This window comes from Mobula birostris, unplaced genomic scaffold, assembly GCF_030028105.1.
Source record: "Mobula birostris isolate sMobBir1 unplaced genomic scaffold, sMobBir1.hap1 scaffold_1597, whole genome shotgun sequence".
In the NCBI taxonomy this organism is placed as follows: domain Eukaryota; kingdom Metazoa; phylum Chordata; class Chondrichthyes; order Myliobatiformes; family Myliobatidae; genus Mobula; species Mobula birostris.
Window position 1 is genome coordinate 1 of NW_027274639.1, and position 72,089 is coordinate 72,089.

Here is a 72,089-nt window from a genome sequence, read left to right on the forward strand (position 1 = left end):
TCAGGACAGGGGGACTTGGGGTACGAGGGTGGGACACGCACCGTGAACGGCGGGGGTGTGTCGAGGGAGGGGGGACCTCGGCGTACGAGAGTGGGACACGCACCGTGAACGGTGGGGGAGTGTCGAGGGAGGGGGGACCTCGGCGTACGAGGGTGGGACACGCACCGTGAACGGTGGGGAGTGTCGAGGGAGGGGGACTCGCGTACGAGGGTGGGACACGCACCGTGAACGGTGGGGAGTGTCGAGGGACAGGGGGACCTCGGCGTACGAGGGTGGGACACGCACCGTGAACGGTGGGGAGTGTCGAGGGACAGGGGGACTCGCGTACGAGGGTGGGACACGCACCGGGAGCTGTGGGGAGTGTCGAGGGACAGGGGGACCTCGGCGTACGAGGTAGGACACGCACCGTGAACGGTGGGGAGTGTCGAGGAGGGGGGACCTCGGCGTACGAGGGTCGGACACGCACCGTGAACGGTGGGGAGTGTCGAGGGACGGGGGGACTCGAGGTACGAGGGTCGGACACGCACCGTGAACGGTGGGGAGTGTCGAGGGACAGGGGGACTCGCCGTACGAGCGTGGGACACGCACCGTGAACGGTGGGGAGTGTCGAGGGACAGGGGGACTCGAGGTACGAGCGTGGGACACGCACCGGGAGCTGTGGGGAGTGTCGAAGGACAGGGGGACCTCGGCGTACGAGGGTGGGACACCGCACCGTGAACGGTGGGGAGTGTCGAGGGACAGGGGGACTCGCCGTACGAGCGTGGGACACGCACCGGTGAACGGTGGGGAGTGTCGAGGGACAGGGGACTCGAGGTACGAGCGTGGGACACGCACCGGGAGCTGTGGGGAGTGTCGAGGGACAGGGGGACTCGAGGTACGAGGGTCGGACACGCACCGTGAACTGTGGGGTGCCCCTTCCCTCCCCCGCCCCGCCCCCCCCCCCCGCAATAACGGCCCGACCCCGCGGCGGATCCCTGGGCCACCCACCGCCAGGTTTCTCAACTTCCTCCTGGTCGCCTCCATCTCTGCCTCGGCCGCCTCTCCCTGGAGGCCGGGGATCAGGTAGGTCCCCGGCGGGAGCTGCGCGCTGGCGGAGGCCGGCGGAAACCCCGGGATCTGGCACAGCGGCTCGGTCACCAGGAACGGCGTGTCCACCTTCGCCGGGATCGGGGTCATGGAGAGAGGCTGGGGGGGGGGGGGGGAACAGGGTCTTTGACCGGGATCGGGGTCATGGAGAGAGGCTGGGGGGGGGGGAAACAGGGTCTTTGACCGGGATCGGGGTCATGGAGAGAGGCTGGGGGGGCAGAGGGGACAGGGTCTTTGACCGGGATCGGGGTCATGGAGAGAGGCTGGGGGGGGAGGGGAACAGGGTCTTTGACCGGGATCGGGGTCATGGAGAGAGGCTGGGGGGGGGGACAGGGTCTTTGACCGGGATCGGGGGTCATGGAGAGGGGCTGGGGGGGGGAACAGGGTCTTTGATCGGGATCGGGGTCATGGAGAGAGGCTGGGGGGGGTGGGGGAACAGGGTCTTTGACCGGGATCGGGGTCATGGAGAGGATGGCGGCGGGGGGAACAGGGTCTTTGACCGGGATCGGGGTCATGGAGAGAGGCTGGGGGGAGGGAGACAGGGTCTTTGACCGGGATCGGGGTCATGGAGAGAGGCTGGGGGGGGGGGGAACAGGGTCTTTGACCGGATCGGGGTCATGGAGAGAGGCTGGGGGGGGGGGGGAAACAGGGTCTTTGACCGGGATCGGGGTCATGGAGAGAGGCTGGGGGGGGCGGGGGGAACAGGGTCTTTGACCGGGATCGGGGTCATGGAGAGAGGCTGGGGGGGGGGACAGGGTCTTTGACCGGGATCGGGGTCATGGAGAGAGGCTGGGGGGGAGGGAGACAGGGTCTTTGACCGGGATCGGGGTCATGGAGAGAGGCTGGGGGGGGGGGAACAGGGTCTTTGACCGGGATCGGGGTCATGGAGAGAGGCTGGGGGGGGGGAACAGGGTCTTTGACCGGGATCGGGGTCATGGAGAGAGGCTGGGGCGGGGGGAACAGGGTCTTTGACCGGGATCGGGGTCATGGAGAGAGGCTGGGGGGGGGGGGGAACAGGGTCTTTGACCGGGATCGGGGTCATGGAGAGAGGCTGGGGGGGGGGGGGGAACAGGGTCTTTGACCGGGATCGGGGTCATGGAGAGAGGCTGGGGGGGGGGGGGGGAACAGGGTCTTTGACCGGGATCGGGATCATGGAGAGAGGCTGGGGGGCGGCGGGGGGGACAGGGTCTTTGACCGGGATCGGGGTCATGGAGAGAGGCTGGGGGGGAGGGGAACAGGGTCTTTGACCGGGATCGGGGTCATGGAGAGAGGTCTGGGGGGGGGGGGGAACAGGGTCTTTGACCGGGATCGGGGTCATGGAGAGAGGCTGGGGGGGGTGGGGAACAGGGTCTTTGACCGGGATCGGGGTCATGGAGAGAGGCTGGGGGTGGGGAAACAGGGTCTTTGACCGGGATCGGGGGTCATGGAGAGAGGCTGGGGGGGGCGGGGGGGGACAGGGTCTTTGACCGGGATCGGGGTCATGGAGAGAGGCTGGGGGGGGGAACAGGGTCTTTGACCGGGATCGGGGTCATGGAGAGAGGCTGGGGGGGGGGGGGGAAACAGGGTCTTTGACCGGGATCGGGGTCATGGAGAGAGGCTGGGGGGGGGGGGGAACAGGGTCTTTGACCGGGATCGGGGTCATGGAGAGAGGCTGGGGGGGGGAACAGGGTCTTTGACCGGGATCGGGGTCATGGAGAGAGGCTGGGGGGGGGGGACAGGGTCTTTGACCGGGATCGGGGTCATGGAGAGAGGCTGGGGGGGGCGGGGGGGACAGGGTCTTTGACCGGGATCGGGGTCATGGAGAGAGGCTGGGGGGGCGGGGGGGACAGGGTCTTTGACCGGGATCGGGGGTCATGGAGAGAGGCTGGGGGGGGGAGGGGAACAGGGTCTTTGACCGGGATCGGGGTCATGGAGAGAGGCTGGGGGGGGGGGAACAGGGTCTTTGACCGGGATCGGGGTCATGGAGAGAGGCTGGGGGGGGTGGGGGAACAGGGTCTTTGACCGGGATCGGGGTCATGGAGAGAGGCTGGGGGTGGGGGAAACAGGGTCTTTGACCGGGATCGGGGTCATGGAGAGAGGCTGGGGGGGGCGGGGGGGACAGGGTCTTTGACTGGGATCGGGGTCATGGAGAGAGGCTGGGGGGGGGGAACAGGGTCTTTGACCGGGATCGGGGTCATGGAGAGAGGCTGGGGGGGGGGGGGGGGGAAACAGGGTCTTTGACCGGGATCGGGGTCATGGAGAGAGGCTGGGGGGGGGGAACAGGGTCTTTGACCGGGATCGGGGTCATGGAGAGAGGCTGGGGGGGGGAACAGGGTCTTTGACCGGGATCGGGGTCATGGAGAGAGGCTGGGGGGGGGGGACAGGGTCTTTGACCGGGATCGGGGGTCATGGAGAGAGGCTGGGGGGGGCGGGGGGGACAGGGTCTTTGACCGGGATCGGGGTCATGGAGAGAGGCTGGGGGTGGGGGGAACAGGGTCTTTGACCGGGATCGGGGTCATGGAGAGAGGCTGGGGGGGGGGAACAGGGTCTTTGACCGGGATCGGGGTCATGGAGAGAGGCTGGGGGGGCAGAGGGGGACAGGGTCTTTGACCGGGATCGGGGGTCATGGAGAGAGGCTGGGGGGGGTGGGGGGAACAGGGTCTTTGACCGGGATCGGGGTCGCGGAGAGAGGCTGGGGGGGGGGGGAACAGGGTCTTTGACCGGGATCGGGGTCATGGAGAGAGGCTGGGGGGGGGGAAACAGGGTCTTTGACCGGGATCGGGGTCATGGAGAGAGGCTGGGTGGGGGGGGAACAGGGTCTTTGACCGGGATCGGGGTCATGGAGAGAGGCTGGGGGGGGGAACGGGGTCTTTGACCGGGGATCGAGGTCATGGCGAGAGACTGGGGGTGGGGGGGGAACAGGGTCTTTGACCGGGGTACTGTCCATCAAACCCGTCCTGAGTCCATCTTACATTCCCCTCCCCGTGTCGCAGACCGTCCAGCGCAGAAGAGCACAGCACGGAACCGGCCGTTCGGGCCCCACAATGTCGTGCTGTACAAGCTGAAACTCAAATCAAAAGCAACCCAAACACCAATCCCCCCCCCTCCCCATCTTCCTCATATCCATGTGCCCCTCCGAACGGCTCTTAAAAAGCCTCGAATGTATTTGCCTCGACCGCCAGGACCGGGCATCCACTGGTCTCTGAGTGAAAGACTTACCCCTCACATCCCCCTTGAACCTACCCCCTCTCACCCGTCAACGCCTGCCCCCCCTGGTATGAGACATGTCAACCCTGGGGAAACAGATACTCCCCTGTCCACTCTATCTACGCCTCTCATAATCCTGTAAACCGCTCTCAGATCTCCCCTCACTCCAGAGAAAACAGCCCAGGTTTGTCCAGCCTCTGGTGAGGGCTCTGCCCTCCAAACCAGGCAGCATCCTGGTGAACATCTTCTGCCCCCCCCGCACTCTCGAAGCCTCGACGTCCTTCCTGTAGAGGGGTGACCAGAACTGTCCGCAGTACTCCAGGTGTGGCCTGACCAGAGTTTGATAAAGTTGCAGCAGAAGCCGCTGACTTTTGAACTCAGTATATCAAACAGAAGCATCCCGTAAGGCAGCCTCCTGAACCGCCTTGTCGACCTGTGCGGCCGCTTTCAAGCAGTGATGAACCTGGGTCGCAAGATCTCTCTGCTCAGCGACACTGCTAACGACCTTGCCATTAACAGCGGACTTTAAATAGAAAAAACTTTGTCTCCTGCAATATCTCTCGCATTTTGCCCCACTCGACCCTCCCTGAATACACGCTAATATCTCCCCAGCAGCGAATCCCACAGATTCACCAGCAACATAAATTCCTCCTTATCTCTGCTTTAAATGGACGCCCATCTATTCTGAGGCTGTGTCGTCTGGTCTTAAACTTTCCGACTACAGGAAACATCCTCTCCACATCCACTCTATCTGTGTCCTCCTGGTCCTAGACTCCCCCTCTACAGGAAACATCCTCTCCACATCCACTCTATCTGTGTCCTCTGGTCCTAGACTCCCCCACTACAGGAAACATCCTCTCCACATCCACTCTATCTGTGTCCTCTGGTCCGAGACTCCCCCACTACAGGAAACATCCACTCTATCTGTGTCCTCTGGTCCTGGACTCCCCCACTATAGGAAACATCCTCTCCACATCCACTCTATCTGTGTCCTCTGGTCTGAGACTCTCCCACTATAGGAAACATCCTCTCCACATCCACTCTATCTGTGTCCTCTGGTCCGAGACTCCCCCACTACAGGAAACATCCACTCTATCTGTGTCCCTCTGGTCCTGGACTCCCCCACTATAGGAAACATCCTCTCCACATCCACTCTATATGTGCCCTCTGGTCCCAGACTCCACCACTATAGGAAACATCCTCTCCACATCCACTCTATCTGTGTCCTCCGGTCCCAGACTCCCCCACTACAGGAAACATCCTCTCCACATCCACTCTATCTGTGTCCTCTGGTCCGAGACTCCACCACTACAGGAAACATCCTCTCCACACCCACTCTATCTGTGTCCTCTGGTCCCAGACTCCCCCACTATGGGTAACATCCTCTCCACATCCAGTCTATCCGTGTCCTCTGGTCCTAGACTCCCCCACTACAAGAAACATCCTCTCCACATCCACTCTATCTGTGTCCTCTGGTCTTAGACTCCCCCACTACAGGAAACATCCTCTCCACATCCACTCTATCTGTGTCCTCTGGTCCTAGACTCCCCCACTACAAGAAACATCCTCTCCACATCCACTCTATCTGTGTCCTCTGGTCCCGAGACTCCCCCACTACAGGAAACATCCTCTCCACATCCACTCTATCTGTGTCCTCTGGTCCTAGACTCCCCTGTGGGTGGGGGGATGAGGACTGGTTCGCTAGTGTGTGTTTAGCGGGGGGGGGGGCGCAGATCACATTCGCGACCAGTCATTCGGGATCAGGGAGGGAGAGGCAGGGGGTGGGAGGGAAAGATAATTGCTCCTGTTTCCCATCTCTCTGGGCACAGGGAGATCCCACTCACAGACAGACAAAACACCAAAACAGCAGCAAAACCACTGCGACCCACTCAGTGTGGGGGGGTGGGGGGAAGGGTGATTGTCAGGGCGGGAAGAGGGAGAGGGGGAGAGAGAGGAGAGAGAGAGAGAGAGAGAGAGAGAGAGAGAGAGAGAGAGAGAGAGAGAGGGGAGAGAGGGGAGAGAGGGGGAGAGAGGGGAGAGAGGGGAGAGAGGGGAGAGAGGGGGAGAGAGGGGGGAGAGAGGGGGAGAGAGGGGGGAGAGAGGGGGAGAGAGGGGGAGAGAGGGGGAGAGAGGGGGAGAGAGGGGGAGAGAGGGGGAGAGAGGGGGAGAGAGGGGGAGAGAGGGGGAGAGAGGGGGAGACAGACACGGCCGACCAGAAACAGGAGGAATACCGTTTGGGATATGGAGGTTAAAGGTTTGGGTAGAGACGGTGGGGAGGAACGGGGAGCGGATTGAGGGGGTCGGGGTGAGGGAGAGGGAGATGTGCTCAGAGGGAGAGGGAGAGAGAGAGATGGGGGGGGGACGGAGGCCGGACAGAAGAGGAGGGTACTGTTTATGGAGGTAAAGGTTTGGGTAGAGACGGTGGGGATGGGACGGGGAGCGGATTGAGGGGGTCGGGGTGAGGGAGAGGGAGATGTGTTCAGAGGGAGAGAGAGAGAGAGAGATGGGGGGACGGAGGCCGGACAGAAAGAGGAGGGTACTGTTTATGGCGGTGAAAGGTTTGGGTAGAGACGGTGGGGAGGGACGGAGAGCGGATTGAGGGGGTCGGGGTTGAGGGAGAGGGAGATGTGTTCAGAGGGAGAGGGAGAGAGAGAGAGATGGCGGGGGGACGGAGGCCGGACAGAAAGAGGAGGGTACTGTTTATGGTGGTAAAGGTTTGGGTAGAGACGGTGGGGAGGGACGGAGAGTGATTGAGGGGGTCGGGGTGAGGGAGAGGGGAGATGTGTTCAGAGGGAGAGAGAGAGAGAGATGGGGAGGGACGGAGGCCGGACAGAAAGAGGGAGGGTACTGTTTATGGAGGTAAAGGTTTGGGTAGAGACGGTGGGGAGGGACGGGGAGCGGATTGAGGGGGTCGGGGTCGGGGTGAGGGAGAGGGAGATGTGTTCAGAGAGAGAGAGAGATGGGGGGGACGGAGGCCGGACAGAAAGAGGAGGGTACTGTTTATGGCGGTGAAAGGTTTGGGTAGAGACGGGTGGGGAGGGACGGAGAGCGGATTGAGGGGGTCGGGGTGAGGGAGAGGGAGATGTGTTCAGAGAGAGAGAGAGAGAGAGAGATGGGGAGACGGAGGGCCGGACAGACAGAGGAGGGTACTGTATATGGCGGTGAAAGGTTTGGGTAGAGAGGGTGGGGAGGGACGGGGAGCGGATTGAGGGGGTCGGGGTGAGGGTGAGGGAGAGGGAGATGTGTTCAGAGGGAGAGAGAGAGAGAGATGGGGGGACGGAGGCCGGACAGAAAGAGGAGGGTACTGTTTATGGAGGGTAAAGGTTTGGGTAGAGACGGTGGGGAGGGATGGAGAGCGGATTGAGGGGGTCGGGGTGAGGGAGAGGGAGATGTGTTCAGAGGGAGAGAGAGAGAGAGATGGGGGGACGGAGGCCGGACAGAAAGAGGAGGGTACTGTTTATGGCGGTGAAAGGTTTGGGTAGAGACGGTGGGGAGGGACGGAGAGCGGATTGAGGGGGTCGGGGTGAGGGAGAGGGAGATGTGTTAGAGGGAGAGAGAGAGATGGGGGGGGACGGAGGCCGGACAGAAAGAGGAGGGTACTGTTTATGGCAGTGAAAGGTTTGGGTAGAGACGGTGGGGAGGGACGGGGAGCGGATTGAGGGGGTCGGGGTGAGGTGGAGGGAGAGGGAGATGTGTTCAGAGGGAGAGAGAGAGATGGGGGAGACGGAGGCCGGACAGAAAGAGGAGGGTACTGTTTATGGCGGTGAAAGGTTTGGTAGAGACGGTGGGGGAGTGACGGAGAGCGGATTGAGGGGGTCGGGGTGAGGGTGAGGGAGAGGGAGATGTGTTCAGAGGGAGAGAGAGAGATGGGGGAGACGGAGGCCGGACAGAAAGAGGAGGGTACTGTTTATGGCGGTGAAAGGTTTGGGTAGAGACGGTGGGGAGTGACGGAGAGCGGATTGAGGGGGTCGGGGTGAGGAGAGGGAGATGTGTTCAGAGGGAGAGAGAGAGAGAGATGGGGGGACGGAGGCCGGACAGAAAGAGGAGGGTACTGTTTATGGAGGTAAAGGTTTGGGTAGAGACGGTGGGGAGGGACGGAGAGCGGATTGAGGGGGTCGGGGTGAGGAGAGGGAGATGTGTTCAGAGAGAGAGAGAGAGATGGGGGGGACGGAGGCCGGACAGAAAGAGGAGGGGTACTGTTTATGGCGGTGAAAGGTTTGGGTAGAGACGGTGGGGAGGGACGGGGAGCGGATTGAGGGGGTCGGGGTGAGGGTGAGGGACAGGGAGATGTGTTCAGAGGGAGAGAGAGATGGGGGGGACGGAGGCCGGACAGAAAGAGGAGGGTACTGTTTATGGCGGTGAAAGGTTTGGGTAGAGACGGTGGGGAGGGACGGAGAGCGGATTGAGGGGGTCGGGGTGAGGGAGAGGGAGATGTGTTCAGAGAGAGAGAGAGAGAGAGATGGGGGGGACGGAGGCCGGACAGAAAGAGGAGAGGGTAATGTTTATGGAGGTAAAGGTTTGGGTAGAGACGGTGGGGAGGACGGGGAGCGGATTGAGGGGGTCGGGGTGAGGGAGAGGGAGATGTGTTCAGAGAGAGAGAGAGATGGGGGGGGACGGAGGCCGGACAGAAGAGGAGGGTACTGTTTATGGAGGTAAAGGTTTGGGTAGAGACGGTGGGGAGGGACGGGGAGCGGATTGAGGGGGTCGGGGTGAGGGAGAGGGAGATGTGTTCAGAGGGAGAGAGAGATGGGGGGACGGAGGCCGGACAGAAAGAGGAGGGTACTGTTTATGGAGGTAAAGGTTTGGGTAGAGACGGTGGGGAGGGACGGGGAGCGGATTGAGGGGGTCGGGGTGAGGGAGAGGGAGAGGGAGATGTGTTCAGCAGGGGAGAGAGAGGGAGAGATGGGGGGGGACGGAGGCCGGACAGAAAAAAGAAGGAGGGCAAGGAGGGCACTGTTTATGGAGGTAAAGGTTTGGGTAGAGACGGTGGGGAGGGACGGAGAGCGGATTGAGGGGGTCGGGGTGAGGGAGAGGGAGATGTGTTCAGAGGGAGAGGAGAGAGAGAGATGGGGGGGACGGAGGCCGGACAGAAAGAGGAGGGTACTGTTTATGGAGGTGAAAGGTTTGGGTAGAGACGGTGGGGAGGGACGGAGAGCGGATTGAGGGGGTCGGGGTGAGGGTGAGGGAGAGGGAGATGTGTTCAGAGGAGAGAGAGAGATGGGGGACGGAGGCCGGACAGAAAGAGGAGGGTACTGTTTATGGCGGTGAAAGGTTTGGGTAGAGACGGTGGGGAGGGACGGGGAGTGGATTGAGGGGGTCGGGGTGAGGGAGAGGGAGATGTGTTCAGAGGGAGAGAGAGAGATAGGGGGGGACGGAGGCCGGACAGAAAGAGGAGGGTACTGTTTATGGAGGTAAAGGTTTGGGTAGAGACGGTGGGGAGGGGACGGGAGCGGATTGAGGGGGTCGGGTGAGGGAGAGGGAGATGTGTTCAGAGGGAGAGAGAGATGGGGGGGAACGGAGGACGGACAGAAAGAGGAGGGTACTGTTTATGGCGGTGAAAGGTTTGGGTAGAGACGGTGGGGAGGGACGGAGAGCGGATTGAGGGGGGTCGGGGTGAGGGTGAGGGAGAGGGAGATGTTGTTCAGAGGGAGAGAGAGAGATGGGGGGAGACGGAGGCCGGACAGAAAGAGGAGGGTACTGTTTATGGCGGTGAAAGGTTTGGGTAGAGACGGTGGGGAGTGACGGAGAGCGGATTGAGGGGGTCGGGGTGAGGGAGAGGGAGATGTGTTCAGAGGGGAGAGAGAGAGAGAGATGGGGGGGGACGGAGGCCGGACAGAAAGAGGAGGGTACTGTTTATGGAGGTAAAGGTTTGGGTAGAGACGGTGGGGAGGGACGGAGAGCGGATTGAGGGGGTCGGGGGTGAGGGAGAGAGAGATGTGTTCAGAGGAGAGAGAGAGAGATGAGGGGGACGGAGGCCGGACAGAAAGAGGAGGGTACTGTTTATGGCGGTGAAAGGTTTGGGTAGAGACGGTGGGGAAGGACGGGGAGTGGATTGAGGGGGGTCGGGGTGAGGGAGAGGGAGATGTGTTCAGAGGGAGAGAGAGAGAGAGATGGGGGGGACGGAGGCCGGACAGAAAGAGGAGGGTACTGTTTATGGAGGTAAAGGTTTGGGTAGAGACGGTGGGGAGGGACGGGGAGCGGATTGAGGGGGTCGGGGTGAGGGTGAGGGAGATGTGTTCAGAGAGAGAGAGAGATGGGGGGACGGAGGCCGGACAGAAAGAGGAGGGTACTGTTTATGGAGGTAAAGGTTTGGGTAGAGACGGTGGGGAGGGACGGGGAGCGGATTGAGGGGGTCGGGGTGAGGGAGAGGGAGATGTGTTCAGAGGGAGAGAGAGATGGGGAGGACGGAGGCCGGACAGAAAGAGGAGGGTACTGTTTATGGTGGTGAAAGGTTTGGGTAGAGACGGTGGGGAGGGACGGGGAGCGGATTGAGGGGGTCGGGGTGAGGGAGAGGGAGATGTGTTCAGAGGGAGAGAGAGAGAGAGATGGGGGGGACGGAGGCCGGACAGAAAGAGGAAGGTACTGTTTATGGAGGTAAAGGTTTGGGTCGAGACGGTGGGGAGGGACGGGGAGCGGATTGAGGGGGTCGGGGTGAGGGAGAGGGAGAGGGAGATGTGTTCAGAGGGAGAGAGAGAGAGAGATGGGGGGACGGAGGCCGGACAGAAAGAGGAGGGTACTGTTTATGGTGGTAAAGGTTTGGGTAGAGATGGTGGGGAGGGACGGGGAGCGGATTGAGGGGGTCGGGGTGAGGGTGAGGGAGAGGGAGATGTGTTCAGAGGGAGAGAGAGATGAGGGGGACGGAGGCCGGACAGAAAGAGGAGGGTACTGTTTATGGAGGTAAAGGTTTGGGTAGAGACGGTGGGGAGGGACGGAGAGCGGATTGAGGGGGTCGGGGTGAGGGAGAGGGAGATGTGTTCAGAGGGAGAGAGAGAGAGAGATGGGGGGGGACGGAGGCCGGACAGAAAGAGGAGGGTACTGTTTATGGAGGTAAAGGTTTGGGTAGAGACGGTGGGGAGGGACGGAGAGCGGATTGAGGGGGTCGGGGTGAGGGAGAGGGAGATGTGTTCAGAGGGAGAGAGAGAGAGAGAGATGGGGGGACGGAGGCCGGACAGAAAGAGGAGGGTACTGTTTATGGAGGTAAAGGTTTGGGTAGAGACGGTGGGGAGGGACGGAGAGCGGATTGAGGGGGTCGGGGTGAGGGAGAGGGAGATGTGTTCAGCGGTGGGGGGAGTCACTCCGGGACCGACCGGGACATCCTGCGGGCCCGGGAAGGGTCTGGTTATTCCTCGTATCAAAACACACGGACACCGGGAACAACAGCCGGCCACTCGGCCCCTCTATCACGTCCTGTCATTCAATCAGACCCGGGCCCCCAAAGCCGCTCCCGTCCCCACTTTGCCCGGACCATTGGCCCCGCTTGCAGGGCAACAGTCTGCCGGTGTTTGCCCCCCAATGTGGTGAATCGCCACCACCGTGGGCTCAGACATTTCCACAGATGAGCCCCTCCTGTCCCCACCGGGACAAACATCCTGTCCGCCCCCTCTCTCACCGTCTTCATCCTCTCCCTCCCCGGGGAACCGGCATCAAATCTACGGGCCGAGCGGTCTCCTCCTACCTCTCAGCGACACATCAGACTCCGGCCGCAGGAGACGCTTCACAAACGCCCCAACTTCCCTCGGAGGGAAATGGAAATAAATCAGAAAGCGGACATTTACTTTGACGGTTGTCCCGCCGTGACGGAAAGTTCGGGAGACAGAGTCAGCGGGGTAACGCCCTTTCGGGTCGTCCGCCTCCTCTATTGGTTGGAAGCAGTGATTGACATTGCTTCGTACCAATGGGAATACCACAGCGCCTGACTCCTCTGTTGACAGCGGTGGGGGAGGGGCTGGTCACGTGATCAGTAGCCCAGCCGTTAAACCGACCAAGCTCGAGCTCACCAGCGCGCGGGGCACAAAAGGCCCCGGATGATCGGTTGAGGTGAGAAGGGGTCTCCGGGTTGGGGGGTCTCACCGGGCGGCGTTTTCAACACCGACTTCGGGTAGTTGCTGTGACTCCGGACTCCGTGACCCGCAATCCCGGGACAGTCCTGCTCTCTTCCCTCTCTCTCAGCCCCACCATCCGTACACGGGCCCCGGGGAGCTTCCGGCTGATGAGGGAATGGGAACCGATGGGTCTCTCAGACAGAGCTGAGCTCCAGCTGTCTAAATGCAAGGATCGGGAACTCGGAGAAAGGGAACAAAATCTTTTACATCAGCTGTTGTGAAAATCACCTTTGTTCTGCCTCCAGTCACAAACAAGAGAAAATCTGCAGATGCTGGAAATCCGAGCAACACACACAAATTGCTGGAGGAACTCAGCATTAGTACTCTTTTCCATAGATGCTGCCTGGCCTGCTGAGTTCCCCCAGCATTTTGTGTCTGTTGCTTGTTCCACCCCCTCTTGTTCTGGACTTTTCTACCCGTGAGAACATGTTTTGTCCCACTCTCTCTGGGTACATAATGATATCAAACACCTTTGTCCTGGGCAACAAGTAGCTTTCACATCACAAATGTGCCAGACTCCAATGAGACAGACTACTGCCCTTCCCTTCATATTCATTGGCATTGCCATCACTGAGTTCACCACCGTCAGTCACCTGGGGGAGGGTTCAGGGGAAATATTTATGTACAATACAGAAACTGGTGTTACCTGTGTGTATTGTGGTGATGCAAAAGTTGCTAGAGAATTTGAAAGTGGTAAGAAGTGGAGTGATAGTTTGAATCTGACTTTTTAAAGCGTCATTTAGCAAGCAAATCAGATATGGACAGTGTGCAAAAGCTCTGGCAAGAAAATCCTTCATTACCTGTTACAGGCCTGCAACATAGGTTGTGTGAGAGTGCAGATGAACTTAAACAAACCCAGAGGAGATCAAAGTTCTTATAGACAGTGATTTGATAGCTGTTAAAATGAATGCCTCTCTATATAAAATTCACTGTGCACATGTGGGAAAATTGCATAATACAAGCTTTATGTGCACACTGGTCATTACAAATTTGAGGGGAGATTGGTGGGAAGGTGGGAAGACCTCCAGTGTCCCTGATGCCATGACGTACAAGATGTGCATCCAGCTGCAGCTTGTAACCCTGCAGTTTAAGGAGTTGGAACTTGAAATGGATGAATTCTGGATCATCCAGGAGTTGGAGGGGGTGATAGATATGACATGAAGAGAGGTGAGTTACACCCAAGGTGCAGGACACAGGAAACTGGGTGAGAGTCAGGAAGGGGAATGAGGTTAAATAGCCATCGCAGAGTACTCTTGTGTCCATCCCACACAACAACAGGTGGACCCACTTTAGAAACTGTTGAGATTACCTGGCAGAGAAAAATCAAAGGGGTGATGGGGGATTTGTTAGTGAGGGGAACAGAACAAGAGGGGACTAATATCCCAGTGGTAAGGCTTGCTAGTGCTAGTGTGGGGAGAGGGGGGGTGTGGTTAAAATAAGTTGTAGGGGGAATGGGAGCCAGAATGACAGAACAGATAGTGGGGAGGGTGAATTGAATGGAATTGACTTTATTACATACGTCCTTCATATACATGAGGAGTAGAAATCTTTACATCTCCATCTAAATGTTAAAAGTGCAGTTCACAGTAATTTATAACAGATAGTTTATACATAGGTCAGTCAATATAACATAGTTTACAATTGTATCAGCATGAATTAATCAGTCTAATGGCCTGGTAGAAGATGATGTCCCAGAGCCTGTTGGTCCCTTTGCTGTGGTACCGTTTCCTGGATGGTAGCAGCAGGAACAGTTTGTGGTTGTGGTGAATTGGGTCCCCAATATCCTTTGGGCCCTTTTCACACACCTGTCTCTGTAAATGTCCTGAATAGTGGGAAGTTCACATCTACAGATGTGCTGGGCTGTCCGCACCACTCTCTGCAGGTTCCTGCGATTAAGGGAAGTACAGTTTCCATACCAGGCAGTGATGCAGCCAGTCAGGATGCTCTCAATTGTGTCCCTGTAGAAAGACCTTCGGATTTTGGGCCCCATCCCCAACTACTTCAACCATCTGAGGTGAAAGAGGTGCTGCTGTGCTCTTTTCACAACACAGCCGGTGTGTACAGACCATGTACATGAAAGATGGCAAATGGAGTTTAATGCTGGTGAGTGTGAGATGCTACATTTTGGTAGGACTAATCAAAATAGGACATACATGGTAAATGGTAGGGCATTGAAGAATGCTGTAGAACAGAGGGATCTAGGAATAATGGTGCATCATTCCCTGAAGGTGGAATCTCATGTGGATAGGGTGGTGAAGAAAGCTTTTGGTATGCTGGCCTTCATAAATCAGAGCATTGAGTATAGGAGCTGGGATGTAATGTTAAAATTGTACAAGACATTGGTAAGGCCAAATTTGGAGTATTGTGTTCAGTTCTGGTCACCGAGTTACAGGAAAGATGTCAACAAAATAGAGAGAATACAGAGATTTACTAGAATGTTACCTGGGTTTCAGCACCTCAGTTACAGAGAAAGGTTGAACAAGTTGGGTCTTTATTTTTTTGGAGCGTAGAAGGTTGAGGGGGGTCTTGACAGTGGAATTTAAAATTATGAGGGGGATAGATAGAGTTGACGTGTATAGGCTTTTTCCATTGAGAGTAGGTGAGATTCAAACAAGAGGACATGAGTTGAGTGTTAGGGGGCAGAAGTTTAGGGGTAACATGAGGGGAACTTCTTTACTCAGAGAGTAGTAACTGTGTAGAATGAGCTTCCAGTAGAAGTGGTAGAGGCAGGCTCGATATTGTCATTTAAAGTAAAATGGAGGGTTATGGGCTGAGTGCAGGTTGGTGGGACTAGGTGAGAGTAAGCATTCAGCATGGACTAGAAGGGCCAAGATGTCCTGTTTCCATGCTGTAATTGTTATATGGTTATATGTGAGATCCTTGGTGATGTTTATGCTGAGGAACTTAAAGCTGTTCACCTTCTTAACCCCAGATCCATTCATGTCAATAGGGGTTAGCCTGTCTCCATTCCTCCTGTCGTCCACAATCGGCTCCTTTACTTTTGTGACAGAGAGGGAGAGTTTGTTTTCTTGACACCAGTCAGATGTTGTTCAGACCTCAGACAGAGTCAGCAATCAAATAGTTGAGCATGGTGCGATGAATGTGCTGAGCTGTGTATATCACAATGCAAGAAGCATTGTAGGAAAGCCAGATGAGCTCAGGACAGGGAATTATGATATTGTAGCCATTATTGGGACTTGTTTGCACCCAACGGTCTGATGAATTTAGAGGAATAAATTTGTTGAGAGATTGCACCATGCCACGATACAAAGGCTGTTCCAGTAAGTGATTTTAACTTTCCATATATTGACTGGGACTCCCATACTGTAAAAGGACTAGATGGGGTAGAGTTTGTCAAATGTGCCCTTAATCAGTACGTAGAATTCTTGACGTAGAAGTGTGCAATAAGCTGTTAGGAAATGATCCAGGGCTGGTGACAGAAATTAGTGATCATAATGCATGAGATTCAAAGTAAATATGGAAAAAGAGAGATCTGCACCACGGGTTGAGATTCTAAATTGGAGAAAGGTCAATTTTGATGGTATGAGAAAGGGTCTGACAAGTGTGGTTTGGGACAGGCTGCTTTCTGGCAAAGGAGTACTTGGTAAGTAGGAGGCCTTCAGAAGTGAAATTTTGAGGATGTAGAGTTTGTATATGCCTGCCAAAATAAAATTTGAAAAGTTACAGGTGCAGGGAACCTTGCTTTTCATTAGATATTGAGGCCCGGGATATTTTGTTCCTCTAAATGCCTCAGACTGTTGGGTGCTACCAAAACCCATTAATGACTACAATATCATGATTCCACACCCTGAGCTCATTTGACTCTTTTTTAGTTGTCTGCTGTTGGTTTCTGAAAGTTTCCCAATAGTTTTTGGGTAAGTTATTGGAACATTTGTGCAGGAACCGGATATATACTGTAAGTATTTGGTTAGGTGTGGACTGATAAAGGATAGACAGCATGGCTTTGTGCACGGTAGGTCATGTCTAACCAATCTTATAGAGTCTCTCGAGGAAGTTATCAGGAAAGTGGATAAAGGCAAGGCAGTGGATGTTGTCTACATGGACTTTAGCAAGGCACTTAACAAAGTCTCATATGGGAGTTTGGTCAAGAAGGTTCAGTCACTCAGCATTCAAGATGAGATAGTAAATTGGATGAGACACTGACTTTGGGAGAAGCCAGAGTGTGGTAGCACATGGTTGCCTCTCTGACTAGAAGCCTGTGACTCGTGGTGTGTCATAGGGATCAGTGCTGGATCTGTTGTTGTTTGTCATTTATATCAGTAATCTGGATGATAGTGTGGTTAACTGGATCAGCAAATTTGTGAATGACACCAAGATTGGTGGTGTAGTGGACAGTGAGAAAGACTATCATGACTTGCAGTGCGATCTGGACCAGCTGGGAAAATGGTTTGAGAAGCGGAAAATTGAATTTAATGCAGACAAGTGCGAGTTGTTGCACTTTGGTATGACCTACCAGGGCAGGTTTTTCACAGTGACTGGTCGGGCACAGAGGAGTGTTGTAGAAGAAAGGGACCTGGGAGTACAAGTCCTTACTTCACTGAAAGTGGTGTCACAGTAAGATAGAGACGGAGAGCAGGATTTCCGCCCATTGGCCTTTGTGAACCAAAGTACTGACAACAATAGATGGATGTTATGTTGACTTGTATAAGACATTGGTGAGGCCTAATTTGAAGTATTGTGTGCAGTTTTGGTCACCTACTTACAGGAAAGATGTAAAAGATGTTGAAAGAGTTGTGAGAAAATTCACAAGGATGTTACCAGGTCTGGAGGACTTGGGTTATAAGGAAAGATTGAACAGGTCAGGAATTTATTCCTTGGAATGTGGAAGACTGAGGGGAGATTTGTTTGTGATAGAGGGGCGTAGACAGGGTAAAAGCAAGCTGACTTTCTCCACTGGGATTGGGTGGGACTACAACTAGAGGACATGGGTTAAGGGTGAAAGGTGAAACGTTAAGGGGAACATGAGGGGAAACTTCTTCACACAGACGGTCATCCGGGTGTGGAATGAGCAGCCAGCACAAGTGGTGCATGCGAGCTCAATTTCAACATTTAAGAGGTTTGCACAGGTACCTGGATGGTAGGGGTATGGGAGTGGGCAGTTTAAATAGTTCAGAACAACCCAGATGGCCCAAAGGGCCTGTTTCTGTGCTGTAATTTTCTGTGACTGTGACAAGAACCTGAAATAATACAAAAATTCACTCTAAGTCCTTTTCATAGCTGTGCGGACCAACCATTCATCTCAGCAGGATTTTTTTATATGGCGTTAAAACTGTGGCACTTCAAGTTAATAATACATAAAAGAAAATCCTCGCTGCATGTCAAGAAAGACAATTTGCGTGAGACTGTTTCAGTTACTGTGGGGCCAGGCACCCATGCTGCTCAGCAGGAACAGGGAATAATAACAATGGAGAGAGTCAAACTGAGCCAAGTCACAGATTGGAGATGGCAGAAATGCCCCATTCTGATAGAGACAGGAAGAGCATCAGGGAATTGATGGTCACTCCAGATACCAGCACTGTGACCAGTCAGAAGATGATTTCTCTGTCCATCTTGGGTCGAATCTCACTGTAACAGTGTGATACCAGATCAAACCTTGGCAACTCAAGTAATCTCATCTGAAATGTTGTCCTACACCCACTGATGGATTTTGATGATCTTTTTACAGGTTAAAAATAAGAAGGAATTTTTCTCCAGGAATTGCAAACACAGCACGCCAGTTTTGCTGTCTCTGTCTAGATATTTAAGAAGTAGAGCAAGGGATTCAATCGACCATCCTTCCTGGTCAGACTGTTGGGAGGGATTCACTCGGTCATCTGACTGACTGGCACACCCGTCATTTTACACAGTGGGAATGGATTCAATCGGTCATCTCAACTGAAGGTACATCAGCAAGTTCACACTGGACAAGGCCATTCATCTGTTCTGTGTGTGAGAAGGGACTCAGTCGGTCTTCCCACCTGTGGACACACCAGTCAGTTCACACTGGGCAGAGGCTGGTCATCTGCTGAAATTCTGGGAAAGGATTCACTTAGTTATCTGACCTAATGGCTCACCAGTGAGTTCACACCATGGAGAAGCCGTTCACCTGCTCAGACTCTGGGAAGGGATTCAGTTGGTCATCTAACCTAATGGCTCACCAGCGAGTTCACACTGGGCAGAAGCCGTTCACCTGCTCAGACTGTGGGAGGAGATTCACTGAGTCATCCACCCTACAGAGACACCAGCGAGTTCACACTGGGGAGAAGCCATTCACCTGCTCAGACTGTGGGAAGAGATTCACTGAGTCATCCCACTTACGGGTACATCAGCGTGTTCACACTGGGGAGAAGCCTTTCACCTGCTCAGAATGTGGGAAGAGATTCACTCAGTTATCCCACCTACAGAGTCATCAGCGAGTTCACACCAGGGAGAAGTCGTTCAACTGCTCAGTCTGTGGGAAGGGATTCACTCACTCATCCAGCCTACAGAGACATCAGCAAGTTCACACTGGGGAGAAGCCGTTCACCTGCTTAGAATGTGGGAAGGGATTCACTCAGTCATCCCACCTACAGAGTCATCAGCGTGTTCACACTGGGGAGAAGCCGTTCACCTGCTCAGTCTGTGGGAAAAGATTCACTGAGTCATCCCAACTACGGAGACATCAACGAGTTCACACTGGGAAGAAGCCATTCACCTGCTCAGTCTGTGGGAAGAGATTCACTCAGTTATCCCACCTAAAGAGTCATCAGCGAGTTCACACTGGGGAGAAGCCATTCACATGCTTAGAATGTGAGAAGCGATTCACTCACTCATCCACCCTACAGAGACATCAGCGAGTTCACACTGGGGAGAAGCCATTCACCTGCTCAGTCTGTGGGAAGAGATTCACTCAGTTGTCCCAACTACAGAGTCATCAGCGAGTTTACGCTGGGGAGAAGCCGTTCACCTGCTTAGAATGTGGGAAAGGATTCACTCAGTCATTCAAACTACTGGCACACCAGTCAGTTCACAGTGGGGAGTGGCCATTCACCTGCTCAGAATGTGGGAAAGGATTCACTCGGTCATCCGAACTACTGGCACACCAGTCAGTTCACAATGGGGAGTTACTGTTGTTCTGAATCACAAGGTTTCGTTTGCTGTGGACTGTCATTTTAAGAGCGAGAGAGAGAGATTAAGAAAGTGAATCAGTCTGACTTTCAGCTTGTTCACATCACTCACAACTTGTTTAATTTTAACTGAGGACACAGACACTCAGATTCAGATGGAGACAAAGGCGGAAAAGTGGAAGGATCGAAACCAGGGAACTAGTGGCCAAGGGTCATTGTTTCGAACTTTCCTATGCCGACAAGGGTGGGTTAATTATCAACTCAGCATACATCGAACGTGTGGTTGTCACCTCGTTTGATCAATAGGAGTGGATCTGATTTGGGGTATCCTGTGGAGACCACTTATGTGTTAACCCTTGCCTGGGTGTGGTGTGGAAATTCACTTGAAGACGATACCCCTTGTGACAAGTCACTTTCGGTGATAATTCGTATGTGGATGTGAAACGACAATGGATAAAATCTACAGCTACTGTTCTCTTGTTTTACCACTGTGGAACCTGTGGAATTTGACATAGTTGCCTTCTCTCAACATTTACCCTGGACTACAAATATCTCTCTCTCATCACCTATTCTGTGGATGAACTGAACTTTCATAATTCACCATCTCAAGACTAAGCCTTGTTTCCCCTGAGCTCAATAGTTTGGGAGTTATATTTACACACACATATACGCATAGCACTGTTAACTTTTGCTTATCTTGCTTAAGTTACGATATTATAAGTAGATACTATTAAAGATAGTGGATTTAACATCAAAACCAGACTCCAGTTGTAGTTTGTTGCTGCTGGTTCATTTCTAAAGTGTTACAGGGACAAAATTGGGACCTGCATCCGATATAGGAAAAGATTTGGAGGCGTATTGATTAATTATCAATTTCATTGGGGAAATCCCTTTTGATTTATTTGTGTGTGGAAAATCAGCAGCAATGGATGTTGATAGATTTCTGGAAGCATCAACCTCTGAGGCAGTAAAGGACACCAGAAGGATTGAGTTGTTGAGTATTGCTAAAAGGTTAAAACTTGCTAAGGTGAAATTGACAATGAGAAGGACACAGATGCAGAAGATCATAACTGAGCATTATGTATCTTAGAGTGTGTTTAAAGTGCAGAAGTTGGAGGTGTTTCCTGAAAGTAACCGAGTCAGCTTGAGCTCCAGTACAAGTTAGAAAAATTAAAGATGGAGGCTGTGGAAAGGCAGAGTCAGTTTGAGGCTAGAGAGGCAGGAAAACAGAGAGAACAGGCAGAAGAACAGAGAGGAAGCAGAAAGACAGTGGATGTTCAAGTTGGAAAAGATAGAAAGATTGTAGCAAAGCTGTCTCACGTTAGACTCTGGTGATAAGTTTGAGGCCAGTTGAGAAGTTAAATTGGTACCTCCATTTGACAAGGCAGGGGTTGATAAATACTTCCAGCAATTTGAGACAGTTGCTCAGAGTTTAAAGTGGCCAAAAGAGGGTTGGCCTATTCTCTTACAAAGTGTAATTAAGGGGAAGGCTCAGCAAGCCTATTCTGCTTTGACAGTTGATGAAGCAGCTGATTATGACACAGTGAAACAGGCTGTGCTCAAAGCTTACGAGTTGGTCCCAGAAGCATACAGGCAAAAGTTTAGAAATTTGAGGAAATCTCTGAACCAAACTTATATGGAATTTGCTGATGAGAAGTTTGTGTGTTTTGACCGCTGGTGCACATATAAAAATGTAAATGATGATTTTAACAGCTTGAAAGAGCTGGTTTTCATTGAAGAATTCAAAATGTGCATCCCTGATGACATAAAGATGTATTTAGGTGAAAAGGATGCTGCCACTTTGCAGGAGTCTGCTAGATTACCAGATGTGTTTGCTTTAACTCATAAGGTTAAGTGTACCCAGAATAAGACCTTTCAAAAGAGTAGCAGGGATAACCAGGGTAAATCAGAAATTAAAGCTGGGACTAGTGACAAGAGTAAGGATGAAGGGAAGCAGTTGAAGGAGAAATATTCTGGTCTTTCTTGTTACTATTGTAAAAAAGCTGGTCATATGATGGCTAATTGTTCTGTCCTGAAGAAGGAAAAGGAGACAGTCCCAAATGCCTGTGATCAGTATGTTGAAGCACCTATAAACCCACAGGGTTCTGAACATTCTGTTGAGGCTCAGTTAAGGACTGAGAGGTCTGACTGAGTTAAGAAGGGATTTGATCATTTTATGTCAGATGGGTTTGTATTAGTAATGGAAGGGTCAACCCCGGTACCAGTGAAAATTCTTCGAGATACTGGGGCTTCTCAGTCACTTCCATGAGACAGCGTTCTAAAGTTTGGTGAAGAGACGAACAGTGATGAGGTAAATCTTATTAAAGGCATTGGGGGCAGCATTGTTTCTGTTCCATTGCACAAGGTAACTTTACAGTCAGGGTTTGTTTCGGGACCTGTTAAGATCAGACTATGCTCCAGTTTACAGGTGGAAGATGTTACTTTGCTGTTAGGGAATGACCTGGTGGATGGTAAGGTTGTTCCTGCAGTGCAGTTGACAACTAAACCAACCACTGATGACCCACAGATGGATTTTAACATTTATCCTTCCTGTGCAGTAACTCGAAGTATGGCTAAAAAGTCTGCCAATGCAGACGGTTCTGTGCAGCATGATTCTGATACCCATGATAGCTAAAATCAGGTTGACCAGGATTCAGGTTATGATGACTTGTAAGGGACCTTTCAGCCTTCATTGTTTCAACAGGATTCAGGTAGTAAAGTCTGATGAGGAAGATTTATCCCTGTCTAGGAAGGAGTTTATAGCAGAACAGAACCGAGACCCTGAGATTGAAGCTTTATAAGAAACATCTTTCTCAGATGATGAGATTAAGAAAGTGGCAGTAGGGTATTATCTCAAGGATGGAGTGTTAATGAGGAAGTGGAGGCCACCTGCTATACCTGCGAGTGAGGAATGGGCAATTGTTCACCAAGTTGTAGTTCCTAAAGTTTAATGGACTGAAATTTTAACTTTGGCCCACACTATGCCCTTAGGTGGCCATTATGGAGTGAATAAAACTGTAAACAGGATTATGAAAGAATTTTACTGGCCTAATTTGAAGAAAGATGTTGTGACCTTTTGCAGAACCTGTCACACTTATCAAGCCTAATCAGGTCAGCCCAGTGGCCCCACTCCAGCCTCTACCTGCATTCGGTGAACCCTTTTCCAAAGTTATAGTGGACTGTGTTAGCCCATTGCCAAAGACTAAAGCTGTCCATCAGTATTTGCTAACTATTATGTGTACTGCATCCAGATTCCCAGAGGCAATACCTCTCAGAAATATTAAACCTAAAACTGTGGCGAAGGCTCTTAACAAGTTTTTTTTTTACTTTATTTGGTTTGCCTAAAGAAATCCAATGTGATCAAGGAAGTAATTTTACATCTGGATTATTCCAGCAGGTAGTTTATGAACTGGGAGCAAAACAAATTACATCGTCTGCGTACCATCCGGAATCACAAGGGGCTTTAGAAAGATTTCATTCTACCCTCAAAACAATGAGTGAAACATATTGTGTTGAAAATGGAAACGACTGGAATGAAGGAATACATTTGCTTTTGTTCACTGTAAAGGCTGATTTATACTTGTGCTTTCGGGATACGCCATATCCTACACCGTAGGCCCAATTTAATTTTTGCATAGCCCTACGCCATAGCAAGCATGCATAAGTTGTGTCTGCATTGCTCTGCACTTCACCAACAAAACGCATGTTGGTGGTGGGGTTTCTCTGACACTGTTGAGCTTCTTCGTGAGAGACATGGACGAGGAAATGCATTTCCAATATTTTCCCATGTCGGCAGGTAGATTTGACGATTTGGTTCATTGTCTCCAACCATTTATTTCGCATCAGTGTACAGACATGGCGGAGTAAAGCAACCAGAAATGCGATGCTACCAAGCGGACCAATCACAGTTGTTGTGGTCTGCGTCACTGCGACGCGTGAGTTACTTTTTAGAGGAGGTTCACGTCACCCTACGGCGTTGGGTATGGCGTAGGGTACGTGGTGCCTATGGCGTACACTTGACGCACAAGTATAAATCAGGCTTAAGAGAGTTGGTACAAGAGTCACTGGGCTTTAGTCCATTTGAACTTGTATTTGGTCATGGAGTGAGGGGACCTTTGACCTTGTTAAAGGAACAGTGGATTGATGGGGATGTACATGTTAACTTGTTAGACTATGTTTTGAAGTTCAAAAATAAACTATACCAAGCCTGTCGTCTAGCGAGACAAAACTTAAAAGATTTCTCAAAACAAAATGAAGTGTTGGTTTGATAAGTGGACGAACACAAAAGAAAATACAAGGTGGGGGATAATGTGCTTGCCTTATCTCCAATGTTGACGATTCTACTTCAAGTGAAATTCAATGGACTGTATGAATTAGTCTCTCAAATTAATGATGTGATTTATGTTATTAAAACACACAATCAACGTAAACTAACATAGGTGGTACACATCAATATGATAAAGCCTTATTCTGACAAGCAGGCACCATCGGTGAGTGTTGCCAAACATATAAATCTGACAACCCTGAGAATGAAACAATTGACTCGTCTGTAACTTTACACAAGCCAAACATGGTCTCAGTTAGGCTAATGAACTCGGTTGTTCTCGAAAACATTGACAACAAGTTGGCTCATCTGCAGCCAAAGCAACAATATCAGCTGAAGGAATTAATTCTGAAGTTTAAAGATTTATTTCCCAATGTTCCCAAGTAAACCACGGTCGCAGTACATGACGTAGATATTGGTCAAGCCAAACCGATTAAACAACGCCCATATCGCATGAACGTAGAAAAGTGTGAATTGGCTGAGCAGGAAATTGAATATATGCTGAAAATGGTATTATTAGGCCTTCAACATCAGATTGGGGCTCACCCTGCGTTATTGTGCCCAAACTTGATGGTAGTGTTAGATTTTGCACTAATTATAGGAAGGTAAATGCAGTAACAAAAACAGATGCCTATCCTATCCCTAGGGTGGATGATTGCATCGATAAGGTTGGAAAAGGTAGTTTCTTACAAAGATTGATCTGTTGAAAGGATATTGGTGTGTTCCATTGACGGGGTGAGGTAGAGAAATTTCTGCATTTGTGACACCTTCTGGGTTGTATGAATACAATGTTTTGCCATTTGGAATGAAATATGCTCCAGGAACATTCCGGAGAATGATTGATCCTGTAATTCAAGAGTTAGGACACACAGATGCCTATATTGATGACTTAGTCACAGGGAGTGACACTTGGGAAGAGCATATCTCTGTAGTAGAAAAGCTGTTTGACAGGCTTTCCAGGGCCAACCTTACAGTTGACTTAGCTAAGAGTGAATTTGGCCATACCACCGTGATCTGTCTTGGCTGTGTTGTAGGTCAAGGCAAGTTGGCTCCTGTGCAGGCAAAATCCAGGCAATTTCTGAAGTTCCTATTCCGACTGTGTGACGAAGGCCCGTCACTGATTACAGATGTCACATGGCACACTCGGTAAAACACCCAAAGGGTCATCCACACACATTATTACCCTCTGTTATTGTGGTGAGTGCACACGTCACAATAAATCAACAGTCACAATTTTACACTCATCGCCAGCTGTAATAGGTATGAAAAAAAGAAACACACTATGTCACAGTTTTATTATCTCAGGTGAATTTATTCATATTCATCTTTCCAGTAAGTGTTTTGCTGAAGTGTCATGATAATCTGACGTCTCTCTCCTCCACAGTCACTGGGTCTGAAACAGAGCTGCTGCATAGAGCTGTCTTATATAGAGGCAGCAGCAACCTGCACAGGTGTGCCGATGGTGGAGGATACCATCTTTACCTGGGACAAGGGTTATGTTACCTAATTACTCATCTTGTGGTAAAGTTTTGGGGTTTATACAACTTATTTAACCGGGAAATGGTGAATCCTGTGATGAAGTCTATGTGTTTATTGTGAGAACTGGTGGTAGAGTTTTAGATTGTGTGAAATGGAAGATAATTGAGTTAATTAGCTTTTGGTTAGTCTAGGGGGATTGGCTTAGCAGTTGTAAGCCTCAGGTTACCAAGGCTTTGGGTCGTTTTTTTTTCTGTTTAGTCTGAGGGTGGCTGTTAACCAGACAAGTGACAATTGCAAGCTGTGTATGTATGTGTGTGTGTGTATATATAAATATATATATATATATATATATATATATGTATTTTTAAAAAAAAAATTCTTGTTTTCATGTGGACATCCAAGTTTTTGTTTTTCCACTCTTTTTGTAAATAAAAGCACCTCAATCTATTTTTGCCACTCAAGCCATCTTGTTATTTTTCTTAGACAGTTGACCCACAGTTTTTGTGACAGACTGGTAAGAAGGCTCTTGGAAGGTTTCTGGGAATGGTTGGATATTATCGTAAGTTGTGTAAGAACTTTGCTGATATCGCTCTTCCTCTGACTAATCTCCTGAAGAAGGGTGAAAAGTTTGTTTAGACCGAGCCTTGTCAGGAAGCATTTGATCAATTGAAAGTTGTTATTTGGGATTAGGCCAATCGATGTAGTGTTGTCAGCAAATTTAATTAACAGATTGGAGCTGTGGGTGACGACACAAGTTATGGGTGCACAGAGAGTAAAGGAGGGGGCCAAGGAGACAACCCTGTGGGGCATGTGTGCTGAGGGTCAGAGAGACAGAGGTGAGGGAGCCCACTCTTACCACCTGCCAGCCATCTGACAGGAAGTCCAGGATCCAGCTGCACAAGGCAGGGTGAAGGCCGAGGTCTCTGAGCTTCTTGTCGATACTTCACGCCTTCGTATGGCTAAAGCTCTGCCCATGACTGCAAGGAACTGCAGAGAACTTTGGTCTCATCTGGAAACATCATAGAAACAAGCCTCTCCTCTATGGACTCTTCCTACACTTCCCCTGCCTCGGGAAAGCAGGCCGTGTACTCAAAGATGCCCACAACTTTGGACATTATTGCTGCAAACCCAATCTCCCATCGGGGAAGAGATACAAAATCCTTAAAGTGCGTACCACCAGGCTCATGGACAGCTTCCTGTCTGCGGTTGTCAGCCAAATTAATGGTCTCCAGTCCAATAAAATGGACTCAAACTCACAATGTAACTCGATGTGACCCTGCCCCATATGTCTATCTGCACTGCACTTTCTCTGCAGCCATAATGCTTTGTTACAGTTATTGTTTTGTCGTATATCAGCTCAATGTACTGTTGTAATGTATCGATCTGTGTGGATGGTACGTCAGGCAAGATTTTCACTGTAGCTCAGTACGTGATAAGAATAAGCAAATTCCCCATTTTAATTGTGTGGAAATATTAGACAGACTGAGCTTCTGCTTTGGAACCACAGAAGGAAACTTAACTGAACTGAGGAACACGAAGAAATAGAAAAGGCTTCAATCTCACATTACGATCTGCGGTAACTGGGATCAGGTGACTGGTGGTGGGTCTCCCAGACCAATTATCAGAATCAGGTTTAATAGCACCGGCAGATGTCATGTAATTTGTTGTCTCTGCGGCAGCAATAGAACCTAATTCATAACAATAGATTTTAACCATTGTGATTTAAAATAAGAACATACATATTAAATAGTTAAATTATATAAGTAGTACAAAATTAAAAAATGTAATAAACTATTTTAATTGTGTGGGACTATTTGACCGAATGGGTTATTGCTTTGGAAATTCTGGAGTGAAGCTTAGCAAAACTGTACTAAACTCTAACTTAACTTATGAAAAGCTCAGATAAATACAAAAGGCTAAATTCTCACATAAATGGGTCATACATCCAGAAACATTGGCTGCCCTTCAGCAGGTAAAAACAGTGGAATGAGGCCTAGTCCCAGGCCTCAGCCCAGTGGTTATGGGCAAAGGCCTGGGACGAGGTGAGAGTAAGCATTCGGCACGGACTAGAAGGGTCGAGATGGCCTGTTTCCATGCTGTAATTGTTATGTGGTTATATAGAAACATGCTGAAAATATTGCAGAAAAAATCATTGTCCACCCACAACGAGAGGACGTGACAGATCCGGATCTCACTGACTTGTCTGAATGGACGAAAGATGAAGCTACACAGACACTTAGAGCAGTGACCGGCAGATGCTGCAGATTTGTGGAAAAACGTGAACAGGAAATGGGATCACGTGACGGGTGGAGGGTCTCCCACCTGAACCGGTGACTCTGCTCCTTGCCCCTCACACGCTGCCCGACCCATCCGCTGCATTTCCCACATTATTCCATATTCACACAAGATACATTTTTACTTCTTCCTCCAGATCTTCCCTGTCCCTTTCCCTCCACCCCCAGGTCAGAGAGTCACAGGCTCGATTCCCATCCCGGTCCAACACACAATTCAGACCCAAAACGGTAATGTGCAGGTTTCATTTAAATCCATCCATGTGTATAAACAATAATTTCTATTCACATTTCTCCAGCCTCACTGGACAGGAACACTGAAACATCAGGTGAGAAACAGCAGGAGGTGGCCATTCAGCCCCTCTAACCATCAACAAGATGATGGCTGCTCTCCCATCTCAGCCACATGTTTCTGCACGATCCTCATTTCCTCGATCCCTTCGGTCTCCACACATCTGCCGGCCTCTGTTTTATGTGAGGATGATCACCAAGTCTTCACCGGCCTCTGTGGTGGGGATTTACAGACATTCACCACCCTCGGAGTGGAGACATTTCCCCTCATCTCAGTCCCGGACAGTCCACCCCCTTTTTCAGAGACTGGGATCCCTGGTTCAGCCGGTAATGATTTTGTGCATTTCAATGTGTTCACCTCTCAGTCCTCGATTCTCTAAATGAAAGGGTTATCACATTTGATCTTTCTTCATATGATGACCCCACCACTCCAGGGATCAGTCTGGTGAATCTTCATTGCACTCTCCATAACAAATACTCTCTAACCTCTTTGTTAATCCTCTATGGAATTAATTTCCATCTTCTGCAGCCCCGTGTTGCCCCAACCACTCACCTCCCACCCCGTCACTATTTCCACCTTCCCACCTCCCCCTCACCTGGATCCACCTCTCACTCCCCAGCTCTTGCCCCATCCCCACCCCTCACCTCTTTTCTCGGACTATTTCCCGTCCACTCTCAGTCCAGAGGGAGGGTCTCGGCCCGAAATGTTGACGGTCCATTTCCCTCCACAGATGCTGCCCGACCCACTGAGTTCCTCCGGCAGTTTGTTCTTTGGTCTGTGTGACCCGTGTTAGTGTGGGGAGCGGGATTTTACACCATATTCCCGGTACAGTCTCAACAAAACACAAATAATTGTCACTTTGCCCGGACCATTGGCCCCGCTTGCAGGGCAACAGTCTGCCGGTGTTTGCCCCCCAATGTGGTGAATCGCCACCACCGTGGGCTCAGACATTTCCACAGATGAGCCCCTCCTGTCCCCACCGGGACAAACATCCTGTCCGCCCCCTCTCTCACCGTCTTCATCCTCTCCCTCCCCGGGGAACCGGCATCAAACCGACGGGCCGAGCGGTCTCCTCCTACCTCTCAGCGACACATCAGACTCCGGCCGCAGGAGACGCTTCACAAACGCCCCAACTTCCCTCGGAGGGAAATGGAAATAAATCAGAAAGCGGACATTTACTTTGACGGTTGTCCCGCCGTGACGGAAAGTTCGGGAGACGGAGTCAGCGGGGGTAACGCCCTCTCGGCTGGTCCGCCTCCGCTATTGGTTGGAAGCAGTGATTGACATCGCCTCGCACCATTGGGAATAGCGCAGTGCGTGACTCTGTTGACAGCGGTGGGGAGGGGCTGGTCACGTGATCAGTAGCCCGGCCGTTAAACCGACCAAGCTCGAGCTCACCAGCGCGCGGGGCACAAAAGGCCCCGGATGATCGGTTGAGGTGAGAAGGGATCTCCGGGTTGGGGGTCTCACCGGGCGGCGTTTTCAACACCGACTTCGGGTAGTTGCTGTGACTCCGGACTCCGTGACCCGCAATCCCGGGACAGTCCTGCTCTCTTCCCTCTCTCTCAGCCCCACCATCCGTACACGGGCCCCGGGGAGCTTCCGGCTGATGAGGGAATGGGAACCGATGGGTCTCTCAGACAGAGCTGAGCTCCAGCTGTCTAAATGCAAGGATCGGGAACTCGGAGAAAGGGAACAAAATCTTTTACATCAGCTGTTGTGAAAATCACCTTTGTTCTGCCTCCAGTCACAAACCAGAGAAAATCTGCAGATGCTGGAAATCCGAGCAACACACACAAATTGCTGGAGGAACTCAGCATTAGTACTCTTTTCCATAGATGCTGCCTGGCCTGCTGAGTTCCCCCAGCATTTTGTGTCTGTTGCTTGTTCCACCCCCTCTTGTTCTGGACTTTCTACCCGTGAGAACATGTTTTGTCCCACTCTCTCTGGGTACATAATGATATCAAACACCTTTGCCCTGGGCAACAAGTAGCTTTCACATCACAAATGTGCCAGACTCCAATGAGACAGACTACTGCCCTTCCCTTCATATTCATTGGCATTGCCATCACTGAGTTCACCACCGTCAGTCACCTGGGGGAGGGTTCAGGGGAAATATTTATATACAATACAGAAACTGGTGTTACCTGTGTGTATTGTGGTGATGCAAAAGTTGCTGGAGAATTTGAAAGTGGGAAGAAGTGGAGTGATAGTTTGAAATCTGACTTTTTAAAGCGTCATTTAGCAAGCAAATCAGATATGGACAATGTGCAAAAGCTCTGGCGAGAAAATCCTTCATTACCCGTTACAGGCCTGCTACATAGGTTGTGTGAGAGTTCAGATGAACTCCATCAAACCCAGAGGAGATCAAAGTTCTTACTGACAGTGATTTGCTAGCAGTTAAAATGAATACCTCTCTATATAAAATTCACTGTGCACATGTTGTCACTGGTTAAAAGAATGAACAGTACAAGATTTACTTTACTTTGTACTTTATTGTCGCCAAACAATTGGTAGTAGAATGTATAATCATCACAGCGAAATTTGATTCTCCGCTTCATACTCCCTGGATTACAAATATTAAATATTATAAATATTAAAATTAGTTAAAATTAGTAAATATTAAAAATTTAAATTATAAATCATAAATAGAAGATAGAAGAATGGGAAGTAAGGTAGTGCAAAAAAACCGAGAGGCAGGTCCTTGCTCCAGATATTTGGAGAGTACAGCCCAGATCCGGGTCAGGATCCATTCAGCAGTCTTATCACAGTTGGAAAGAAGCTGTTCCCAAATCTGGCCGTACGAGTCTTCAAGCTCCTGAACCTTCTCCTGGAGGGAAGAGGGATGAAAAGTCTGTTGGCTGGGTGGGTTGCATCCTTGATTATCCTGGCAGCACTGCTCTGACAGCGTACGGTGTAAACTGAGTCCACGGACAGAAGATTGGTTTGTGTGATGCGCTGCGCCGTGTTCACGATCTTCTGCAGCTTCTTTCGGTCTAGGACAGGACAACTTCCATACCAGGTTGTGATGCACCCTAGAAGAATGCTTTCTACAGTGCATCTATAAAAATTAGTGAGGGTTTTGGAGGACAGGCCAAATTTCTTTAGTTTTCTCAGGAAGTAAAGGTGCTGGTGGGCCTTCTTGGCAGTGAACTCTGCCTGGTTGGACCAGGTCAGGTCATTTGTGATATTTACCCCGAGGAACTTAAAGCTCTATGTGCAGACCGGTCATTACAAATTAGAGGGGACATTGGTGGCGGAACCTCCACTGTCCCTTATGCCCTCACCTACAAGATGTGCGTCCAGCTGCAGCTTGTAACCCTGCACTTTATGGAGTTGGAACTTGAAATGGATCAATTCCAGATCATCCAGGCAGTGATGCAGCCAGTCAGGATGCTCTCAGTTGTGTTCCAGTAGAAAGTTCTTAGGATTTGGGACTCAATCCCAAGCTTCTTCAGCCGTCTGAGGTGAGCAAGGTACTGTTGTGCTTTTTTCACAACACAGCCGGTATGTACAGACCATGTGAGGTCCTCGCTGATGTTTATGCCAAGGATCTTAAAGCAGTTCACTGTCTCAACCCCAGATCCATTGATGTCAATCGGGATTAGCCTGTCTCCATTCCTCCTGTCGTTCACAATCAGCTCCTTTGTTTTTTTTAGATTAGATTGGATTCAACTTTATTGTCATTGTGCCAAGTACAGATACAAAGCCAATGAAATGTGGTTAGCATCTGACCAGAAATGCAAAGAATCGTGTTATTTACAAAATAACTGAATAAAAAAGTGCTACAGCACACAAATATAAAAGTACTGAGACAGTACAATATGGATGCAATACTGCTTAGCGCTGTGACGAGAGGTTCAGCAGGGTCACAGCCTCAGGGAAGAAGCTCTTCCTGTGCCTGTTGGTGTGGGAGCGGAGGCTCCTTTAGCACCTCCTTGATGGGAAGAGAGTTAAAAAGTCCATGGTTAGGGTGAGATGTATCCTTGATAATTCTTTTCGCTCTACCCAGGCAGCGTTTATGGTAGATGTTCTCAATGGTGGACAATGGGCTGTCGATAATCCGCTGGGTAGTCTTCACCACACACTGGAGTGCTTTGCGCTCTGATACAGGACAATTGCCATACCACACTGAGATGTAGTTGGTGAGTATGCTCTCAATGGTACAGCAGTAAAAGTCTGTCATATCCTGGGACAGAGGTGAGCTTTCTTGTTGTTCCGCAGGAAGTAAAGGTGCTGTTGTGCCTTCTTGATCAGGATGGAGGAGTTCAGGGACCAGATGAGATCCTCGGAAAAGTGGACACCAAGGAGTTTGAAGCTTGATACACGCTCCACTACAGTTCCGTTGATGTAGATGGGGACGTGAGTGTGGCTCCTGGCATGCCTGAAGTCCACAATGATCTCCTTGGTCTTCTGGGTGTTAAGGGCCAGATTGTTGTTGGCACACTACACAGCCAGGTGCTGGACCTCGTCCCTGTAGGCTGTCTCATCATCCCCTCTGATCTGGCCAACCACCATGGTGTCATCTGCGAACTTGATTATGGAGTTAGAACCATGTACAGGAATGCAGTCATAGGTGAAGAGGGAGTACAGAAGAGGGCTCAGCACACAGCCTTGAAGCACGCCGGTGTTCAGGGTGAGAGTGGAGGAGGAGAGGTTGTCTAACTTAACTGATTGGGGTCTGTTAGTCAGAAAGTCCAAGGTCCAATTGCAGAGTGATGAGCTGATACCAAGCTGGCGAAGTTTGGTGATCAGCTTGAAGGGGCTTACAGAATTGAATGCTGAACTAAAGTCAATGAACCTCATTCTGACATAAGAGTTGGGGCTGTCCAGGTGGGTCAGGGCAGAGTGAAGTGCCGTGGAGATGGCGTCCTCTGTTGACCTGTTGGTGTGAAAGGCAAATTGATGGGGGTGCAGGGTAGTGGGCAGACAGGATTTCAGATGTGACAGAACCAGTCTTTCAAAGCACTTTGCAATGATGGGGGTGAGTGCAACTGGGCGGAAATCATTCAGGCTCGTGGCAGTGGAATGCTTCGGCACTGGCACGATGGTGGCGATCTTGAAGCTTGTGGGGACAACACCCCGGGCCAGTGACAGATTAAAAATGTCCGTGAAGACCCCGGCCAACGGCCCTGCACAGACTCTGAGCACATGGTCAGGTATTCCATCCGGACCAGCTGCCTTCCGTACATTCACCCTGCTCAGGGTCCACAAACATCAGAGGTGGAAAGTGAGAGAGACAGTTCACCAGGTGGGAGATCCGCTTTGAGGGTGACCTCCTTGTTCCCTCGATCAAAGCGAGCGTAGAAGTAATTGAGCTCATCAGGGAGGGTAGCAGAGCTGGAAGGGGGCACAGTACTAGGAGGTTTGAAGTCTGTAATGACCTGTATGCTATGCCACATGGGCTGGGGGTCAGAGGAGTTGAAATGCTCCTCGATTCTCTGTTTGTAAATGTGTTTAGCCTGAGAGATTCCCCTCCTCAGGTTGGCCCTGGCTGAGCTGTAAGCCTCCTGGTCTCCAGACCTGAAGGCTGAATCTCTGGCTTTGAGTGGGAGGTGAACCTCTCTGTTCATCCATGGTTTCTGATTGGGGAAAACTTTTATTTGTTTTAGTGATGTCTCTCTATCTACACACTTGTTGATGTGCTCAAGGACAGAGTTGGTTTATAAATCAATGTTAATCTGAGAGTCTGTGGTGGCATGGGCAGCAAACATGCTCCAGTCTGTGTGCTGGAATTGGTGCTGAAGAGCAGAGTCAGCCCCCTCCAGCCAGATCTTAATAGTCTTCATTGTGGGTTTCACATGGTTAATGACCAGGCTATACTTGGGAAACAGAAACAGTGAAAGATGGTCAGATTGTCCCAGGTGGGGGAGGGTAGTGAGTTTGTAAGCATCAGCCACATTTGTGTAGACATTGTCTAAGGTTTTATTCCACGTGGTGGTGCATAATACATTTTGGTAAAATCTTGGAAGCACGGTACGTAGGTTACAATGATTAAAGTCCCCAGCGACAGTCAAAGCTCCATCTGGATGCAATGTCTGCAGCTTGCTAATAGCAGCACTGAGGTCTTTCATGGCTACTTTAGCATTAGCATCCAGTGGAACATAAACTGCGACAGCAATGATGCATGTTTTGTGACAATGAGGGGAGGTTGTTTTCTTGACACCAGTCAGATGTTGTTCAGACACCAGATACAGTCAGCAATCAAATGGTTGAGCCTGGAGCCTTCTCCTCCCCACCCTCCCGCCACCTTCTTTATTGGGTCTCTGCCCCTACCCTCTTCAGTCCTGACGAAGGGTTATGGCCGGAAACGTTAACTGATCATTTCCACGGATGCGGCCCGACCTGCTGAGTACCTCCAGCGTGTTGTGAATGGTGCGATGAATGTGCTGAGCTGTGTATATCACAATGCAAGAAGCATCGTAGGAAAGCCAGATGAGCTCAGGACAGGGAATTATGATATTGTAGCCATAATTAGGACTTGGTTGCACCCAACGTCTGAGGGATTTAGAGGAACAAATTTGTAGAGAGATCGCAGACCATGCCAAGAAACAAAGGTTGATTCAGTAAGTGATTTTAACTTTCCATATATTGACTGGGACTCCCATACTGTAAAAGGACTAGATGGGTTAGAGTTTGTCAAATGTGCCCTTAATCAGTAAGTAGAATTCCCGACGTAGAAGTGTGCAATAAGCTGTTAGGGAATGATCCAGGGCTGGTGACAGAATTTAGTGATCATCATGCCATGAGATTCAAAGTAAATATGGAAAAAGGAAGGTCTGGACCAGGGGTTGAGATTCTAAATTGGAGAAAGGTCAATTTTGATGGTATCAGAAAGGATCTGACAAGTGTGGTTTGGGACAGGCTGTTTTCTGGCAAAGGAGTACTTGGTAAGTGGGAGGCCTTCAGAAGTGAAATTTTGAAGGTATCTAGTTTGTACATGTCTGCCAAAATAAAAGTTGAAAGGTAACTGGTGCTGGGAACCTTGGTTTTCAAGCGATATTGAGGTCCCGAATATTTTGTCCCTCTGAATGCCTCAGACTGTTGGGTGCTACCAAGACTCATTAATGACTACAATATCATAATTCCACCCCAAGCTCATCCAACTTTTTTTTAGTCGTCTTCTGTGGGTTTCTAAAAGCTTCCCAATCGTCTTTGCTCTTTTGTTTACCCTCTCTTTGGCTCTTATGTTGGCTTTGGCTTCTCATTTCAGCCACGGTTGTGTCCTCCTGCCTTTCCAATGTTTCCACATCTTTCGGATGTATCGATCACTCAGCTCCCGAATTGCTCCCAGAAACTCCAGCCATTGCTGCTCCATTGTCACTCCTACCTTTTCCCTTCCAGACAAGTTTGGCCAGCTTCTCTGTCATAGAAACATGGAGAAGTTCAGTACACAAACAGGCTATTTGGTCCATCTGGTCAATGCTGAAAAATCATTCAAGCTGTCTAATGCAACTACCTGTACTGGGACCATCGTCCTCCAGACCCCTACCATCCAGGCTCCCATCCAAACTTCTTTTAAATGGTGAAACTGAGCTCATATTCACCACTTGTGCTGGCATCTCATTCTGCACTCTCACAACCATTTCAGTAAAGAGCTTTTCCAAATGTTCCTGTTTAATTATCAACTTCCCCACTTACCCCTGACCTCTGGTTGTAGTCTCACCCAACCTCGGTGGAAAAAGCTGCTTGCATTTGCCCTATCTATACCCTCATAATTTTGTATACTTCTAACAAATCCTCAAAGCAATGTATAATTTCTTTCTTTATGTTTAGAGCCTTTCTTAGATGTGTAAGATGATAAAGGGCATTGATCATGTAGATAGCCAGAGGTTTTTTCCCAGGGCTGAAATGGCTAACATGAGGGGGTATAGTTTTACAGTGCTTTGAATCAGATACCGAGGGGATGACAGGGGTAAGTTTTTTTACAGAGAGTGGTGGGTGCGTGGAATGCACTGCCGGCTACTTGTGTGAGTATTTCAGTTACTGTGGGGCCAGGAACCCATGCAGCTCAGTGGGAACAGGGAATAATACCAATGGGGAGAGTCAGACTGAGCCAGGTCACAGATTGGAGACGGCAGAAATGCCCCATTCTGATAGAGACAGGAAGAGCATCAGAGAATTTGCTGGTCACTCCAGATACCAGCTCTGTGCCCAGTTAGAAGATGATTTCTCTCTCCAACCTGGATTGAACCTCACTGTAACAGTGTGATGCCAGATCACACCTTGGCAACTCAAGTGATCTCATCTGAAATGTTGTCCGACACCCATTGATGGATTTTGTAAATCTTTTTACAGGTTAAAAATGACGAGGAATTTATCTACGGGAATCTTGAACACAACACACCAGTTTTGCTGTTCTTGTCCAGATATTTAAGAAGTAGAGCAAGCGAATCACTTGATCGTCCCGCCCGCTCAGACTGTGGGGAGGGATTCACTCAGTCATTTCAACTGAAGATATATCAGCAAGTTCACACCGGACAAGGCCATTCATTTGTTCTGTGGGTGAGAAGGCATTCAGTTGCTCATCCCACCTGTGGACACATCAGTCAGTTCATCCTGGGCAGAGGCTGGTCATCTGCTGAATTTGTGGGGGAGGATGCATTCAGTCATCTGACCTAATGGCTCACCAGCGAGTTCACACCAGGGAGCAGCCGTTCACCTGCTCAGACTGTGGGAAGGGATTCACTTGCTCAACCAAACTGAAGGTACATCACAGAGTTCACACTGGGGAGAGGCCGTTCACCTGCTCAGACTGCGGGAAGCGATTCAGCATATCATCTCACCTTCTGATTCACCAGGCAGTTCACACTGAAGTGAGGGATTTCATCTGCTCAGTCTGCGGGAAGAGATTCTCTCAGTCATCCAACCTACAGAGACACCAGCGAGTTCACACTGGGGAGAAGCCATTCACCTGCTCAGACTGTGGAAAGGGATTCACGCGGTCATCCCACCTGCAGAGTCACCAGCGAGTTCACACTGGGGAGGGGCTGTTCACCTGCTCAGACTGTGGGAAGGCATTCACTCAGGCATCTCACCTACGGAGACACCAGTCAGTTCACAATGGAGAGAGGCCATTCACCTGCTCAGTCTGTGGGAAGACATTCACTCAGTTATCCAACCTACAGACACACCAGCGAATTCACACTGGGGAGAAGCCGTTCACCTGCTCAGACTGTGGGAAGGGATTCACACAGTTAGCTAACCTACAAACACACCAGTCAGTTCACACTGGGAAGAGGCCGTTCACCTGCTCAGACTGTGGGAAGGGATTCACCACATCGTCTCACCTACTGAGTCACCAGTCAGTTCACACTGCAGTGAGGGATTTCACCTGCCTAGACTGTGGGAAGAGATTCTCTCAGTCATCCAACCTACAGACACACAAGCGAGTTCACACTGGGGAGAAGCCGTTCACCTGCTCAGACTGTGGAAAGGGATTCACTCGATCATACAGAGTCACCAGCGAGTTCACACTGGGGAGTGACTGTTCACCTGCTCAAACTGTGGGAAGGGATTCTCTGTCATCTGATCTTTTGGCACACCAGCGAGTTCACACTGGGGAGAGGCCATTCACTTGCTGTGAATGTGGGAAGGCATTCACACGATCATTTCATCCACTGAAACACCAGTGAGTTCACACTGGTTAAAGGCTGATCACCTGCTCACACTTTGGGAAGAGATTCTCTCAGCCATCTTCACCAAGGGTGCATCATTGAGTTCACACTGGGGGGAGGCCGTTCTTCTGCTGTGAATGTGGGAAGGGATTCACTCAGTCATCTAACCTTGTGACACACTAGCAAGTTCACACTGGGGAGAATGTTTCAATAAGCTGCCTGCTGGATATTTGTCCATTACCATTGCTGAATGCAATTTCAACAGTGACTGTCGGTGCTGAACTCTGCAATTATTGCTGCTGCTCACCACACCCAGTTCTGCACCCTGGTCACTGGGCATGGGAGGAGCTTATTCTGCTGCATATTCACCTTTAATGGGACTGGAGATTAATATTCTGGATCTGAGACAAATAAATCAGTTCTATTTTAAACGCTGTCTTCATTACTTAGTGAATTTATAACACACCTTGTACAGTAGAGAGTCAACTCAGGCTGGCTGGACACTGCCAGTGATTCTGTTCTACAACAGTCCTTTTAAATCCTCCCCTGTTGTTCCCCTTTTGCTCTCCCTGTGGGATGGGTTCCAATCACCACTCTGCGGGTGAAGAGGTTTCCCTTGAATTTTCTGCAGACTAAAGAAGTCGAGCTGATTGCAGTTCTGTCTGAGATGTTCTTCACCCCTGAAATCTCTGGGCTGAGTTAACCTCCTTATTCAGGGCTCATTTCCACATTATGGGTCATTTTTCCTGCTTCTAAAGGGTTGTTAGAAAACACCACTGTCCTCTGAAGACTGAAAGCAGGATGGGAAACCATTAGTTGGATGCTCAATGAAGCAGGGTCAGAAACCAGAGGCGGGTCTGCACAGGGCAGAGTTTGGGGCTCTGAACGATGGTCAGGGTAAGAATGTATGATGAGGAGAAGGGAATCAGCAACGGGGTGGGGCAACGAATGACAGAGTAGCAACATTTGGAAGCTGATTGACAGGGAAAATAATTCGGTTGACTGATGACACAAACAACGCCTGTGGTGAGGTGCTCCATTGATCGAGGAACATGTGTGTGTTGGGAATGGTTATATCTATTGAGGGAGTTGTTCCTGCTTGTTTATTCTGTAATATTATATCCAGATGTTTATATTTTAGATTATCCTATCTGTAATAATGTATTGATTATCATATAAATTGTGAGATTCTGTCCTGAACTGGATCAGGCTGGAACTTATGGTGCCTTAATGAAGTTATGGTGGTCATTCATGAGTTTGTATTTTAAAGCAAGATTTTGGTGAATGATATTTGCCACTTCATTGTGCCTTCATATGTAATCAGATTGAGTTAAACTGCTTTAGGATCCCGGAATGTGTTGGATTGTGTCTGGTTTCTCGGCATTTGCTGCATTTATTGCCTTGTTTGTTTGTATTGTATGTGTTTTTGATTTTGTTTCTCTTTTTGTGAACCCCCTTGTGCTGTATTTCTGCAAGGAACCCCTCTGTTTCTGGGAAGAGGTTTCCAACTCTAGTCAGGTGCTCGATGCTTCCCTGTCACCATCTCGTCTGCTCAGATCGTTGGGATGTCTCCCATGGAGGGTCATACTCTGGTTAATGTTTTCTTCCATAATGATGATTTATTTTTCTCAGTTTGCCTCTCATTTAAGTTTTCTGGTCTGTATTTCTTATCATGATTGCAGATACACACATGGAGTGCTGAATCCTGTTCAGTTTATATACTTAGAAGTTTTATCTGACAGTTGTGATTTTTTTTTTCATGTGTGTTATTCCTCTTCCTCCTTCTGTCCAAGGTTATTTTAATCTAAATGGGTTTGAGTGTAAATAGTCTTTTCTAAAGTTGTCATTTCAGTTCTTATTTATCTTTGTAAATTTTACTGATTGAAATAGGACAAAATATTTTCATTAAAAAAGTCAATGTCTGTATTCATGAGAATGTTTATTGCTTTTGTTGTATTTAACTATTGGGCTCTGTTTGGTAGGTTTTTTAAAGCCTTGAACTAAATTTTGTCAAAGGTTTTCCCTATTTCACACTACTTTCTATTGTCTTTGCTTGTTGATATTTCAGATACGTGTGTATCAAGAGTCCCGATGAAGGGTCTTGGCCCAAAATGCTGATTTCCATCCATAGATGCTGCCTGAGCTCCTCCAGCACTTTGTGTTTAGTTCAGAAACAAAGGTTCTGAACTTAAAGAGGGGTAACTTTGAAGGTATGAGACGTGAATTAGCTAAGATAGACTAGCAAATGACACTTAAAGGATTGACGGTGGATATGCAATGGCAAGCATTTAAAGGTTGCATGGATGAACTACAACAATTGTTCATCCCAGTTTGGCAAAAGAATAAATCAAGGAAGGTAGTGCACCCGTGGCTGACAAGAGAAATTAGGGATAGTATCAATTCCAAAGAAGAAGCATACAAATTAGCCAGAGAAAGTGGCTCACCTGAGGACTGGGAGAAATTCAGAGTTCAGCAGAGGAGGACAAATGGCTTAATTAGGAAGGGGAAAAAAGGACATAAATAATCTTCCAGAAATAGTAGGGGACAGAGGGTCCAGTGAGATGGAGGAACTGAGCGAAATACATGTTAGTAGGGAAGTGGTGTTAGGTAAATTGAAGGGATTGAAGGCAGATAAATCTCCAGGGCCAGATGGTCTGCATCCTAGAGTGCTTAAGGAAGTAGCCCAAGAAATAGTGGATGCATTAGTGATAATTTTTCAAAACTCGTTAGATTCTGGACTAGTTCCTGAGGATTGGAGGGTGGCTAATGTAACCCCACGTTTTATAAAAGGAGGGAGAGAGAAACCGGGGAATTATAGACCGGTTAGCCTAACGTCGGTGGTGGGAAAACTGCTGGAGTCAGTTATCAAGGATAACAGCACATTTGGAAAGCGGTGAAATGATCGGACAAAGTCAGCATGGATTTGTGAAAGGAAAATCATGTCTGACGAATCTCATTGAATTTTTTGAGGATGTAACTAGTAGAGTGGATAGGGGAGAACCAGTGGATGTGGTATATTTGGATTTTCAAAAGGCTTTTGACAAGGTCCCACACAGGAGATTAGTGTGCAAACTTAAAGCACACGGTATTGGGGGTAAGGTATTGATGTGGGTGGAGAATTGGTTAGCAGACAGGAAGCAAAGAGTGGGAATAAACGGGACCTTTTCAGAATGGCAGGCTGTGACCAGTGGGGTACCGCAAGGCTCAGTGCTGGGACCCCAGTTGTTTACAATATATATTAATGACTTGGATGAGGGAATTAAATGCAGCATCTCCAAGTTTGCGGATGACACGAAGCTGGGTGGCAGTGTTAGCTGTGAGGAGGATGCTAAGGGGATGCAGGGTGACTTGGATAGGTTGGGTGAGTGGGCAAATTCATGGCAGATGCAATTTAATGTGGATAAATGTGAAGTTATCCACTTTGGTGGCAAAAATAGGAAAACAGATTATTATCTGAATGGTGGCCGATTAGGAAAAGGGGAGGTGCAACGGGACCTGGGTGTCATTATACACCAGTCATTGAAAGTGGGCATGCAGGTACAGCAGGCGGTGAAAAAGGCGAATGGTATGCTGGCATTTATAGCGAGAGGATTCGAGTACGGGAGCAGGGAGGTACTACTGCAGTTGTACAAGGCCTTGGTGAGACCACACCTGGAGTATTGTGTGCAGTTTTGGTCCCCTAATCTGAGGAAAGACATCCTTGCCATAGAGGGAGTACAAAGAAGGTTCACCAGATTGATTCCTGGGATGGCAGGACTTTCATATGAAGAAAGACTGGATGAACTGGGCTTGTACTCGTTGGAATTTAGAAGATTGAGGGGGGATCTGATTGAAACGTATAAAATCCTAAAGGGATTGGACAGGCTGGATGCAGGAAGATTGTTCCCGATGTTGGGGAAGTCCAGAACGAGGGGCCACAGTTTGAGGATAGAGGGGAAGCCTTTTAGGACCGAGATTAGGAAAAACTTCTTCACACAGAGAGTGGTGAATCTGTGGAATTCTCTGCCACAGGAAACAGTTGAGGCCAGTTCATTGGATATATTTAAGAGGGAGTTAGATATGGCCCTTGTGGCTACGGGGGTTAGGGGGTATGGAGGGAAGGCTGGGGCGGGGTTCTGAGTTGGATGATCAGCCATGATCATAATAAATGGCGGTGCAGGCTCGAAGGGCCGAATGGCCTACTCCTGCACCTATTTTCTATGTTTCTCTAGATTTCTCGAATCTGCAGGTCCTCTTGTTTCCCAGATACTTTTGTTTCTTGAAAGACCAAGCCAAGAACAAGCTGGTAGTGGGGTTGTGTGGCTCTGTTGGTAAAATATTAAATAAAATCATTGGAAAGAGGTGGCATAGGGTTGGAAGGTGTAGAATTAAGGAACAGCAAATGTAAAAAACAAAAAAATCCCTGATGGGAATTGTAGAGACCTCCAAACTGAAGTAAGTATGTAGTCCACAAATGACAATGGGAGATAGAAAATGCATCCCAAAAGGGCAATGCAGAGGAGATGTACAAGGATGTTGCCTGGATTGGGGAGCATGCCTTATGAGAGTTGGTTGAGTGAACTCGGCCTTTTCTCTTTGGAGTGACGGAGGATGAGAGGTGACCTGATAGAGGTGTATAAGAAGAGGAGAGGCATTGGTTGTGTGGACAGACAGGTTTTTTCCCCAGAGCTGAAATGGCTAACACAAGAGGGCACTGTTTTAGGGTGCATGGGTGTAGGTACAGAGGAGATATAAAGGGTAAATTTTTTATGCAGTGAGTAGTGAGTGCGTGGAATGGGCTGCCAGAGACAGTGTTGAGGTGGAAACGATGGGGTCTTTTAAGAGTCTCCTGGATAGGTACATGGAGCTTAGAAAAATAGAGGAGTATGGGTAAGCCTAGGTAGTTCTAGGGTAAGGAAATGTTTGGCACAGCTTTGTGGACCAAGGGGCCTGTTCTGTGTTGTAGGTTTTCTGTATCTCTAAGGTGCTGCATGTGAGGTTGCTTAACAAGATCACAGCGCATGGAATTACAGGAAAGGTGCTTGTATGGGTCGAAGCTTGGCTGACTGACCAGGGAGAAAGAGTCAGAATAATGTGGCAATTCTGTTTTGCTGTCACTAACTAATGGTGTTCCATGGGGGTCAGTATTGAGACTGCATCTTTTCATGTTAAATCTGAATGATATGGATGACGGAATTGATACCTTGGTGACGAACTTTGCAGTTGATACAAAGATAGGTACAGGGCAGGTAGTTTAGAGCAAAGTGGGAGTCTGCAGATGGACTTCGATAGGTTTGGATAACAGGCAACTAAGTAGTAGATGAAATACAGTGTATGCAAATATATGCTCACGTACAATTGGTAGGAGGAATAAGGGCGTTGGAAAAAAAAATAAATGGGAGAAAATTCAAAAATCTGAGGTGCATAGGTACTTGGGAGTCCTTGAGCAGGAGTCCGGAAAGGTTTGCTTGCAGATTGAGTTGATAAAAGATGAAAACGGTAATGTTAACATATAAGAGCAAGGATGTGACACTGTAGCTTTATAACACATCGGTCAGTTCGCTGTTGGTGTATTGTGAGCAGTTTCCGACCTCCTGTCTGAGAAAAAGATGTGCTCGTATTGGAGCGGGTCTGGAGAAGGTTCATGAAGGTTCTAGGAATGAAAGGGTTAACTTAGGATCGTTAGACGGCTTTGACCCTGTACTCACTGGTCCAGAAGAAAGAGAGGGGATCTCATTGAAACCTATCAAATATTGAAAGGCCTGGACAGAGTGGCTATGAAGAAGATGCACCCTACGCTGTGTGAGTCTGGGACCAGAGGCCACGGCCTCAATGTATAGAGCATCCACTGAGAGCAGAGATGAGGAGGAATTTCTGTAGTCAGGGAGTGGTAAATCTTTGGAATTCATTGCCACAGATGGAGCAGAGGCCAAGTCAGTGAGTGTATTTTAAATGGATGTTGAAAGATTATGGGGAGAAGGCAGGAGAATGGGGTTGAGAGAGATAATCAATTGGACACGAAGGAATGGTGGAACAGACTCGATTGGCTGAGCAGCCTCTGTCTCACATCTCATGGCTCATGGACTGAAGAGGCTAGTGCGGTTGCATTAGGGTTAAGGTATCGTGAGGGTATCCACGCCTGGATTATTTCCTATTGATGCTGCCTGGCCTGCTGCGTTCCACCAGAATTTTCTGTGTGTCGCTTGAATTTCCAGCATCTGCAGATTTTCTCGTGTTTACACCCTGGATTATTGTATTCAGTTTTGGTGGTTCTGCTGTAGGAGAGAGGACGTCAAGCTGGAATGAGTGCAGGAGAGATTTACGAGAATGGTGCCGGTACTCGAGGGACTGAGTTCTGGAGAGAGGCTGGGCAGGTTGGGACTTCACACCTTGAAGTGCAGGAGATTGAGGCTGACATGATGCAAGTGTTCCAAACCCTGAGTGTCCAGAACTGGGGAACGTGCGCAGTCCTTTTCCCCACTTTTGTGGAACCAACAACCAGACGGCACTGGTTCAAGGTGAGAGAGGATTGATTTAATAGGGATGCCAGGGGAAAATTATTAATCCGCTCTCCCTTCCGGTTCATCGTTTAACTAACTCGATGAGTCCACTCTCAGGTTAAAGGAGCAACACCTCATATTACATCCGGGTAGTCTACAACCCGATGGCATGAACATCGATATCTTTAACTTCTACCTCTTCCTTTTCCTTTCATCAACACACACACCCGTCTCCTCCATTCTGTCTCCCCACTTCTCTCTTCTCCACTGTGGACCGTCTCCCTCTGGTTCCTCTTTTACTTCCTCTTTTCCCCATGGTCCGCTCTCCTATCCTATCAAATTCCTTCTTTTCAGTCCTTTGCATTTTCCACCTCCCACCTCTCAGCGTCTCACTTCATCTCCCACCTCCCCCACCCACTCACCTTCACTCTTACCTGGCTTCACCTACCATCTACCAGCTTGGACTCTTCCACTCCCCGCATCATCTTGTTCCAGCTTCTCCCCACTTCCAGTCCTGATGAAGGGTCTCGGCAGGAAATCTCTGTTTTGCTTTATCCCCCTCTATAGAAGCTACCTGACCTCCTGACTTCCTCCAACATCTTGTGTTTCTTACTCTGCATCTCCAACACCTGCAGAATCTCATCGAGACAGAGTGCAGAATGCAGAGAGTACATTGGGTCTCACTAATGTCGAGGAGGACACACGTGGAAAACTGGAAACAGTAGATGACCCCTGTTTGGGACCCTGTCTAGTGGTGAGGAGAGTGGTTTGGGGCAGGTCTAGAACTTCATCCACTTGCAGAGTTGGCTTCCAGCCCCCTACACCCCTCCTTATTGCTGTAAACCTCTCTCTTTTCTGGACAGCACTTCCACTTGGTGGTGATTTGCCACAATAACAGGAGCCCCTGATTTGTGGACTCTGTTGTCACCGGGTGGTGCTCTGCCGCAGTAACGCTGAGAGACAGAAATGTGACGCTGCAGACTGCTGAAATGTTTATTCAAGATTCAAGGTTGTTTAATTCCATTTCCAACAGACAAGTGTAAATGAGATCGAAATAGTTATTACTCCGGCTCCAAAGCAACACAAAAACACAATAGTAAAAACATATATCCACAGCTTATGTACTGTGCACGGATTGATCATATGATACTCTATGAAGATGCTTCATAAATACCCTATCGTTTGTGAATATGTTCTAAATTTCAGGGCCAAATCATCTCACCTCTGCTGGTAAATCATCCCATGTAATACACTGGTAAAACTGCACTGCTGGCTCCATAGCTACTCTAAGATTTCTTTCTGCTTGGGGATTAAAACTGTGCATAGAATTCCAGATGTGGCCTCACTAACACCCTGTGCAATAGTAGCTACACAGGCCCGTTACATAATCTCCACTCCCTGTGCGGTGAAGGCCAAAATACAATCTGCCTTTTGAATTACTTGATGCAGAACCAGAACGTCGTCATTAGATTTCCTTCCTTTGCTTCTGTGTTATCAGCAGATTTGGACATTTCCCATCTCGTTCCCTCCTCCAGGCAATTAAGCAGTGAATATGTTTACTGAACATACAAACATGTACCAGAGCCTGTCTGCAGGGTTAGTACTTTGCTCTGGGTGTAAGATGTGGGAATTCCGGGAATCTTCCCGTCTCCCAGACGGCCATATCGGCGCCCGGTGTGCTGAGATGCAGCTGATGAGAGAACGTGTTAGGGATCTGGAACTGCGGCTTGATGATCTACAGCTTATAATGGAACGTGAGCAGGAGATCGATAAGTGGGTGACTGTCAGGGAAGGGATGGGAAGAGCTCAGATAGCAGAGAGCACCCCTGTGGCCATCCCCCTCAGTAATTGTTATCTCGTTTTAGATGCTGTTGAGGGGGATGACCTGACAGAGGACGACCACGGCGATGCGGTCTCTAGCATTGGGTCTGGTTCCGTGGAGCAGAAGGGAAAAAGGAAGATGATCTCTGTTTTAAGTCATCATAACCTGAATCCCAACTTTGGCTATCATGGGTATCAGAATCATGCTGCACAGAACCGTCTGCATTGGCAGACTTTTTAGCTGTACTTCGAGTTACTGTGCAGGAAGGATAAATGTTAAAATCCATCTGTGGGTCGTCAGTGGTTGGCTTAGTTGTCAACTGAACTGCAGGAACAACCTTACCATCTGCCAGGTCATTCCCTATCAGCAAAGTAACATCTTCCACCGGTAAACTGGAGCATAATCCGATCTTAACAGGTCCTGAAACCAACCCTGACTGTAAAGTTACCTTGTGCAATGGAAAAGATACAATGCTGCCCCCAATGCCTTTAATAAGATTTACCTCACCAATGTCAGTCTCATCACCAAACTTTAGAATACTGTCTAATATAAGTGACTGAGAAGCCCTAGTATCTCAAAGAATTTTCACTGGTACCGGGGTTGACCCTTCCATTACTAATATAAACCCATCTGACATAAAATGATCGAATCCCTTCTTAACTCATTCAGACCTCTCAGTCCTTAACTGAGCCTCAACAGAATGTTCAGAACCCTGTGGGTTTATAGGTGCTTCAACATACTGATCACAGGCATGTGGGACTGCCTCCTTTTCCTTTTTCTTCTTCAGGACAGGACAATTAGCCATCATATGACCAGCTTTCTTACAATAGTAACAAGAAAGACCAGAATATTTCTCCTTCAACTGCTTCCCTTCATCCTCACTCTTGTCACTAAACCCAACTTCAATTTCTGGTTTACCCTGGTTATCCCTGCTACTCCTTTGGAAGCTCTTATTCTGGGTAAACTTAACCTTATGAGTTAAAGCAAACACATCTGCTAATCTAGCAGACTCCTGCAAAGTGGCAGCATCCTTTTCATTTAAATACGTCTTTATGTCATCAGGGATGCACCTCCTGAATTCTTCAGTTAAAACCAAATCTTTCAAGCTGTTAAAATCATCATTAACATTTTTATATGTGCACCAGCGGTCAAAACACACAAACTTCTCATAAGCAAATCCATATAAGTCTGGTTCACAGATTTCCTCAAATTTCTAAACTTTTGCCTGTATGCTTCTGGGACCAACTCATAAGCACTGAGCACAGCCTGTTACACTATGTCATAATCAGCTGCTTCAACAACAGTCAAAGCAGAATAGGCTCGCTGAGCCTTCCCCTTAATTACACTTTGTAAGAGAATGGGCCAACCCTCTTTTTGCCACTTTAAACTCAGAGCAACCTTCTCAAAATGCTGAAAGTATTTATCAACCTCTGCCTCATCAAATGGAGGTAGCAATTTAACTTTCCGACTGGCCTCAAACTTATCCCCAGAGTCTAACGCGAGACCCTTTTGCTGCAATCTCTCTATCTTTTCCAGCTCGAACAGCCTCTGTCTTTCTGCTTCTTCCCTGTTTTTCTGCCTCTTCTCTCTGTTTTACTGCCTCTCTAGCCTCAACCTGCCTCTGCCGTTCCACAGCCTCCATCTTTAATTTTTCTAACTTGTACGGGAGCCCAAGCTCACTAGGTTTACTTTCAGGAAACACCTCCAACTCCTCCACTTTAAACACACCCTCATATACATAATGTTCAGCTATTATCCTCTGCATCTGTGACCTCCTCATTGTCGATTTCACCTTCACAAGTTTTAACCTTTCAGCAATACTCAAAACGCAATCCTTCTGGTGTCCTTTAGTGCCTCAGAGGTTGGCGCTTCCAGACATCTATCAACATCCATTGCTTCTGCCACACAAATAAATCAAAAGGGATTTCACCAATGAAGTTGGTTAGTAATCTATACACCCCCAAATCTGTTCATATCCAGGATGCAGGCCCCAATTTTTTTATGAACCATAACGCTCTAGAAACGAACCAGCAGCAATAAACTACACCTGGAGTCTGGTTTTGATGTTAAATCCACTATCTTTATTAGCATCTACTAACAATATAGTATTTTAAGCAAGATAAACAGAAGTTAACAGTGTTATGCGTACGTGTGTGTAAATATAACTCCCAAACTATTGAACTCGGGGGAAACAAAGCTTGGAGTCTTGAGATGGTGAACTATGAAAGTTCAGTTCAACCACAGAGCAGTTGAGGAGAGAGAGATATTTGTAATCCAGGGTAAATGTCGAGAGAAGGCAATAACGTGAATTCAAGTTTCCATGGTGGTAAAACGAGAGAACAGTCGCTGCAGATTTTATCCGTCATCGTTCCAAATCCATTTACGAATTATCACAGGAAGTGACTTGTCACAAGGGGTATCGTCTTCAAGTGAATTACCACACCACACCCAGGCAAGTGTTAACACATAGGTGGTCTTCATAGGATACCCCAAATCCGATCCACTCCTATGGATCAAATGAGGTGACAACCACACATTTGATGTTTGCTGAATCGATAATTAACCCACCCTTGTGGGCAGAGGAAAGTTCTAAACAGTGACCCTTGGCCACCAGTTCCCTTGTTTCGAACCTTCCATTTTTCCTCCTTCATCTCCATCTGACTCTGAGTATCTGTGTCCTCGGTTAAAACAAGCAGCGAGCGATGTAAACAAGCTGCAAGTCAGACTGATTTCCATTCTTAATCTCTCTCTCTCTCTTAAAATGACAGTCCACAGAAAATGAAACCTAGGGATTCATAACAATGGCCCAGTGTGAACTGACTGGTGTGCCAGTAGGTGGGATGACTGAGTGAATCTCTTCCCACAGTCTGAGCAGGTGAACGGCCTCTCCCCAGTGTGAACTCGCTGATGACTCTGTAGGTTGGATGAGTGAGTGAATCTCTTCCCACATTCTGAGCAAGTGAACGGCCTCTCCCCAGTGCGAACTGACTGGTGTGCCAGTAGGTGGGATGACCGGGTGAATCTCTTACCACATTCTGTTCAGGTGAATGGCTTCTCCCCAGTGTGAACTCGCTGGTGTTTCTGCAGGGTGGACGAATCAGTGAACCTCTTCCCACAGACTGAGCAGTTGAACGGCTTCTCCCCAGTGTGAACTCGCTGATGTCTCTGTAGGTCGGATGACTGAGTGAATCTCTTCCCACATTCTGAGCAGGTGAACGGCCTCTCCCCAGTGTGAACTCGCTGGTGTTTCTGTAGGGTGGACAAATTAGTGAATCTCTTCCCACAGACTGAGCAGGAGAATGGCCTCTCCCGCGTGTGAGCTGACTGGTGTGCCAGCAGTCCGGATGACCTAGTGAATCTCTTCCCACATTCTGAGCAGGTGAACGGCTTCTCCCCAGTGTGAACTCGCTGATGACTGTGTAGGTTGGATGAGTAAGTGAATCTCTTCCCACATTCGGAGCAGGTGAACGGCTTCTCCCCAGTGTGAACTCGCTGGTGACTCTGTAGGTGGGATGAATCAGTGAATCTCTTCCCACATTCGGAGCAGGTGAACGGCTTCTCCCCAGTGTGAATTCGCTGATGACTCTGCAGATCGGATGACTGAGTGAATCTCTTCCCACAGACTGAGCAGGTGAACGGCTTCTCCCCAGTGTGAACTCGCTGATGTCTCTGTAGATCGGATGACCGAGTGAATCTCTTCCCACATTCTGAGCAGGTGAATGGCTTCTCCCCAGTGTGAACTTGCTGATGTCTCTGTAGGGTGGACGAATCAGTGAATCTCTTCCCACATTCTGAGCAGGCGAACGGCTTCTCCCCCGTGTGAACTCGCTGATGACTCTGTAGGCAGGATGACCAAGTGAATCTCTTCCCACATTCTGAGCAGGTGAACGGCCTCTGCCCCGTGTGAACTGACTGGTGTGCCAGTAGTCTGGATGACCTAGTGAATCTCTTCCCACATTCTAAGCAGGGGAACGGCTTCTCCCCAGTGTGAACTTGCTGATGTCTCTGTAGGGTGAATGACTGAGTGAATCCCTTCCCACAGACTGAGCAGGTGAACGGCTTCTCCCCAGTGTGAACTCGCTGGTGACTCTGTAGGTGGGATGAATCAGTGAATCTCATGCCACATTCTGAGCAGGTGAACGGCTTCTCCCCAGAGTGAATTCGCTGGTGTTTCTGTAGGGTGGATGAATCAGTGAATCTCTTCCCACAGAATGAGCAGGTGAACGGCTTCTCCCCAGTGTGAACTCGCTGATGTCTCTGTAGGTCGGATGACTGAGTGAATCTCTTCCCACATTCTGAGCAGGTGAATGGCTTCTCCCCAGTGTGAATTCGCTGATGTCTCTGTAGGATGGATGAATCAGTGTATCTCTTCCCACAGACTGAGCAGGTGAATGGCTTCTCCCCAGTTTGAACTCGCTGGTGAGCCATTAGGTTAGATGACTGAGTGAATCCTTTTTCCTTTCCCAGAAATTCAGCAGATGACCAGCCTCTACCCAATGTGAACTGACTGGTGTGTCCGCAGGTGGGAAGACCGACTGAATCCTTTCTCACACACAGAACAGATGAATGGCCTTGCCCAGTGTGAACTTGCTGATATACCTTCAATTGAGATAACCGAGTGAATCCATTCCCACTATCTGAGCAGGTGAACGGCCTTTCCCTTGGAAAGTTATGGGCATGTCAGTCGGTCAGAAGACTGAGAGAATACCTTCCCACAGTCTGAACAGGAACGATGGTCGATCCCTTGCTCCAGTTCTTAAATATCTTGACAGGGACAGCAAAACTGGCGTGCCTTGTTTGAGATTGCTGGAGGCAAATTCCTTCTCGTTTTTAACCTGTAAAAAGATTTACAAAATCCATCAATTGGTGTAGGACAACATTTCAGATGAGATTACTTGAGTTGCCAAGGTTTGATCTGATATCACACTGTTACAGTGAGGTTCAACCCAAGTTGGACAGAGAAATCATCTTCTGCATGGGCACAGTGCTGGTATCTGGAGTGACCATCAAATTCTCTGATGCTCTTCCTGTCTCTATAAGAATGGGGCATTTCTGCCATCTCCAATCTGTGACCTGGCTCAGTTTGACTCTCTCCATTGGTATTATTCCCTGTTCCTGCTGAGCCCCATGGATGCCTGGCCCCACAGTAACTGAAACACCCTCTCACAAATAGTCTTTCTTGACATGCATCTGGGATTTTCTTTTATGTATTATTAACTTAAAGTGCCACAGTTTTAACGCCATATAAAAAATTCCTGCTGAGATGAATGGTTGGTCCACACAGCTGTTAAAAGGACTTGGAGTGAATTTTTGTATTATTTCAGGTTCTTGTCACAGTCACAGAAAATTACAACACAGAAACAGGCCCTTTGGGCCATCTGGTTTGTGCTGAACTATTTAAACTGCCCACTTCCATACCCCTACCATCCATGTACCTATGCAAACCTCTTAAATGTTGAAATTGAGCTCGCATGCACCACTTGTGCTGGCTGCTCATTCCACACCCGGATGACCGTCTGTGTGAAGAAGTTTCCCCTCATGTGCGCCTAATATCTCACCTTTCACCCTTAACCCATGGCCTCTGGTTGTAGTACCGCCCAATCTCAGTAGAGAAAGCCAGCTTGCATTTACCCTATCTATACCCCTCTATCACAATCAAATCTCCCCTCGGTCTTCTACATTCTAAGGAATAAAGTCTTGACCTGCTCAATCTTTCCTTATAACCCAAGTCCTCCAGACCTGGCAAAATCCTTGTGAATCTTCTCTGAACTCTTTCAACCTCTTTTACATCTTCCTGTAGGTTGGTGACCAAAACCGCACACAATACTCCAAATTAGGCCTCACCAATGTCTTGTACAAAGTCAACAGAACATCCATCTATTGTTGTCAGTACTTTGGTTCAAAAAGGCCAACGTGCCAAAATCTTTCTTTCCATCCCTATCTAACTGTGACACCACTTTCAGTGAAATACAGACCTGTATTCTCAGATGCCTTTCTTCTACAGCAATCCTCAGTGCCCTAACATTCACTGTGTAAGACCTAGGTCCAACCAAAATGCAACACCTCACACTTGTCTCCATTAAATTCCATTTTGCATTTCTTATCCCATTATTCCAGCTGATCCAGATTGCACTGCAAGCCATGATAGTCTTCCTTGCTGTTCACGACACCACTAATCTTGGTGTGATCCACAAATTTGCTGATCCAGTTAACCACACTATCAACCAGATTACTGATATAGATGACACACAATAACAGATACAGCACTGATCCCTGTGGCAAACCACTAGTCACAGGCCTCCAGTCAGAGAGGCAACCATGTACTACCACACTCTGGCTTCTCCCAAAGACAGTGACTCACCCAATTTACTATCTCATCTTGAATGCTGAGTGACTGAACCTTCTTGACCAATCTCCCATATGAGACTTTGCCCAGTGCCTTGCTAAAGTCCATGTAGACAACATCCACTGCCTTGCCTTCAACCACTTTCCTCATAACCTCCTCAAGAGACTCTATAAGATTGGATAGACATGACCTACCGTGCACAAAGCCATGCTGTCTATCCTTTATCAGTCCACACCTATCCAAATACTTACAGTATATATCCGGTTCCTGCACATACATTCCAATAACTTACCCAAAACCTGTTGGGAAACTTTCAGAAACCAAAAGCAGACAACTAAAAAAAAAAGTCAGGTGAGCTCAGGGCATGGAATCATGATACTGTTGTCATTCATGCGTCTTGGTAGCACCCAACAGTCTGAGGCATTTAGAGGAACAAAATATCCTGGCCTCAATATCTCTTGAAAAGCAAGGTTCCCTGCACCTGTAACTTTTCAACTTTTATTTTAGCAGGCATGTATAAACTCTACATCCTCAAAATTTCACTTCTGAAGGCCTCCCACTTACCAAGTACTCCTTTGCCAGAAAGCAGCCTGTTCCAAACCACACTTGTCAGAGCCTTTCTCATACCATCAAAATTGACCTTTCTCCAATTTAGAATCTCAACCCGTGGTGCACACCTCTCGTTTTCCATATTTACTTTGAATCTCATGGCATTATGATCACTAATTTCTGTCACCAGCCCTGGATCATTTCCTAACAGCTTACTGCACACTTCTACGTCAGGAATTCAAATTACAGATTAAGGGCACATTTGACAAACTCTACTCCATCTAGTCCTTTTGCTGTATGGGAGTCCCAGTCAATATATGGAAAGTTAAAATCACTTACTGGAACAACCTTTGCATCTTGGCATGGTGCAATCTCTCTACAAATTTATTCCTCTAAATCCCTCAAACTGTTGGATGCAACCAAGTCCCCACAATGGATACAACTTCATAATTCCCTGTCCTGAGCTCATCTGGCTTTCCTACGATGCTTCTTGCATTGTGATATACACAGCTCAGCACATCATCGCACCATGCTCAACCATTTGATTGCTGACTCTGTCTGAGGTCTGAACAACATCTGACTGATGTCAAGAAAACAAACTCTCCCTCATTGTCACAAAAACAAAGGAGCTGATTATGGACGACAGGAGGAATGGAGACAGGCTAATCCCTATTGACATCAATGGATCTGGGGTTAAGACGGTGAACAGCTTTAAGTTCCTCGGCATAAACATCACCAAGGATCTCACATATAACCATATAACAATTACAGCATGGAAACAGGCCATCTCGGCCCTTCTAGTCCATGCTGAATGCTTACTCTCACCTAGTCCCACCAACCTGCACTCAGCCCATAACCCTCCATTCCTTTCCTGTCCATACAGCTATCCAATTTTACTTTAAATGACAATATCGAGCCTGCCTCTACCACTTCTGCTGGAAGCTCATTCCACACAGCTACCACACTCTACCACTCCCCTCATGTTACCCCTAAACTTCTGCCCCCTAACTCTCAACTCATGTCCTCTTGTTTGAATCTCACCTACTCTCAATGGAAAAAGCCTATACACGTCAACTCTATCTATCCCCCTCATAATTTTAAATACCTCTGTCAAGACCCCCCTCAACCTTCTACGCCCCAAAAAAATAAAGACCCAACTTGTTCAACCTTTCTCTGTAACTAAGGTGCTGAAACCCAGGTAACATTCTAGTAAATCTCTGTATTCTCTCTATTTTGTTGACATCTTTCCGATTATTCGGTGACCAGAACTGTACACAATACTCCAAATTTGGCCTTACCAATGCCTTGTACAATTTTAACATTACATTCCAGCTCCTATACTCAATGCTCTGATTTATGAAGGCCAGCACACCAAAAGCTTTCTTCACCACCCTATCCACATGAGATTCCACCTTCAGGGAATGATGCACCATTACTCCCAGATCCCTCTGTTCTACTGCATTCTTCAATGCCCTACCATTTACCATGTATGTCCTATTTTGATTATCCTACCAAAATGTAGCATCTCACACTCACCAGCATTAAACTCCATTTGCCATCTTTCATGTACATGGTCTGTACATACCGGCTGTGTTGTGAAAAGAGCACAGCAGCACTTCTTTCACCGCAGATAGTTGAAGAAGTTGGGGATGGGGCCCAAAATCCAAAGGTCTTTCTACAGGGACACACAATTGAGAGCATCCTGACTGGCTGCATCACTGCCTGGTATGGGAACTGTACTTCCCTTAATCGCAGGAACCTGCAGAGAGTGGTGCAGACAGCCCAGCGCATCTGTAGATGTGAACTTCCCACTATTCAGGACATTTACAGAGACAGGTGTGTAAAAGGGGCCCAAAGGATATTGGGGACCCAATTCACCACAACCACAAACTGTTCCTGCTGCTCCCATCCAGGAAACGCTACCACAGCAAAGGGACCAACAGGCTCCGGGACATCATCTTCTACCAGGCCATCAGACTGATTAATTCATGCTGATACAATTGTAAACTATGTTATATCGACTGTCCTATGTATAAACTATCTGTTATAAATTACTGTGAATTGCACTTTTAACATTTAGATGGAGATGTAAAGATTTCTACTCCTCATGTATATGAAGGACGTATGTAATAAAGTCAATTCAATTCAATTCACCCTCTCCACTATCTGTTCTGTCATTCTGGCTCCCATTTCCCCTACAACTTATTTTAACCACACCCCCCCTCTCCCCACACTAGCACTAGCGAGCCTTACCACTGGGATATTAGTCCCCTCTTGTTCTGTTCCCCTCACTAACAAATCCCCTATCACCCCTTTGACTTTTCTCTGCCAGGTAATCTCAACAGTTTCTAAAGTGGTCCACCTGTTGTTGTGGGGGATGGCCACAAGAGTACTCTGCAATGGCTATTTAACCTCATTCCCCTTCCTGACTCTCACCCAGTTTCCTGCGTCCTGCACCTTGGGTGTAACTCACCTCTCTTCATGTCATATCTATCACCCCCTCCAACTCCTGGATGATCCAGAATTCATCCATTTCAAGTTCCAACTCCTTAAACTGCAGGGTTACAAGCTGCAGCTGGATGCACATCTTGTACGTCATGGCATCAGGGACACCGGAGCTCTCCCCACCTTCCCACCAATCTCCCCTCAAATTTGTAATGACCAGTGTGCACATAAAGCTTGTATTATGCAATTTTCCCACATGTGCACAGTGAATTTTATATAGAGAGGTATTCATTTTAACAGCTATCAAATCAGTCTATAAGAACTTTGATCTCCTCTGGGTTTGTTTAAGTTCATCTACACTCTCACACAACCTAAGTTGCAGGCCTGTAACAGGTAATGATGGATTTTCTTGCCAGAGCTTTTGCACACAGTCCATGTGTCATTTGCTTGCTAAATGACGCTTAAAAGTCAGATTTCCAAATATCACTCCACTTCTTCCCACTTGCAAATTCTCCAGCAACTTTTGCATCACCACAATACACACAGGTAACACCAGTTTCTGTATTGTACATAAATATTTCCCCTGAACCCTCCCCCAGGTGACTGACGGTGGTGAACTCAGTGATGGCAATGCCAATGAATATGAAGGGAAGGGCAGTAGTCTGTCTCATTGGAGTCTGGCACATTTGTGATGTGAAAGCTACTTGTTGCCCAGGGCAAAAGTGTTTGATATCATTATGTACCCAGAGAGAGTGGGACAAAACATATTCTCACGGGTAGAAAGTCCAGAACAAGAGGGGGTAGAACAAGCAACAGACACAAAATGCTGGGGGAACTCAGCAGGCCAGGCAGCATCTATGGAAAAGAGTACTAATGCTGAGTTCCTCCAGCAATTTGTGTGTGTTGCTCGGATTTCCAGCATCTGCAGATTTTCTCTGGTTTGTGACTGGAGGCAGAACAAAGGTGATTTTCACAACAGCTGATGTAAAAGATTTTGTTCCCTTTCTCCGAGTTCCCGATCCTTGCATTTAGACAGCTGGAGCTCAGCTCTGTCTGAGAGACCCATCGGTTCCCATTCCCTCATCAGCCGGAAGCTCCCCGGGGCCCGTGTACGGATGGTGGGGCTGAGAGAGAGGGAAGAGAGCAGGACTGTCCCGGGATTGCGGGTCACGGAGTCCGGAGTCACAGCAACTACCCGAAGTCGGTGTTGAAAACGCCGCCCGGTGAGACCCCCAACCCGGAGATCCCTTCTCACCTCAACCGATCATCCGGGGCCTTTTGTGCCCCGCGCGCTGGTGAGCTCGAGCTTGGTCGGTTTAACGGCTGGGCTACTGATCACGTGACCAGCTCCTCCCCCACCGCTGTCAACATGGGAGTCACGCGCTGCGCTATTCCCATTGGTGCGAAGCAATGTCAATCACTGCTTCCAACCAATAGCGGAGGCGGACCAGCCGAGAGGGCGTTACCCCCGATGACTCCGTCTCCCGAACTTCCCGTCACGGCGGGACAACCGTCAAAGTAAATGTCCGCTTTCTGATTTATTTCCATTTCCCTCCGAGGGCAGTTGGGGCGTTTGTGAAGCGTCTCCTGCGGCCGGAGTCTGATGTGTCGCTGAGAGGTAGGAGGAGACCGCTCGGCCCGTCGGTTTGATGCCGGTTCCCCGGGGAGGGAGAGGATGAAGACGGTGAGAGAGGGGGCGGACAGGATGTTTGTCCCGGTGGGGACAGGAGGGGCTCATCTGTGGAAATGTCTGAGCCCACGGTGGTGGCGATTCACCACATTGGGGGGCAAACACCGGCAGACTGTTGCCCTGCAAGCGGGGCCAATGGTCCGGGCAAAGTGACAATTATTTGTGTTTTGTTGAGACTGTACCGGGAATATGGTGTAAAATCCCGCTCCCCACACTAACACGGGTCACACAGACCAAAGAACAAACTGCCGGAGGAACTCAGTGGGTCGGGCAGCATCTGTGGAGGGAAATGGACCGTCAACATTTCGGGCCGAGACCCTCCCTCTGGACTGAGAGTGGACGGGAAATAGTCCGAGAAAAGAGGTGAGGGGTGGGGATGGGGCAAGAGCTGGGGAGTGAGAGGTGGATCCAGGTGAGGGGGAGGTGGGAAGGTGGAAATAGTGACGGGGTGGGAGGTGAGTGGTTGGGGCAACACGGGGCTGCAGAAGATGGAAATTAATTCCATGGAGGATTAACAAAGAGATTAGAGAGTATTTGTTATAGAGAGTGCAATGAAGATTCACCAGACTGATCCCTGGAGTAGTGGGTCATCATATGAAGAAAGATCAAATGTGATAACCCTTTCATTTATAGAATCGAGGACTGAGAGGTGAACACATTGAAATGCACAACATCATTACAGGCTGAACCAGGGATCCCAGTTTCTGAAAAAGGGGTGGACTGTCCGGGACTGAGACAAGGGGAAATGTCTCCACTCCGAGGGTGGTGAATGCCTGTAAATCCCCACCACAGAGGGTGGTGAAGACTCAGTGATCGTCCTCACATAAAACAGAGGCCGGCAGATGTGTGGAGACCAAAAGTATCAAGGAAATGAGGATCGGGCAGAAACATGTGGCTGAGATGGGAGAGCAGCCATCATCTTCGAGGAGCTGAATGGCCACCTCCTGCTGTTTCTCACTTGATGTTTCAGTGTTCCTGTCCAGTGAAGTTGGAGGAATGTGAATAGAATTGAGTGTTTACAAACATGGACGGATTTAAATGAAACCTGCACATTTCCGGTTTGGGTCTGAATTGTGTGTTGGACCGGGATGGGAATCGAGCCCGTGACTCTGTGACCTTGGGGTGGAGGGAAAGGGACAGGGACGATTTGGAGGGACGAAGTAAAAATGTATCTGGAGTAAATATGGAATAATGTGGGAAATGTGGCGGATGGGTCTGGCAGCATGTGAGGGGCGAAGAGCAGAGTCACCGGATCAGGTGGGAGACCCTCCACCAGCACATGATCCCGTTTCCTGTTCACGTTTTCCCGCAGATCTGCAGCATCTGCCGGTCACTGCTGGAGTGTACGTGTAACTTCATCTTTCGCCCGTTCAGACAAGGCAGTGAGATCCGGATCTGTCATGTCCTCTCGTTGTGGGTGGACAATGTTTTATTCTGCAATATTTTCAGCATGTTTCCATATAACCACATAACAATTACAGCACAGAAACAGGCCATCTCGGCCCTTCTAGTCCGTGCCGAATGCTTACTCTCACCTCGTCCCAGGCCTCAGACCATAACCACTGGGCCGAGGCCTGGGACTAGGCCTCATTCCACTGTTTTTACCTGCTGAAGGGCAGCCAATGTTTCTGGGTGTCTGACCCATTCATATGAGAACTTAGCCTTTTGTATTTATCTGAGCTTTTCATAAATGTGTACAGTTTAGTTCAGCTTCACTCCAGAATTTCCAAAGCAACAACCCAGTCAGTCAAATAGTTCCACACAATTAAAGTAGTTTACAGTATTACATTTTAATTTTATTTTGTGTTACTTATATAATTTAACTATTTAATATGTATATTCTTATTTTAAATCAAAGGTAAAAATCTATTGTTATGAATTAAATTCTGTTGCTGCTGTAGAGACAACAAATTACATAAGATCAGCCAGTGCTATTAAACCTGATTCTGATAATTGGTCTGGGAGACCCACCACCGGTCACCTGATCCCAGTTACCGCAGATCGTAATGCGAGATTGAAGCCTTTTCTATTTATTGGTGTTCATCAGTTCAGTTAACTTTTCCTCTGTGGTTCCAAAGCAGAAGCTCAGTCTGTCTAATATTTCCACACAATTAAAATGGGGACTTATCATGTACTGAGCTACAGCTGCAGAGAAAGTGCAGTGCAGATAGACATATGGGGCAGGGTCACATCGAGTTACATTGTGAGGTCGAGTCCATTCTATTGGACTGGAGACCATTAATTTGGCTGACAACTGCAGACAAGAAGCTGTCCATGAACCTGGTGGTACGCGCTTTAAGACTTTTGCATCTCTTCCCCGATGGAGGTTTGGGTTTGCAGCAATAATGTCCAAAGTTGTGGGCATCTTTGAGTACAAGGCCTGCTTTCCCGAGGCAGGGGAAGTGTAGGAAGAGTCCATAGAGGGGAGGCTTGTTTCTATGATGTTTCCAGATGAGACCAAAGTTCTCTGCAGTTCCTTGCAGTCATGGGCAGAGCTTTAGCCATACGAAGTTGTGAAGTATCGAGAAGAAGCTCAGAGACCTCGGCCTTCACCCTGCCTTGTGTAGCTGGATCCTGGACTTCCTGTCAGATGGCTGGCAGGTGGTAAGAGAGGGATCCCTCACCTCTGTCTCTTTGACCCTCAGCACACATGCCCCACAGGGTTGAATCCTTGGCCCCCTCCTTTACTCTCTGTGCACCCATGACTTGTGTCGCCACCCACAGCTCCAATCTGTTAATTAAATTTGCTGACGACACTATATTGATTGGCCTAATCCCAAATAATAACTTTCAATTGATCAAATGCTTCCTGACAAGGCTCGGTCCAAACAGACTTTTCACCCTTCTTCAGGAGATTAGCCAGAGGAAGAGCGATATCAGCAAAGTTCTTCCAGAACTTACGATAATATCCAACCATTCCCAGAAACCTTTCAAGAGCCTTCTTACCAGTCTGTCACAAAAACTGTGGGTCAACTGTCTAAGAAAAATAACAAGATGGCTTGAGTGGCAAAAATAGATTGTGGTGCTTTTATTTACAAAGATAGTGGAAAAACAAAAACTTGGATGTCCACATGAAAACAAGAATTTAAAAAAAAAAAAAACTATATTATATATATATATATAAATACACACACACACACACACACACACACACACAGCTTGCAATTGTCACCTGTCTGGTTAACAGCCACCCTCAGACTAAACAGAAAAAAAAACGACCCAAAGCCTTGGTAACCTGAGGCTTATAACTGCTAAGCCAATCTCCCTAGACTAACCAAAAGCTAATTAACTCAATTATCTTCCATTTCACACAATCTAAAACTCTACCACCAGTTCTCACAATAAACACATATACTTCATCACAGGATTCACCATTTCCCGGTTAAATAACTTGTATAAACCCCAAAACTTTACCACAAGATGAGTAATTAGGTAACATAACCCTTGTCCCAGGTAAAGATGGTATCCTCCACCATCGGCACACCTGTGCAGGTTGCTGCTGCCTCTATATAAGACAGCTCTATGCAGCAGCTCTGTTTCAGACCCAGTGACTGTGGAGGAGAGAGACGTCAGATTATCATGACACTTCGGCAAAACACTTATTGGAAAGATGAATATGAATAAATTGACCTGAGATAATAAAGCTGTGACATAGTGTGTTTCTTTTTTTCATACCTGTTACTGCTGGGGATGAGTGTAAAATTGTGACTGTTGATTTATTGTGACATGTGCACTCACCACAATAACAAAGGGGAATAATGTGTGTGGATGACCCTTTGGGTGTTTTACCGAGTGTGCCATGAGACGTCTGTAATCAGTGACGGGCCTTCATCACACAGTCAGAATAGGAACTTCAGAAATTGCCTGAATTTTGCCTGCACAGAAGCCAACTTGCCTTGACCTACAACACAGCCAAGACAGATCACAGTGGCATGGCCAAATTCACTCTTAGCTAAGTCAACTGTAAGGTTGGCCCTGGAAAGCCTGTCAAACAGCTCTTCTACTACAGCTCTTCCCAAGTGTCACTCCCTGTGACTAAGTCATCAATATAGGCATCTGTGTGTCCTAACCCTTGAACTGCAGAATCAATCATTCTCTGGAATGTTCCTGGAGCATATTTCATTCCAAATGGCGAAACATTATATTCATACAACCCAGAAGGTGTCACAAATGCAGAAATTTCTCTACCTCAGTCCGTCAATGGAACACACCAATACCCTTTCAACAGATCAATCTTTGTAAGAAATTACCTTTTCCAACCTTATCAATGCAATCATCCACCCTAGGGATAGGATAGGCATCTGTTTTTGTTACTGCATTTACCTTCCTATAATTAGTGCAAAATCTAACACTACCATCAAGTTTGGGCACAATAACGCAGGGTGAGCTCCACTCTGATGTTGAACGCCTAATAATACCACTTTCAGCATATATTCAATTTCTTGCTCAGCCAATTTACACTTTTCTATATTCATGCGATATGGGTGTTGTTTAATCGGTTTGGCTTGACCCATATATACGTCATGTACTGCAACCGTGGTTTGCTTGGGAACATTGGGAAATAAAACTTTAAACCTCAGAATTAATTCCTTCAGCTGTTGTTGTTGCTTTGGCTGCAGATGAGCCAACTTGTTGTCCACGTTTTTGAGAACAACCGAGTTCATTAGCCTAACTGGGACCATGTTTGGCTTGTGAAAAGTCTCAGACGAGTCAATTGTTTCATTCTCAGGGCTGTCAGATTTATATGTTTGACAACACTCACCGATGGTGCCTGCTTGGCAGAATAAGGCTTTATCATATTGATGTGTACCACCTGTGTTAGTTTACGTCAGTCGTGTGTTTTAATAACATAATTCACATCATTAATTTGAGAGACTATTTCATACAGTCCATTGAATTTCACTTGAAGTAGAATCATCAACATTGGAGATAAGGCAAGCACATTATCCCCCACCTAGTATTTTCTTTTGTTTTGGTCCGCTTAACAAACCAACACTTCACTTTGTTTTGAGAAATCTTTAAGTTTTGTCTCGCTAGACTACAGGCCTGGTAGAGTTTATTTTTGAACTTCAAAACATAGTCTAACAAGTTAACATATACATCCCCATCAATCCACTGTTCCTTTAACAAGGTCAAAGGTCCCCTCACTCTATGACCAAATACAAGTTCAAATGGGCTAAAGCCCAGTGATTCCTGTACCAACTCTCTTAAGCCTGATTTATACTTGTGCGTCAAGTGTACACCATAGGCACTATGTACCCTACGCCGCAGGGTAACGTGCACCTCTTCAAAAAAGTAACTCACGCGTCGCGGCGATGCAGACCGCAACAACTGTGATTGGTTCGCTTGGTAGCATTGCATTTCCGGTTGCTTTTCTCCACCATGTCTGTACACTGATGCAAAATAAATGGTTGGAGACAATGAACCAAATCGTCAAATCTACCTGCCGACATCCAAAAATATTTGAAATGCATTTACTCGTCCATGTCTCTCATGATGAAGCTCAACAGTGTCAGAGAAACCCCACCGCCAACTTGCGTTTTGGTGGTGAAGTGCAGAGCGATGCAGACACAACTACGCATGCTTGCTGCGGCGTAGGGCTACACAAAAATTAAATCAGGCCTATGGTGTAGGATACGGCGTATCCCGAATGCACAAGTATAAATCAGCCTTTACGGTGAACAAAAGCAAATGTATTCCTTCATCCCATTTTTTTCCATTTTCAACACAGTATGTCTTAATCATTGTTTTGACGGTAGAATGAAATCTTTCTAAAGCCCCTTGTGATTCCGGATGGTACGCAGACGATGTAATTTGCTTAGCTCCCAGTTCATAAACTACCTGCTGGAATAATCCATTTGTAAAATTACTTCCTTGATCAGACTGGATTTCTTCATGCAAACCAAATAAAGTAAAAAACTTGTTAAGAGCCTTTGTCACAGTTTTAGCTTTAATATTTCTGAGAGGTATTGCCTCTGGGAATCTGGATGCAGTACACATAATAGTTAGTAAATACTGATTAGTCTTTGGGAATGGGCCAACACAATCCACTATAAATTTGGAACAGGGTTCTTCGAATGCAGGTATAGGCCGGAGTGGGGTCACTGGGGTGACCTGATTAGGTTTACCCACAACTTGACAAGTGTGACAGGATCTGCAAAAGGTCACAACATCTTTCCTCAAATTAGGCCAGAAAAATTCTCTCATAATCCTGTTTACAGTTTTATTCTCTCCAAAATGGCCACCTAAGGGCATAGTGTGGGCCAAAGTTAAAATTTCAGTCCTATAAACTTTAGGAACTACAACTTGGTGAATAATTGTCCATTCCTCACTCGCAGGTATAGCAGGTGGCCTCCACTTCCTCATTAACACTCCATCCTTGAGATAATACCCTACTGACATTTTCTTAATCTCATCATCTGAGAGAAATGTTTCTTATAAAGCTTCAATCTCAGGGTCTCGGTTCTGTTCTGCTATAAACTCCTTCCTAGACAGGGATAAATCTTTCTCATCAGACTTACTACCTGAATCCTGTTGAAACAATGAAGGCTGAAAGGTCCCTGACAAGTCATCATAACCTGAATCCTGGTCAACCTGATTTTGGCTATCAGGGGTATCAGAATCATGCTGCACAGAACTGTCTGCATTGGCATACTTTTTAGCCATACTTCGAGTTACTGCGATAAATGTTAAAATCCATCTGTGGGTCGTCAGTGGTTGGCTTAGTTGTCAACTGCACTGCAGGAACAACATTACCATCTGCCAGGTCATTCCCTGACAGCAAAGTAACATCTTCCACTGGTAAACTGGAGCATAATCCGATCTTAACAGGTCCCAAAACCAACCCTGACTGTAAAGTGACCTTGCGCAATGGCACGGAAACAATGCTGCCCCCAATGCCTTTAATAAGATTTACCTCACCTATGTTAGTCTCATCACCAAACTTTAGAATGCTGTCTGATATAAGTGACTGAGAAGCCCCAGTATCTCGAAGAATTTTCACTGGTACCGGGGTTGACCCTTCCGTTACTAATACAAACCCATCTGACATAAAATGATGGAATCCCTACTTAACTCAGTCAGACCTCTCAGTCCTTAACTGAGCCTCAGCAGAATGTTCAGAACCCTGTCGGTTTACAGGTGCTTCAACATACTGATCACAGGCATGTGGGACTGTCTCCTTTTCCTTTTTCTTCTTCAGGACAGAATAATTAGCCACCATATGACCAGCTTTATTACAATAGTAACAAGGCAGACCAGAATATTTCTCCTTCAACTGCTTCCCTTCATCCTTAGTCTTGTCACTAGTCCCAGCTTTAATTTCTGGTTTACCCTGGTTATCCCTGCTACTCTTTTGGAAGCTCTTATTCTGGGTGAACTTAATGTTATGAGTTAAAGCAAACTTAACTGCTAATCTAGCAGACTCCTGCAAAGTGGCAGCATCCTTTTCATTTAAATACATCTTTATGTCATCAGGGACACACATTTTGAATTCTTCAATTAAAACCAACTCTTTCAAGCTGTTAAAATCATCATTTACATTTTTATATGTGCACCAGCGGTCAAAACACACAAACTTCTCATAAGCAAATTCCATATAAGTCCGGTTCACAGATTTCCTCAAATTTCTAAACTTTTGCCTGTATGCTTCTAGGACAAACTCATAAGCTTTGAGCACAGCCTGTTTCACCATGTCATAATCAGCTGCTTCATCAACTGTCAAAGCAGAATAGGCTTGCTGAGCCTTCCCCTTAATTACACTTTGTAAGAGAATAGGCCAACCCTCTTTTGGCCATTTTAAACCCTGAGCAAACTTCTCAAAATGCTGAAAGTATTTATCAACCTCTGCCTCGTCAAATGGAGGCACCAATTTAACTTCCCGACTGGCCTCAAACTTATCACCAGAGTCTAACGCTAGACCCCTTTGCTGCAATCTCTCTATCTTTTCCAGCTCGAACAGCCTCTGTCTTTCTGCTTCCTCTCTGTTTTTCTGCGTCTTTAGTCTCAACCTGCCTCTGCCTTTCCACAGCCTCTATCTTTATTTTTTCTAACTTGTGCGGGAGCTCTAGCTCACTAGGTTTACTTTCAGGAAACACCTCCAACTCCTGCATTTTAAACACACCCTCAGATACATAATACTCAGCTATTTTCCTCTGCATCTGTGACCTCCTCATTGTCGATTTCACCTTCACAAGTTTTAACCTTTTAGCAATACTCAGCAACTCAATCCTTCTGGTGTCCTCTAACGCCTCAGAGGTTGGCGCTTCCAGACATCTATCAACATCCATTGCTGCTGATTTTCCAGACACAAATAAATCAAAAGGGATTTCTACAATGAAACCGATAACTGATCAATACGCCTCCAAATCTTTTCCTATATCGGATGCAGGCCCAAATTTTGACCCTGTAACACTTTAGAAATGAGTCAGTAGCAATAGACTACACCTAGAGTCTGTTTTTGATGTTAAATCCACTATCTTTATTAGTACCTACTAACAATATAGTAACTTAAGCAAGATAAACAAAAGTTAACAGTGTTATATGTATATATGTGGGTAAATATAACTCCCAAACTACTGAGCTCAGGGGAAACAAGGTTTGGAGTCTTGAGATGGTAAACTATGAAAGTCCAGTTCAACCATAGAATAGTTGAGGAGAGAGAGGTATTTGTAATCCAGGGTAAGTGTGGAGAGAAGTCAATAACGTTGAATTCCACAGCATCCATGGTGGTAAAACGAGGGAACAGTCGCTGTAGATTTTATCCGTCGTCATTCCAAATCCACAAACAAATTATCACCAGAAGGTACTTGTCACAAGAGGTATCGTCTTCAAGTGAATTTCCACACCACACCCAGGCAAGGGTTAACACATAAGTGGTCTTCACAGGATACCCCAAAATAGATCCACTCCTATGGATCAAACGAGATGACAACCACACATTCAACGTATGCTGAATCAATAATTAACCCACCCTTGGGGGCATAGGAAAGTTCGAAACAGTGACCCTTGGCCAGTAGTTCTCTTGTTTTGAACCTTCCATTTTTCCTCCTTCATCTCTGTCTGACTCTGAGTGTCTGTGTCCTCGGTTAAAACTAAACAAGCTGTGAGTGATGTGAACAAGATGCAAGTCAGACTGATTTCCATTCTTAATCTCTCTCTCTCTCTCTCAAGATGACAGTCCACAGCAAATGAAATCTAGGGATTCATCACAATGGCCGTTCCCCATTGTGAACTGACTGGTGTGCCAGTAGGAGGGATGACTGAGTGAATCCTTTCCCACATTCTGAGCAGGTGAACGGCTTCTCCCCAGTGTGAACTCGCTGATGACTGTGTAGGTTGGATGACTGAGTGAATCTTTTCCCACAGACTGAGCAGGTAAACGGCTTCTCCCCAGTGTGAACTCGCTGATGTTTCTGTAGGGTGGATGACTGAGTGAATCTTTTCCCACAGGCTAAGCAGGTGAATGGCTTCTCCCCAGTGTGAACTCGCTGATGATTCTGTAGGGTGGATGAGTGAGTGAATCTCTTCCCACAGACTGAGCAGGTGAACGGCCTCTCCCCAGTGTGAACTCGCTGATGACTCTGTAGGGTGGATGACTGAGTGAATCTCTTCCCACAGACTGAGCAGGTGAACGGCTTCTCCCCAGTGTGACCTTGCTGGTGTGCCACTAGGTTGGATGACTCAGTGAATCTCTTCTCAGAGACTGAGCAGGTGAACAGCATCTCTCCAGTGTGAACTCGCTGGTGAGCCATTAGCTCAGACGAGCAAGTGAATCCCTTCCCACAGTCTGAGCAGGTGAATGGCCACTCCCCACTGTGAACTGACTGGTGTGCCAGCAGTCTGGATGACTGACTGAATCCTTTCCCACATTCTAAGCAGGTGAAAGGCTTCTCCCCAGTGTGAACTCGCTGATGACTCTGTAGGCTGGATGACTGAGTGAATCTCTTCCCACATTCTGAGCAGGTGAATGGCTTCTCCCCAGTGTGAACTCGCTGATGATTCTGTCGGCTGGATGAATTAGTGAATCTCTTCCCACAGACTGAGCAGGTGAACGGCTTCTCCCCAGTGTGAACTCGCTGATGACTCTGTAGGCTGGATAACTGAGTGAATCCCTTCCCACATTCTGAGCAGGTGAACGGCTTCTCCCCAGTGTGAACTCGCTGATGACTCTGTAGGTTGGATGACTGAGTGAAACCCTTCCCACATTCTGAGCAGGTGAACGGCTTCTCCCCAGTGTGAACTCGCTGATGACCCTGTAGGTTGGATAACCGAGTGAATCTCTTCCCACAGACTGAGCAGGTGAATGGCTTCTCCCCAGTGTGGACTCGCTGATGTCTCTGTAGGCTGGATTGATCAGCGAATCTCTTCCCACAGACTGAGCAGGTGAACGGCTTCTCCCCAGTGTGAACTCGCTGATGTTTCTGCAGGGTGGATTGATCAGCGAATCTCTTCCCACAGACTGAGCAGGTGAAGGGCTTTTCGCCAGTGTGAACTCGCTGATGTCTCTGTCGGGTGGATGAATTAGTGAATCTCTTCCCACAGACTGAGCAGGTGAATGGCTTCTCCCCAGTGTGAACTCGCTGATGACTGTGTAGGTTGGATGACTCAGTGAATCTCTTCCCACAGACTGAGCAGGTGAATGGCTTCTCCCCAGTGTGGACTCGCTGATGTCTCTGTAGGCTGGATTGATCAGCGAATCTCTTCCCACAGACTGAGCAGGTGCACAGCTTCTCCCCAGTGTGAACTCGCTGATGTGCCAGTAGGTTGGATGACTGAGTGAATCCTTTCTCACATTCTGAGCTGGTGAATGGCTTCTCCCCAGTGTGAACTCGCTGATGAATCTGTAGGTTGGATGACTGAGTGAATCTCTTCCCACAGACCGAGCAGGTGAACGGCTTCTCCCCAGTGTGACCTCGCTGATGTGCCACTGGGTTGGATGACTCAGTGAATCTCTTCTCAGAGACTGAGCAGGTGAACAGCATCTCTCCAGTGTGAACTCGCTGGTGAGCCATTAGCTTAGATGAGCAAGTGAATCCCTTCCCACAGTCTGAGCAGGTGAACGGCCACTCCCCACTGTGAACTGACTGGTGTGCCAGCAGTTTGGATGACTGACTGAACCCTTTCCCACATTCTAAGCAGGTGAACGGCTTCTCCCCAGTGTGAACTCGCTGATGACTCTGTAGGCTGGATGACTGAGTGAATCTCTTCCCACATTCTGAGCAGGTGAATGGCTTCTCCCCAGTGTGAACTCGCTGATGAATCTGTAGGCTGGATGAATTAGTGAATCCCTTCCTACAGACTGAGCAGGTGAACGGCTTCTCCCCAGTGTGAACTCGCTGATGACTCTGCAGGTTGGATGACTGAGTGAATCTCTTCCCACATTCTGAGCAGGTGAACGGCTTCTCCCCAGTGTGAATTCGCTGATGATTCTGTAGGCTGGATGAATTAGTGAATCTCTTCCCACAGACTGAGCAGGTGAACGGCTTCTCCCCGGTGTGGACTCGCTGATGTCTCTGTAGGCTGGATGACTCAGTGAATCTCTTCCCACATTCTGAGCATGTGAACGGCTTCTCCCCAGTGTGAACTCGCTGATGTTTCTGTAGGGTGGATTTATCAGTGAATCTCTTCCCACAGACTGAGCAGGTGAATGGCTTCTCGCCAGTGTGAACTCGCTGATGACTCTGTAGGGTGGATGAATTAGTGAATCTCTTCCCACAGACTGAGCAGGTGAACGGCTTCTCCCCAGTGTGAACCCGCTGATGACTCTGTAGGTTGGATGACTCAGTGAATCTCTTCCCACAGACTGAGCAGGTGAATGGCTTCTCCCCAGTGTGGACTCGCTGATGTCTCTGTACGCTGGATGACTCAGTGAATCTCTTCCCACATTCTGAGCAGGTGAACGGCTTCTCCCCAGTGTGAACTCGCTGATGTTTCTGTAGGGTGGATTGATCAGCGAATCTCTTCCCACAGACTGAGCAGGTCATTGGCTTCTCGCCAGTGTGAACTCGCTAATGTCTCTGTAGGGTGGATGAATTAGTGAATCTCTTCCCACAGACTGAGCAGGCGAACGGCTTCTCCCCAGTGTGAACTCGCTGATGTGCCAGTAGGTTGGATGACTGAGTGAATCTCTTCCCACAGACTGAGCAGGTGAATGGCTTCTCCCCGGTGTGAACTCGCTGGTGAGCCATTAGGTCAGATGACCGAGTGAATCCTTCCCCACAAGTTCAGCAGATGACCAGCCTCTGCCCAGTGTGAATTGCCTGGTGTGTCCACAGGTGGGATAACCGACTGAATCCCTTCTCACACACAGATCAGATGAATGGCCTTGTCCAGTGTGAACTTGCTGATGTACCTTCAATTGAGATAACCAAGTGAATCCACTCCCACTGTCTGAGCAGGTGAACGGCCTTTCCCCTGTGCAAAATGACGGGCATGCTAGTCAGTCAGATGACCAAGTGAATCCCTCCCCACAGTCTGAGCTGGAAGGATGGTTGATTGAAATCCTTGCTCCACTTTTCAAACATCTGGACAGAGACAGCAAAACTGGCGTACCGGGTTTGAGATCCTAGGAGCTAAATTCCATCTCGTTTTTAACCTGTAAAAAGATTTACAAAATCCATCATTGGGTTAGGACCAAATTTCAGATGAGATTACTTGAGTTCTCAAGGTTTGATCTGGTTGCAATGAGGTTCAACCCAAGTTGGAGAGAGAAATCATCTTCTGACTGGGCACAGTGCTGGTATCTGGAATGGCCATCAATTCCTTGATGCTCTTCCTGTCTCTATAAGAATGGGGCATTTCTGCCATCTCCAATCTGTGACCTGGCTCAGTTTGCCTCTCTCCATTTGTATTATTTCCTGTTCCTGCTGAGCAGCATGGGTGCCTGGGCCCACAGTCACTGAAACAGTATCAGGCAAATTGTCTTTCTTGTCATGCATCTGGGATTTTCTTTTATGCATTATTAACTTTAAAGTGCCACAGATTTAACACCATATACAAAATTCCTGCTGAGATGAATGGTTGGTCTGCACAGCTGTTAAAAGAACTTAGAGGGAATTTTTGTATTATTTCAGGTTCTTGTCACAGTCATCGAAAATTACAATACAGAAACAGGCCCTTTGGGCCATCTGGTTTGTGCTGAACTATTTAATCTGCCCACTCCCATACCCCTACCATCCAGGTACCAAACAAACCTCTTAAATGTTGAAATTGAGCTCGCATGCACCACTTGTGCTGGCTGCTCATTCCACACCCGGATGACCATCTGTGTGAAGAAGTTTCCCCTCATGTTCTCCTTAACGTTTCACCTTTTACCCTTAACCCATGGCCTCTGATTGTCGTCCCACCCCATCTCAGTGGTAAAAGCCAGCTTGCATTTACCCTATCTATACCCCTCATAATAGTGGTATACCTCCATCAAATCTCCCCTCAATCTTTTATGTTCCAAGGAATAAAGTCCGGACTTGTTCAATCTTTCCTAATAACCGAAGTCCTCCAGACCTGGCAACATCCTTGTGAATTTTCTCTGAACTCTTTCAACCTCTTTTACAACCTTCATGTAGGTAGGTGACCAAAACTGCACACAATACTCCAAATTAGACCTCACCAATGTCTTCCACAAGTCAATATAATGTCTATCTATTGTTGTCAGTACTTTGGTTCATGAAGGACAATGGGCCAAAATCCTTCTTTCCATCACATCTATGACACCATTTTCAATAGACAATAGGTGCAGGAGTAGGCCATTTGGCCCTTCGAGCTGGTACTGCCATTTACTGTGATCATGGCTGTTCATCCACAATCAGTACCCGGTTCCTGCCTTCTCCCCATATCCCTTGACTCTGCTATCATTAAGAGATCTCTCCAACTCCTTCTTAAAAGCATTCAGAGAATTTTCCTCCACTGCCTTCTGAGGCAGAGCATTCCACAGATTCACAACTCTCTGGGTGAAAAAGTTTTTCCTCAACTCCATTCGAAATGACCTACCCCTTATTCTCAAATTGTGGCCTCTGGTTCTGGACTCCCCCAACATCAGTGAATTGAGGACTTGTATTCCCACATCCCTTTCTTCTACAACACTCCTCAGTGCTCTACCAGTCACGGTGAAAGAACTCCCTTGGTAGGTCATACCAAAGTGCAACACCTCACACTTGTCTGCATTAAATTCCATTTTCCATTTCTCAAACCATTTTCCCAGTTGGTCCAGATCGCACAGCAGCCATGATAGTCTTCCTCATTGTTCACTACACCACCAATCTTGCTGTCAGCTACAAATTTGCTGATCCAGTTAACCACACTATCATCCAAATTACTGATATAGATGACAAACAACAACAGATCCAGCACTGATCCCTGTGGCACACCACTAGTCACAGGCCTCCAGTCAGAGAGGCAACCATCTGCTACCACACAGCGGCTTCTCCCAAAGACAGTGTCTCATCCAATTTACTATCTCATCTGGAATGCTGAGTGACTGAACCTTCTTGATCCACCTCTCATATTCCACCTCTGTAACCTGTACAGGGTCGAGGAATTTGATGCTGCTTTGCCTCTCTTCTATAGACTCTGCGTTCATCTCCTGAGCAAAAAATATCTCCCACATCTATTTTGTCTCCTCATATGGATTACCATTCTGATCTTGCAGAGGATTAATTTTTTCCCTTGCAATCTTTTCACACTCAACATATCTGCAGAATCCATGAGGATTCTCCTTGACCTTGTCTGCTGGGGCAACCTCATGCCTTCTTTGTCTTTCATAAGTGTTCACTTGAATTCCCTGTATTTCATAATTACCCATTTGTTCCGATCTGCCTGTACCTGGTATGCACCTCCTTTTTATTGATCTGGGAGATGAAAGCCAAAGGGGTGATAGAACTGCATGGTGTGGGGTGGGGTTGGGGGGGGGGGGTTTAAACTAAAGTTGCAGGGGGAATGGGAGCCTGAATAACAGAATAGATAGTGCAGGGTTTGCGGCAACATTTGTTGTTCAGACCTCAGACAAAGTCAGGAATGAAAAAGTTGAGCATGGTGCAGTGAATATGCTGAGCCCTGTATATTTCAATACAAGGAGCAGCGTAGGAAAGGCGGATGTGTTCAGGGCATGGATCAACACCTGGAATTATGACACTAGGGTCTGGCAACTGTGGCCTGGGACAGGCTGCTTTATGGCAAAGGCGTGCTTGGTAAATTGAGGCCTTCAAAGCGAAATTTTGAAAGTACAAAGCGGGTATGTGCTTCTCAGAATAAAAGGTGAGGATAGAAACTGTATGGAACCT

General features: G+C 48.0%; 1 protein-coding gene and 1 pseudogene across 1 annotated transcript in view; one reads left to right on the forward strand and one right to left on the reverse strand.

Moving 5' to 3' along the window:
• The first annotated feature begins 12,225 nt into the window (after window positions 1-12,225).
• Window positions 12,226-39,371, forward strand: LOC140192533 (uncharacterized; annotated as a pseudogene).
• An 8,471-nt stretch (window positions 39,372-47,842) lies between these two features.
• The window catches only part of LOC140192534 (uncharacterized), a 26,011-nt gene continuing 1,764 nt past the window's right edge, over window positions 47,843-72,089 (reverse strand). The window contains 2 exon segments of the mRNA XM_072250095.1: window positions 47,843-50,450; window positions 66,025-69,859. Coding sequence (XP_072106196.1) covers window positions 48,578-50,450; window positions 66,025-69,002 — 4,851 coding nt within the window. The 5' untranslated portion in view covers window positions 69,003-69,859 and the 3' untranslated portion in view covers window positions 47,843-48,577.